This window comes from Pygocentrus nattereri, chromosome 9 (genome assembly GCF_015220715.1).
Source record: "Pygocentrus nattereri isolate fPygNat1 chromosome 9, fPygNat1.pri, whole genome shotgun sequence".
NCBI classification, from domain to species: Eukaryota; Metazoa; Chordata; class Actinopteri; order Characiformes; family Serrasalmidae; genus Pygocentrus; species Pygocentrus nattereri.
Window position 1 is genome coordinate 37,228,960 of NC_051219.1, and position 71,334 is coordinate 37,300,293.

Here is a 71,334-nt window from a genome sequence, read left to right on the forward strand (position 1 = left end):
TTAGAGGTTAAAACATCTACAGTGCAAATATAACCATTTTATCTACTGTCCAAAATGACCACTTTTCCTAAATGTCTTCCGATGGTAATGTGAAAATAGTGGAAAATCTGGGGGGAAAACGTTTTCTTTAGGCACTCTTTTGCCTTACAATGCTCTGCATATACCTCTCAACATGCATGTATTTAATAATATATGCTTGAGGCTAGGGCTGACTGTATGCCTAAATATATACTTTTCTGATCTTAATTGTGATTATATTGTGAACATATTGTGAATATTGCAATATTAAGAGAGCATAATTAATCCCGCTTTATTGGATTTAGGGCAGCATAGTATGTGAAATGTAGAACATAAATAATTGTATTCAGTTTTTGAAAGTTGTTTTTTTTTTTTTAATGTAGCACTATTCTTCATCTTTCACAACTATCATAACACATGTAATAACATATTTATAAAATACTTGTAACCATTTCATGTCACAACTGTCTTTGAGGGACTGTTTAGAGGCATTAAACTCATTGGACATGTGGCTCCAATCACCACCACTGTGAACTGCTGAGTCAGCAAGTTTCTCCAGAACAGAGCCTCAAACCACTCTGAATGACTTTGTATACATCTAATTAATTTAATTATACAAACACTTTGCAAAAATCTATTCCATTAAGGCTATTTTGAAGATGTAATGGTGATGTCTGTAAGAGTAAAATTTGGATCTTATAGAATAAAGGTGGGCCGCATTTTCATAATACACATTATGTATTATGATATTTTGTTTTTCTGAGGTTTCATAAGTTGATAAGGAACCAAAATTATTAGTAATGCCACTTTAAAAATTGCTATCGAAAACTGTGAGTACAATGATTTTTGTTGCAAGTACAGTAAGTCCAGTTAAGCAGAACATGCTCTGTTTGCAATGGAACATGAGGTTGGACTGTGTTTTGAAGTACTATACTATACTAAGTACTGTACTAAGTAATAATATTCACAAGATATTTACAATGTGCAGAGAAAACTGCATTGTGATGTATTTGTTCACGATACAATAAAAGATTGTCATTTCATCCATCCCTTTATAAAATGGCAAATACTGTTTTTTTTTCCTTTCATAAATGGGCAGCAAGTCTCAGAGAGAAGACATCATGCAAAACAAGTTATTTGAAAAATAAAATTTATTAGGTAAGGAAGTGTTCAAGAGCTTGGTTTTACAGAATCAATCACAACAAAACACAAAATACATTAAGTACCACATGCACACTCACATGATGGACTGGTGCCTTTATCAAAGGTTACCTCAATCCGTACTGAATATACTGTGCTGAATTCTCAACACAAAGAGAGAAATCTTCTCTGCAACACTTGTCAATACAACACAAATTCATAGATCTGATTTGTATACCATAAATACTCCACTGGAGTCAACATTAGCCATATATACAGACATCACACAGTACAAACCACTTGCTCTAACAGAAGTTAAAAACATTAGAAAAATGATATGTGTTCAATATCCCATTAAGAGCCATTATTACAGAACTAATAAGGCCAGAGTTATCATTAAAGCCTGTTTTCTCACTGGCAAAAAAATTGCCCACAAATTTTCACATCAAGGTTTTGCCAATCAATATGATGACAAAACATGTCAAGCTTAAATTCTGGAATGAATATTTCCTACTTTAGTGAGGCACATGAACATCACTGTCCCTCAGGTTTCAACAATCTTTCTTTCAGTTCTTTACCAGGGCCTCCAGACAGGCCTGCCAGGCTGCTGTTGCTGCTGAGCAGTTAGACTGTGCTTGGAGCTGGAGGTAGAGCTGTTGCTGGGTGAAGGTGGGCTGCAGCTGAGCTCTGTGCTGGCAGACCTCTGAGCTTGGTGGAGCTGCTGGAGTTCCTGGGCTGGTTGTCCTCTGCTTGAATGGATGTTAAGGAAGTGCAGAGACTCCCTCCAGCAGTGCGAATAGCCTTCGTTATAGTCCCTCTGGGCTAGCACTGCCGGCAGCTGCTGCTGCTGCTTCAAGAAGCTGACCGTCATCTCCAGGATGTCGGCTTTCTCCAGCTTGGTGCTGGGGTCTTGGCTGTGGAGCTCTTTCTCCAGCAATTTCTTGAGCTGGTCGATGCAGCTGTTGATGCGGTCCCGGCGCATCTTCTCTACAATTGGCTTTCTAAGCTAAGGCAGATTGAAAGCATTTGGTTAGAACGTTCATCAGTAAAACATATTGTAAAATTAAGAACAAGAAAAACTTAAAAGCTTATAAAGAGAGAAACACACCTTAAATCTGTCCTTATCGCTGAATCTCATGTGGTCAAAGTTGAAGAGAGTAGTTGAGTGTGGAGCCATCTCATCTGTCTTGGAATTTCTTTCTCTCAGGCTGCAGAATAGATTGTGGGACCCTGAGAGGGACAGGCTGCTGTATTTATAGCCAGGCATTTCCATTACAAAGTCATGTGGCTTGCACTGGATTGCTTTTCCCACACTCTGAGACCAGAGGGCCGGCTCATTACAACAATAGAGGCCATTCATTTTATGGTTAACTGGGTGCATGTCTTCTGTTAGGAGAAAGTTTCCCAAGGTATCAGAGGCATGCCACTTTTATTATCTGAGAACTTTGTCGTACGCGCTGGATAACGTTCAGGGCCAGCAGTTGTTTGGCTGGTTTACATTATACGATAATTTTGTGAAGCCCCTTGGGTTTCTAGCAGCTATATACACCACAGGCCTAATGGTATGAACAAATGTGTTGTCTGCAATAGCTGCTGAAATGCTTCCAGGGTTAACTGTTGACCTTAACTGCTCTCTTTAACCACCTTACAACTTCATATGAGGCCAAAAAAACTACCCAAGCAGCCACTGAGTTACCCATGAGGCCAGTGATTTTGTGCATAGGAATTGTTCTCAATAAACTTCTAAAACAATATGTGATATTTACTAAAAATGCTTAAGCTCAGATGTGAGAGACGTAAGCAACAGCAGCACAGTCTAGTTGCTGTCACCAACCAAATAGAACACAATTATGCACAAAAAAAAATGATTAGGAAGTCAATCTGAATGACCGAAATGACACAGACCAAAAAATAGTGCTTCCCTTACAAGTAGCTTAAAAAGTACTTCAAAGGGAATTCCATCAATTAAAAATATTCATATAGTTTAATTTTTAAGATGTAAAGAAGACATTCAGAGTAGTTTGATATGAAATGCTCCATTTTTGAAAGATCAACAGTCACAAATGTTCACAGTGGTGGTGATGGGAACCAGACGTCCGATGTGTGTAATGTTATGACATAAAATGGGCATGGTTTTCTTGATCATTTTGCAATGAGATTTTGGTCTGAAATGACCAAATGACCAATAGCCAATCATATTATTGTCAGAGAGGTACATCTAGGATGCTGTGGGGCAAAACAGTACCCCAAGAAAAAACATTTTCTTACCATTTTCAACATTACATATAAGAACTACAGGCTCAATGGTCATTTTGGATAAGCAATAGAAGGCCTATATTTGTGTTATGGATATTGTTCCCTGGTTTCTATCATCTCTATTGCAAAGAAAGATTTTAAAACTCGGCGGAATTCTCCATTAAGAATAAGTAAAAGTATTATTTATTCTAAGTAACGTTATGTGTAAATAAATAAATGCAAGTTGCTACTATCTCCCCCATTACTGTTAGACCAAACTGTCACCCTTGTTGTCAATTTAAAGTCTGCCGTGTGTCTCACTGCTACCTTACAGGAGCGTGACTAACACAAAGGTGCGTTAATGGCACGTGGTCGAAGCGTGTGCACATCAAAGGGCAGCTGCAGTTAGCCAGCCTCACATTGAGATCTGACAAAGCTGTCACGTCCACGTGGCCAGTCCGGATCTGACGGTCAGACGGATTAAAATATGACCGTGGCACACGGGGGAAAGCGTGAGAGCGCGCATACACAACTGTGCAGAGCTCCAACAGGCCACTTCAGCTAAACTCACTGTCAATAAACAGTTCAATAAGCAGTTGACGCTCTCGCGAGAGGACAGGCAGAAAGGCTTTAGGTAGCCAGAAAAAGACGAATACATACACCAGGACTCGAATTTAACCGACATGGAAAATTATAAAAGAAAGAAAACATTTTCTAGGTCTAAGTTATTAAAATCCATGTGACCATACGCTGACGGTAACCATGGTAACATGACACCGACTTTTTCCACATTAAAAGTCCTCTGGTAAACGTTTAACAGTTTTAAGATTTCCTTCTTACCTTCCTAATAGCCTACTATCAGAGGTGCATAGATCAGCCTAAGCTCACCCAAGTAAAGATATTCCTAATTATGTGATTTTTTTTCTTGGTTAAAAAATAAGTAGCGAAGTAAGTTTTTATTTAACTTACTTAAGTACACGGAACTGTGTAAATCGTTATTGCCCACCTCTGCCAACTACTAAGACTAGTGTATATGTCAGGAGGACTGCATGAAATGCAAATTAATTTACCCAGTGTTCTGAAACAGGCCTGTCTATATACAGCCTCAGAAAGTAGCTGAATTTGATGACGCTTCAACAGCGGCCTCATGTTTGGAGATGGGTGGGGTGGGGTTAGCTCTACTGCCCTGCTTTTTGCTTCCCAGTTTGGGCATTTGTCTCCCACACTCCTCACCCCGACCACGGACACACAGCCTCAATTCTTAAGACGAGCACAAGCATGACTGATGCCTCCCATTGTCTCAACAAAGAGGCAGTCTGGTTGGCTGGTCGAGTGTGAGAAAGTACCAAACCTGCTGTCCACTGCCGTGGAGTCCTGTGAATCAAAGTGACTAATTCCTCAGACAATGAAGTAAGAAAATGAAATGGGGGCATTTCACAGTTGTTCTATTAAGTGTAAGCCACGCTTCAACAAATGTTCAACAATGATGGTTAATTTAACAATATAAAAGCCATATCGTCTTCTCAGATAAAGAACATGTTTGGATGTATTTGGACTTTTCAAATCAGCTGAACTCTCTATCAACTATAGTGCATTGACACTGATGCTCTCATGGCTTTTGTGTTTGTCGGCAGCAGATAACCCAAGGCCATTTGTAAATGCACAGGCAACAGGTGGGCATGAGTTGGCTTTCACTTGCCAAGGCCACATGGCCATGACAAGCCTAAGAGCTTTACCCAAGTTCCCACCACCCTGTGTGTGGTCAAGGCTGAATAAACCTAAAAAGCAAGCCAATTATCTGAATGGCTCATTAGAAATGATAACTGGTTTATTGTTTAGTAACAAACAGAAATGCTGTTCAGGTGTGGGCCTGAGTTGCCCAAAAAAATAAATCATTATTTTGGCATTATATGTGGGCACTTTTTTAAATCATTAAATTTGCTGTACTGTCTATACACTTATTGTTTTTGAGTTTGTGAAGAAGCTTTCATGGTTTTGAGAGAGTTTTAACTTAAAACCTATTTTAATTTTGTCTACAAATTCTATGCATATACACGTATGCTGCTTGTTGAACCACCTGTAACTCTGTAGTATGGGAATTGCTCTTGCAAAGGCAGGGTTGTGGTGAGATTCCCATGCATTCTGTGTGAGAGGACTATCTTCTCTTTCCCACAGTCCATTCATTCACTGCCCTCAATAAAGGGACAAAAGAAGTGTGTCCTGTTACACATCACATTAGCCATGGTGTTTGATCTCCCTTTGTTCAAGGGGGAGACCTTACACATAGCAAGACCATCTGGACCTTAAGGGCTGATGTGCTCCCAAGACTTCCCCAAGATTTCTCATGTTGTAAATTTGCCTATTCTTTCATATGATGTGAAGAACTTATAGAACCAACGCAAGTGTAATGCTTTACCATAGTATGTTACATATTTGTATTATTGAAAAACATTTTGCACTACAGTTTCTTAATATTTTGTCAGGAAATGTAATATAGCAGCGTTAGTATATATATATATATATATATATATATATATATATATATATATATATATATATAAAACATATAATTACCCAAGAAATGGCAGGTGATCCAGTGTCTAGTAGTGCAAGTGTGGGCTTTGAGTGATACAAACCACGCTCACTAAAATATGCAGTCATCTGCAAAAGTTTTGGTGTGCCAGTCAAATGTTCTTATTGGACAGGAACGCACATTTTAAAGCATAACTACTGTTTCTTTGCTGAATTGAACATATTGGAAAAAAAATAATGCATAAAATTCAAGAGCTTTATTGTCATTGTCACGGTTGGCCCCTCCCAGTCTCCTCATGTGCTTTTGTTTAACTTTTAGTCCTGTCCATGTGCTTCTTTGTTTGGTTTCCTACCAGTTCTGCCCCTTGTTTCTTGTCTCCGCCCTCAATTGTTTTCACCTGTTTTCCACCTGTGTCTTGTGAATCCTCGTTAGCCCTCTTGTATTTAAGCCCTGTGTTTTCCTTAGTCTAGTGCTGGTCTTTGTTTAATTTTTTGGATATGTTTAATGTGTTGGATATTTTGCTTGTTCTGTTTGAAGTGTTAAGTATTTGGATTTCTGTGTTCTTTGTCATGTCTGTCCCTCCTGCTCTTTGTACTGGCTACCTGAACCTGGACTGTATCGACCACGACCCTGGATTTGCCCCGAATAAATCTTGCTTTTCTCTGCATATGTGTCCGCCTCCTCATCGCTCCTCGTTACAGTCATATGCACAGCAGAAACAGGCAGTTACACTGTACGATGAGATTCTCACTTTACTGTTCCTCCATTCACCAAATATAATTTTTAATATAATCTTAGAATAAAAAAGTTACAGCACATACTCCCTGTTGAGGTGTTTTAATCGGTGATGCACATGACATAAAAAATATGACAGACACGAGTACTATATTTCTCTATTTTTATTGATGTAGATGTAGATGATGCTCAGCATCTTTATAATTATCGCTTTGAGTAAAGTGACGAGAAAACCAATGTAATTTAGAGACACAAAAATTCCACCTCTCAAATATAAAGAGCACAAATACATTTTTATCAGTGTGATAAAGGAAGCATATAAGCATTTCAAACAAGAAAATAATTCAACATATGAGATCCAATCGATCGATATCGGTGGTTCCATAGAAACAAAAACACAACGAATCTCAATATGAGACATAATTCAACAATGTACAATTGTTACGAAGCAGAAGCATCATTCTACTAAACTAGTAGATAGTGACAAAGCTCTGATAACAGCTACTATGATCTGCTCATGGCAGGAATCCTTCAAATTTCATGCAACTTCCCAACTGGGAACACAGACAATAGTCTTAATAAAGATAAACCAAAACTCTTGGTTAACTGTGATAACAGTTAGACTGTTGAACTGTCCATGGCATAAGCGTTCATGCGTTTTGTCTTGGTTGCTCTACCAGGGTCTCCAGAGCGCAGTAGGGGCTGGAGTTTCCTCTTTGCTGCTGATGTTGCAGACTGGAGAACCGATGGGCAAGACACTTGTGCTTTTCTCCATGGAAGGCTGCATGGTGAGGAAGTGGCTCAGCAGTCTTCTCTGGGATGGAGTCTGAACTCCACACTGAGACAGGAAGATGATGGCCTCCTGCACACACCTGCCGTAGCCTTCACTGGCTGAAGCGGAGCAGACAGAGTTGTAGGACTGCTGCTCTCGCTGCTGCTGCTTCTGCTGTTGCATCAGGAAATGAACCGTCATCTCCAGGATGTCGGCTTTCTCCTGTCTGGAATCTGGCTGCTGCTTTAGGAATTCTCTGCCCAGGAGAGACTTGAGCTTCTCAATGCTGCTGTTGATGCGTTCTCTGCGCATCTTCTCCACTACTGGCTTCCTCAGCTAGAGAGAGAGAAAAGAAATATTTGTTCATTACACTAATCAACCTTTTCTGTTTAAATGCAGACAGAATATAGAACTGAAGTCCATGATATACGGGTGAGTATATTTACCTTGTTTGTTAGAGGAAGATGCTGTTTGGAGGAGATGAGAGCTGCAGTGATTGTAGGAGTCATGGCTGAGCTCTCTGTGAGGAGAAGACATGAGCTGTGCTGAGTTCTCTCTGTCTCTCCCTCCTCTATTTATACTCTCCAATCTCCATATGAATGTGTGAGGCTTGGCTTTGCTGGAGGTTCTCACAGTCTGCAGCCGATGGGGGGAGCTTGAATGACACTAAAGAACAGAGGACTGTCACATGCTCAGTGAAGTGTGTATTACTCAGGAAACAATGAGCGCAGTTCTGGACAGCAGGTGGAAGGGTGTGTGAGAAAGAGAAGCATGTGAGAAAGTGGAGACCTCAAGCTCTGTCGCTTAACATTATGAGGTTAATTGGTGAAACAGCACGTGCCGCTCACATAGTACATTAGTAGCAGTGTAGTATGTCGTAGCGTTAGAAATTTTGAAATATTAGTACTAGGGTGTGGTGTTATTGTAACTTTTCTCATGTCTATATTTCTAGGAAAGAAAAAAAAGTTTCCAAGATGAACTTGAGTAATTACTCATTTGCTCATGCTAAGAGTTCTCAATGCTCTCTATGGCTTTCACACACTCTTCCGGTACAGGGATCAACAAAGGCACGTTTGAACAATAACTGGTATTATTACAAATGCCCCCTAATTGGCCAAACACTACATAGAACACTGACAGTAAAGCTTGTTTACTCATTTTGTGTTTAATCAAAACAACAGAAAACAGTTATTATTTTTTTACCTACTGAAAATGTCACAAAGTTGTTGGTTTCTTAAAAATGTTTTGGTATGCAAAACTAAATGTAGGCGCTGGAAAAATAAGCTTGTTAAGTAAAGTTTATGTTGATATGTTATGTTTGAATGCTCTCCAGGACACTTGCTTTGTTTTCTATTTTACTTCTGTAGTTCCTATTGTTGTTGGTATATTAATAAAAATACTAGAACATTAATCAAGATAGATTGATTAACTGAAGATTCATTTGATTGAAGCTGCCTGATTTTGGGGGTCTCTGTCGAGATCTTGGCATATGCTGAACTGCATGTAATGAGGCACACTTCTGTTCAGCTGTGTGTGTGAATGAGAAGAGTGTGGGTAAGCTCTGGAGAGAGCGCTCACACTCCTCTATAGCTCACTCACTCCTGTGGTCAGCAAGGGCTCATTCAAGGGCTGCTGTTGATGGACATCTGTAGTGTGTTGGAATTCGTGTCAGCATACAACTTTGTTCAATATTAATATGACTAATCTGTCACTGTTCATGACTGAGACAAACACGTTTTGTGTCTTAATTTGTCAAAATGTATTTACTTAATTCATTTATTTACGTAAACACTAAGTATAAATACATGGAACCAATTTTTCACACTCGTAACTACATAGCTCACATATTACTTTCATTGTACATGTACAGGACAAGAATGCAAAGTAGTTGCTTAAAGGAATACACACACTCACACACACACATCTTCTAGCCGCTTCTCCTTCTGCATTACGAGGGGTGCTGGAGCCCAAACCAGCGGTCATCGGGGAGAAGACAGGATACGCACTGGACAGGTCGGCAGTCTGCTTAAAGGAATAGTTCCACCAATTTTCTGAATTGCTTCATAAGTGTATCACTGTGTTGCAAAGTCATTCAAATTATTTTGATAAGAAATAAGTATACAATTATAATAATACATAAACGTACTGCTTTGAATTTCTTTACAGTAGTAATGATAGGCTCACACTGTCTACAATGCTCATACAGACCAATTTATTTATGACAACAACCAAGGAACCTACATGTTTCTTCTAAGTTTTCATATGTTGTTAATAGTAAAAAGCGGTAAAGCTAAAAAAAAAAACAATTTAATACTTTTTCTCTTACAACTTTCTGCAAAAACCTCTATATCATGACTGAATTTTTTACAAATGCATTTTAGGTCAGCATCAGTCAATGTTGTTTTATGCATCTGAAAACATATTCATGTTTCATGTAATGTATATATATATATATATATATATATATATATATGTGTGTGTGTGTGTGTGTTTCCATTTCATGTAATAATAACGTGAGGTAGCTTTTAGAGACCACCACAGTGAACAATTCTGACTTAATTGAATTATACAGCAATGTAACATTTATTTTAATATTAAAATTAATCGCACAATAAAAAAAGGCCGAAAGACAAAATGTTCTGTGTATTCCGATGAGAAGCAAACGTACTGTGAAATTTGTCATAGAGTGACTCTGAATATCAGGCTATGTGGAGGTGGTATCTCTATTTTCCCACACATTCTCTGTACTCAGTACACACCCTTCCACCTGCTGTCCAGAACTGCGCTCATTGTTTGAGTAATACCCACTTCACTGAGCATGTGGCAGTCCTCTGTTCTTTAGTGTCATTCAAGCTCCCCCATTGGCTGCAGACTGTGAGAACCTCCAGCAAAGCCAAGCCTCACACATTCATATGGAGATTGGAGAGTATAAATAGAGGAGGTAGAGACAGAGAGAACTCAGCACAGCTCACGTCTTCTCCTCACAGAGAGCTCAGCAGAAGACTCACAGGCAGTGCCTCCTACAATCACTGCAGCTCTCAACTCCTCCAAACAGTATCTTCCTCTAACAAACAAGGTAAATATACTCACCCGTATATCATGGACTTCAGTTCTATATTCTGTCTGCATTAAAGCAGAAAAGGTTGATTAGTGTAATTAACAAATATTTCTTTTCTCTCTCTCTAGCTGAGGAAGTAGTGGAATAGTGGAGAAGATGCGCAGAGCACACATCAACAGCAGCATTGAGAAGCTCAAGTCTCTCCAGGGCTGAGGATTCTGGAGATGACAGTTAATTTCATAACACATCAGTAGCAGCAGTAGAAGCTGCAGCAACAGTCCCATGACATGTCTGCACCACTGCAGCCATGAAGGCTACAGCAGGTGTGTGCAGGAAGCCATCATCTTCCTGTCTCAGTTCAGACTCCCAGAGAAGACTGCTGAGCCACTTCCTCACCATGCCACATCAGCAGCAATGAGGAAACTCCAGCCTGTACTGTGATCTGGAGACCCTGCTAGAGCCCTGTGGACCCTTTACCATTACATACACACTAACATGTCACTGTGAGACTGACATCGACTAAGTTTCCTAAGATTGTAGGAATGTAATTCCTCTGATTTTACGTTCATTCTATATAAACATGAGGAAATGTTTCCAGTTTGGGAATCTTTATCATATTCTTACTGTGTAATCAGAATATCTTTGTTTGAATGGATAAACTAAGCTCATATTGGGTTTATAGTCTCTGCAGGTTGTTTGAAATCTGCTTTTAATGAATGAAATCTTTTGCTCTTCTTTCTCTCCCTGTGTAAGAATCATTTGTGTTTAAAGTTTAAATCTGAATTCTTCAGTGTAAAATGTCTGTGACATTCTTTAATACAGCACTTTCCTCTCCTATGGAGTGAGATCTATGAAACTGTTTTTAGATTCTGCTCTTTTCGATGCTGCTTGTATGAGAGTAATATTCCTTAAGCTACATTAGCTGAATGCATTCTTTTGTGAGTGACTTTAAGGCTCTCCAACCCAGAATTGTCTTGAGTTTGTCACCTTCAGTGAAGGTTATGGATGTTATATTACTGTATTTGTGGACACACAAAATCATTACACCCAAAAAGTCCTGAAAATAAACTGTAATGAAACAATCAATATGTTTTCTATGAGTGATTCAGTGCCAATTACTTATGAAACCACTTGGACAAAGAAAGACACAATGATAAATACAAGAGGGAACAATGGTGGACAAAATATCTTATCAATGAAAATTGTAATTGAGTTTGTGTGCAGATGCAGGTAATCTATGTAGATGTGCCTCAGCTTTCCATTTGAAAGATATGAATAAGTACATATTTGTAGATGACCATCAAAACATGCACCAGTCCCAGCTAATGATGTAACACGAACACATGACTGAACACATAATAAAGTATTTAATTTTTTTCACAATTATTCTTTTACTCACACTGCAATAATTTAAATGAAATTGAATAGATTCATTTGTACATGTGTACATTCTGATGTTAGTCATAAATGACTAATCTAAAAGCACTTATTGCACATGAGGAAGAAATCAGGATGAAAATACACACTTACTCAAATAATATTATTTGAATGTTGAGAACATTAATAATCATCTGGAGTGTAGGCCTCACTAATAATAAGAAATACAGCATGTGAAAACAGAAAAAAGACAATCATTTCTTTGCAACTGGAAAATTATTATCTGCTGTAAAATATGAACAAGGTTGTAATGAATACAGTAACAGAAACCAATTTACCGAGTAGTACATAGAAAGTATTAAAAGGAAAAGATTATTCAAGATTATTGAAGTGCTTCATGATTGTCCAGTAATAATTATGTTATCTTTGTTTCATGTAAAAGAAATGATAACAATGATATCAATGTCCTAGAATAGAAGCCAAACTGTTAGTTATAGACAAAAAACAGAGACTGGACTACAGCCAACAGTCTAGCATGCAGGCCAGGAAGGCTTCTGACCGATTCTCAGTGAAAGTCCATGTGAAAAGTTTATACACAGCCTTGACACTGACAAGCTGGTTGGTGGTTTAACGTATGATTAAAAGCTGAAGTCCTGCGGCTTCGTCCACGTCTCATGGACCATGTGCATGCTTCTCCAAGAAGTTGATTCCAACAATGTCCAAAATGATGTTTGATAGTGATGATGTTAAGTACACCAGAGATGCTGATTTTGTCCAGCCTTCCTCTTCTTCAGGAACAGAGTGATGATGGTGATGGTGCTGATGATGATGACAAAGCTGATAATGATGTAAGCGATGACGATTAAAGACTACAAGTGTCCTCCTCTGGTCCTCTTCATGTCTTTTCCCCATGATGTGGATCTTAATGTCTCTTAGGTGTGCTTAGATCAAAGCTTTATCATTAATCTGAGAAGACAGACAGTATCTGATGTAGCCCAGACACTGAAAAAAGGTTCGCTTTCTGGGAGAGGGTCGTAGAGAACTCCTAAGGAGGACAATGAATGATAATGTCTTCCTGAGAAGTTTTATGAAGACAAAACTTCATCCTTAATCTGAGAAGATGCTGATCCTCTGACGTGGTCCAGAAACTTATAAAGTCCTCTTTGTCCATGAAGTCCAGCTCCATCTGTTGTCTGCAGTCTCTAATCCAGGAGGAATGGAGTCTTCATAAAGTTCAGGCTCTTCTTCTGTCTGAAATGTCCAGGACAGATGCTGCACAGGACCCCTGCATAACGGATAGAGAAAAAGACAGAGAAAGGAGGGAAAATATACTCTTAGCACGGATTAATGAAATCTGGGGGATGTGTAATGTTTTACATACGTAATAAAAATGCTAAAAGGGGGGAGGATAAAGACTTGGTGGTGGTCCAGGTGGTCTTCTGGAAAACACAGAAGGTGCTGGTGTTTTGATGGTTTGGGCGTCATCAAAGTTATGGCACCTGAAATGGCCTTCCGTATCGATGGACACCCCCTTAAATGCTCTGGACATCACGCTCAGCAAAATACGGAATATGAAAAAAAATATGAAGAAAACTGATGTTTTTATAAAATATTAAAATCACTCATAACATAACTGTAAAAAAAAAAAACACAAGCACAAACTAGGAAAGCATCTGGCACCGAGGACTTGGTTGTTTCTGTGCGCAGGCAGATCTTTGTCTCGCTGATCATTGTCCCAATGTTCTGAAAAACAGAGGACATTGTATTGAAAATAAATGGACAGGTAGCCTTGTGATGTCATTGATAGCCTCTCTTTATGTTTGATAACACAGCTGTTCTGAAGACTGAAGTGCAAGAATGCACTGATACATAATGGAGCTTTGATGTGAAACAGTGTGCAGACGTTGATTTTAGTTTTCAGTGTTCTTTAGTGTCCTGCACCTCTGCCTGACTTTAAATTTGGTTTCTCTACAGTGAAATAAAATCAGAGTGGAACAAACTGGATCCAAAAGCTTCATAATCAAAGTGGGTCAAGAGCTTTACCTTGATGTAGGCCACAGTGTGTATGTATGTATATATCAATATGAATATATATATTGCATTGTATTAAAATTTAATAGGATGGAAATGGTTCAAAATTACTTGGAAATATATGTTTTTTGTCTTCTCCTCTAAAGTTATCATTGTGAAGGTACAAGGTTTCATTAAAACTGAGAAAATGAGTTCCTAATTCTTCAAAAAGAATAAGTTCAAAGTGTGATCTCATAGTGAAAAAGACTATATAAGTACAATTTGAGCCATAGATTTTTACAATGATACAAGGTAGTAATAAGCTAAAATATACAAAATCATCATTTATAGGGTGCTTTCTATTGGGAGGTGGCTGTCTTAAACCCTGAATCTTCCCATTCAACTTGTAAAAAAAATGTAAATCAAAATAATAATTTTATACCTTTTTAAAATGTTAAACTCTTTTTAAATGTCTTTTAAGGTTGAAGATTTTAAATTTATCATGAGCAAGAGTTCCCTTAATGACACAATATATGAAACCACTTGGACAAAGAAAGACACAATGATAAATGCAAGAGGGAACAATGGTGGACAAAATATTGAATTATCTTAATTAACTCAATGTAATTGAGTTTGTGTGCAGATGCAGGTAATCTATGTAGATGTGCCTCAGCTTTCTATTTGTAAAATATGAATAAGTACATATCTGTAGATGACCATCAAAACATGCATCAGTCCCAGCTAATGATGTAACACAAACACATGACTGAACACATAATAAAGTATTTAATTTTTTTCACAATTATTCTACATACAGAGAGGTTTAGTCCTTTGGCAGAGACTTATTTTAGACACACCCCTGTGTTTTAGAGCAGGAAGCGAGCCTGCGTCCCCTTAAGGACACAATATATGAAATATAAAATAAGGAAAGGAATGAAATGTTCAATCATTTGTTGTAATAAGATAAACAGAATTAAGCTGTAGGGCCATTAAAAGAGAAAGATTTTAGTGCTTTAGTCTTTTAAATTCTAAGTCAGATAAATGTCTAAAGTGTGTTTTGAGCTCAGTAGAATGACTCATATATAAAGTCAGAGACCTGCATTGAATTAATTTACAGTTAAAGCAGCAGTTTTGTACTTATGATTTACTGGTTTTCATCCATTTAAGCTGCTTCTCCTTCTGGGAGAAGTCCTTGACTTTCTCCGCTCTCTCCAAGAGTAATGCTTTCACTACTGTTCACTATCTGATGGTGACAGTCTTGTACGGTTGTTTGCAGCACCATCTTCTCTACATCCTTTCCCTGTTTCCTTAATTTCTGTTTTGAAAACTGTTTTTAGTAAAATTATTATTTTAATAGTCTGAAGTCAGGCATGTTCACCCTTTCTGCATTCCCTTTTTTGTTTCTGTATTGTGACCATTTCACTACCATTTGGTGTTTTGCACTGTTAGTATACTATAAAACACCAACAGATATATTATATGAACAGTTACTGCCATCTAGTGGTGAGGCTGAGAGTTACATAAGTGCCAAGTAGTGCAAAGAGGGAGAGGACGAAGACATAAACAGTCAAAGGCAGTCAGAGTTGACCAGTCATACCAGTTATTGGCACAAGAGATTAATAAAAGAATCATTATACCTTCTTCAAAAGTATTCATGTATTCACACTGCAACATTTTACATCAATGAAAAATTCTATTTTCTATTAAAAATATAGGAAGTGAAAGAATAAAAAAAACTGTTCTGTTGCAATTAGGAGATGATTTTTACTGAAAAATGTTCACAAGGTTTCAATAAATATAGTGTTAATACAATTTACAGAGCACTGCATGGAAAAATAATAAGAGGACAAATTATTACAGATTACAATGATTGTCCAGTATCAATTATGTTATGGTTGATTTCCATCTGAATGATGATGAGTGTCTTAGCATATGTGCCAAACTGTTAGTCATATAGACAATAGCAGAAACTGCACTACAGCCAACAGTCTAGTATGCAGGCTAGGAGGCCTCCTGACGTCTTCTCAATAAAAGTCCATGTGTGTTACATAAAGAAGATACGCAGCTTTAGCACCGACAAGCCCACGGCTCAGTCCACAGTAACAGTCCGAGATAATAATGCTGATAAGCAGCACTGTGATGTGGATGATGTCCATGACGAGAACGAAAAGTTGATGATGCTTGATGTTGAGAGCATCAGGTATTGTGAATCTGTCCATCTGATTAGAGACCATCAGTCTCCTCTTCTGGCCCTCTTCATGTCTTTTCTCCAATTTGTAGATCCTAATGTCTCTGATGATTTTACAGAAGCTTCATCATTAATCTGAGAAGATGCTTATCATCTGATGTGGTCCAGAAAATGACACAGGTTGTCTGTCCAGGGTGCCTCAGTGAACGTCTGAACTTTTGAGAGCAATAATGTTGCTGATGGTTCTTCTGCTTCATATCAAGTTTTCCGTAGGCAAAAACATTATCCTTAAACTGCGAAGATGGTTATCCTCTGATGTGGTCCTGAAACAGTCCTATAGTCCAGCGTGTCTTCATGAAGTTCTGGTCCCTCTGCTGTCTGCAGTCTCTAATCCAGGAGGAATGGTGTCTTCGTGAAGTCCAGGTTCTTCTGCTGTCTGCAGTCTCTAATCCAGGAGGAATGGTGTCTTTGTGAAGTCCAGGTCCTTCTGCTGTCTGACATCCTGAATCGAGGAAGATTGCACTGGATCCCTGCATAGAAAACTGTGGAAAAACAAAGAAAGGGAGGAAAAAAATACTCTTAGCATGGTTTAATGAAATCTGGGGGTCTGTAACATTTTAAACCTAAAAAAATTGAGGAGGATAAAGACTTCCATTGTGGTGATGAGCCGATGTGATGTTCCACCTCAGCGCTCCCACTGGTCAACATTTAGGGGCTCTGGTTACAGAGCACAGCGTCTGCACCTGAAAAAAACAACACACTCACACAGAAACACACAGGCATGCAAAATGTTAAGATGTAAGAAATATGAAAACATGAATCTAATACTTAAATCTACAAAACACAGTCTAAAGAATCCTGTAGCTGATTAAAATCCTGGCGGTGGTCGACGTGGGCTGCTGAACGTAGAGGGTGCAGGTGTCTCGAGGGTCTGGGCGTCACTGCTGTCATGACACCTGAAGCGGCCATCCTTATCGACAGACACCTCCTTAAACGTCCTGCACATTGTGGTTCCCTGCAAAAAACACACAGAGAAATAATGAGTGTGTGAAACTGCCACATACTGATGAAACACCAAAATCACTCGTAACTCTAAGTGCACAAAAACACAAGCACCAACCAGCAAGTCGTCCTGCACTGATGACTCGGTTGTTTCTGTGCGCAGGGAGATCTTTGCCTCACTGATGTCTCTTCCGATGTTCTGAAAAACAGAGGACATTATATTGAAAATAAATGGGTAGATACTCTTTTGACGTCACTGCTAGCCTCTATATACTTGTTTGTTCACATAGGTGTAACCTGATCACACACTGCAAGAAAGCATGAATACATAAGGGAGCTTTGAAATAAACAGTACACTTCCATTCATTTTCGTTTTTTACTCTTTAGTGTCCTGCACCTATGCCTGACTTTGGATTTGGACTTTGTACAATCAAACAAAATCAGAATGGGACGAACTGGATCCAAAAGCTTTATAATCCAAGTGAGTCAAGAGCTTTACCTTGATGTAGGCCACAGCAATGGCACGAGCAAAATACAGTGGCGGAAGCTATAAACACAGTGAAAGACATGAAGTTAAAAGAAATAGACTTTAGAACATCTATTCACCTTAAAATCATGAAGCTTTTTCAATGACTTACCTGTTGTGAGCGCACACGGTAGAAGTCGTTGGTGAGCACCCACCAGTGCTCACTCTCCAGCCCGCTGTACACGGCCTTGTGCTGGAGCTTCACCTCCACCAGCTACAGAAATCACATGGAAAAACTTCTCGTCAACTTTTTCACTGCCTTGAAAAAAGTCAATCTACATCCTTCAATGAATGAGATTTATCTGTGAGAAAGAATGTGTAATAAACAAACTAGAAAAAGGAACCTTTCTGTCATCAGACGTCCACTTTGTGTATGTGGATGCAAACGACTTGTTTGCCCGGTCCACCTCTCTGCAGTACTGCTACAGGAACAGGAGAAAATGAAAATATTAAAAAAGACTGAAATGTGAACACTGGGCTTAGAAAACGTTGCTCCACGTCAGTGCAAGAGCTGATTCTTACCCAGATTCTTGCAAGTGGTCCACAAGAAGAAGGTGGAACGAATGGCAGTTCCTCCAGGTTCTGCAGAGATGATACAGAAATACAGTTCATATAGAGCAGAGATATTTATGTCGTCTCCTCAAGTCAGAATATATATCCTCATGATCTTTAGTGAGAAAGATTACCTCTGGGATGGGGACGGATGGAAAGATGTCCCACTCCCGATCCTCTGCTCCTAAGGAACATGTTTAAATCATCACTCATTTTTGAAAAGCTTGTTCAGCATAAACAGAATCTGCTGTGTGCTTCACTATAATCTCATGAATGAAAGGCAGATCTGATGTTTTGTGGTAACATGTTGCAAACCATGCTTTAGCTTAGCTTAGGCTAGCATTACTAGCCTCCTGAAGGGCCGGTAGAAAAATGTAACCCCAAAAATAATTACATAAAAGACATCAATGTTCATTTGTCACCCAATTAACCAACTTAGAGCCACTACGTTTTAATTAAAGGACTCGAATGCTATAGTTTGGTGCTAAACTTAAGGGAAGGATTTTATTGTGGTATTAGTGAAACACTTCATTCTAGAGAAACTTACCAAGTCAGATTTGTTCACAGTGGTGGTGACAGGAACCAAATGCATGAGGAGTTTAATGTCTCTTAAAGCTCCCTCACAAAACCTTATTAAAAATGTTTGTGAATGCTCAGCCTGACGTCTGAGACATTATTGTATCACATATGTGATGAGGTTTTGGCCTAAAACGTCCTATTAACCTATTTATTTTAATCCATTTGTGGCTGAGGGGCACATGAAGGGCATTATAATGCAAAATAGTCACCCCAAAAAAATACTATGTAAACATCATAAACATTACATATAAAAAACCCCTAGAAGACACGTGTACGTTCAGTTGTAGTTTTGGGTAACATGTAAAATGGCTATATTCGTGTTGAAGACATCACAACCCCTGGTTCCTATCACCACCACTGTAAAGAACTCTCTAGATGACTTTCTCTACAAGCTCGAACGACTTTGTTTACATCCCAACGACAGAATGAAAATCGAAAAATCTGCGGAATTCTTCCTTAACGTACTTATGAGGACGCATTAAAGGTTTTATTACACAGTAGCAGCCTTTAATAAAGTGATTATATTAACTCAGAAAACGAAGTAACAGAGGTTAGCTAGCTTCGCTATCTAGACAGTGTGGAAGTTAGCTTAACGGTCTTTTGGTCGCTATGGTAACAAATCAGCAGACTTACCGTCGAAGGCCTCGGTCTGGGTTGTAAACTCGATCCTCCGCTGCTGGTCCAGGATCCTCCGCCACCTGTAAAAGACAAAGTAAGAAGTTACAGCGGCCGCTGAAATGCCAGTAGCACAGAGTACCACTGACCGCAGCTGACCGCCGAGAAGAGAGGAAGAAAACATCGTTTTTTCGCTTTGGAGAAGAAGCTCAGCAAACAGTGTCTCGCTCTGTTGGGTGTCGGTGAACGACTGGCCGATTTTAGAGTTTCAGCCCCGTAGAACGTTCTTTCACCACGAGAACCTCATTTATTTCACAACATGTTTACATAACAGCGATATTTAAACTGTAGCCTCAGATTGTGGAGCGTGGTTTAGGTGGCAGACATGTCTGTTTCCTTTAGTATAAGCTCTAGAAAATGCTGGCAGTTAAAAACATACCATTAGATTTACGACGATAAGAAGAGTTCAGAAAAAGTCCTGCAGCCCTTTTAATAAATATATATACATACACACACACACACACACACACACAAATTAATTTTATTATTTAACATAATCAGTTTAAAGTATTGTATGTGCATCCTTATGTGATGTATCTACCAACGAGTGTCCCACTTCAGTGTAGCCTTTGAAACACAATCAGCAGAAGCTCCTCTGGACAAAACCCACCACAGTGATTATTAATATAGCAGGACTTCTCAACTCCAGTATTGGAGATGAAAACCAGCTGATAATGGGTGTATAACAGCTGAGTGAATAGAAAGACTGATTATCTAAGTCCTCTAGAAGGAGGGGGACCTGAAGAGGCCTTGTCTGAAAGGTTTTGGTTTCGTTCCAAATGTAAGATTTTGGAAAGGTACTGAAGAGAGAGACTACATTTGCACAGGACCCAGTAATTTGTGGAAAACTGCTGTTTAGCACAATCAAATAATATCTAACAATAATAATATTATTAATAATAATATCTATGACATCATATTTAAACATTGGACAATTTGCCTGATGGCAAATTTTCACCAAGCATAACTGATGCTTTATTAATAGTAGTTGACTTTCCATAACTGGGGTGGCCAGAGGGGTGGCCATTCATGACTCCATGATGGCACTTAGCTATGCCTGATTATCAGATATTTGAAAGGATGTCTTTCTGTCAGGGTCATCCTGACTTCTTCAATCAGCTACATACAGATTAGAAATAATCTCTTAATATAATCTTGCCTATAAAATACCCTGAATGTTTAATACATTAGAGACACACCTTATAGTGGAACCTAATAGAATTCCTATTAAATAGGCCTATAAGGCAGTCATCTCTAGTCTGTACATTTATACAACTTAACACTGTAACTGAGTTTATACCTTTCTGTCTTTATCAGAGGTGGATTACTGACCAGGCCATTTGCGTTCGTACCAAGGGGCCTCAGGGGGGCTTAGATGAATGCATATTATATGAGAAGCATGAGCCGTTTCACCAGTTAACCCCATAATGTCAAGGAACAGAGCTTAAGATCTTCACTTTCTCACAGACATCGCTCTCTCACGCTTCTAAATAGAATATAAATAGAGGAGGGAGTGAGAGAGAGAGAGAGAGCTCAGCACAGCTCAGAGCCATGAGTCCTACAATCATTGTAGCTCTCATCTCCTCCAAACAGTATCTTCCTCAGCAAAGAGGAAACTCCAGCCCCTACTGTGCTCTGGAGACCCTGCTAGATCCCTGTGGACCCTTTACCATTACATACACACTTTAACATGTCACTGTGAGACTGACATCGACTACGTTTCCTAAGATTGTAGGAATGTAATTCTTTCTCTCGCTGTGTAAGAATCATTTGTGTTTAAAGTTTAAATCTGAACTCTTCAGTGTAAAATGTCTGTGACATTCTTTAATACAGTACTTTCCTCTCCTATGGAGTGAGATCTATGAAAGTGTTTTTAGATTCTGCTCTTTTCGATGCTGAAAAAAGAAATATGTGTTTGCATGTATGAGAGTAATATTCTTTAAGCTACATTAGCTGAATGCATTCTTTTGTGAGTGACTTTAAGGCTGTCCAACCTGGAATTGTCTTGAGTTTGTCACCTTCAGTGAAGGTTATGGATGTTATATTACTGTATTTGTCAACACACAAAATCGTCACATCAAGGAAGTCCTGGAAATAAACTGTAATGCAACAATCAGTATGTTTTCTATGAGTGATTCAGTACCAATTACTTATAAAACCACTTGGACAAAGAAAGACACAATGATAAATTTTAAATATTTTGTCCATTTTTCAAAATCATTTTTCTTGTAATAAATGTGCAGAACATGATTGACCTCATAGCTGGTTGATTTGGTTGCGGACTTAAAACTTATATAAATATTTTATCTAAATACATATGGGAAAATAAATGGGATTTTCCTGAACTAGAGTCACGGCAGTAACAGTTCAGCTCTATAGATCAAGCTTGCTTCTGCTCTGTTGGAATGAAAACAAGCACACCGGCCTTTTGTGGATAATATTGGATGCCGCTGTCTTTACTCCAGTCTTTTTATCTTATTATGCGAAGATATAAGGTACAAAAATTTATTGTTTTTCCTCTCGTAAAGTGAATGCACTTTAAAAAATGTAAGATACACAATTGAACCTTAAAAACATTTACATTGTTCATATTTTGGGGGACTAAATCTGACCCAGGTGGTGCCCTTTTGTCTGACAGTGTAAGTAACTCTAGAATTGCACAGTTAAGTACTGCCAAGTAATGCCTTATCATTTATTGCCCTCCTCTCACTGTGTGCTTAGAATAAAGGGATCTTTGCATATGACCATTTTCTTTATTAAAGAACCCTTGAAGAACCATGTTTTTAGGAGTGTATGATAAAATAATGTCTCAGTATAGTCTGTTAAATATAAAACCGAATAAACATAAAGTTAACAGTCCCACAATCCGCTGCGGTTTAGGACCCAGGACTTCGAGAGTCAACCATAACTCATTTATAATGGAGACAAAAATGTATGAAGGCTCTTTGCTTCATTACAGGCAGGCAGTGAGGGTGCCTGCCTTGTCACTCGTGTGTGTGTGTGTGTGTGTGTGTGTGTGTGTGTGTGTGTGTGTGTGTGTGTGTGTGTGTGTGTGAAATGCAAATGGCTTGAAGCAAAGATTTTATACTTTTTAGATGAAATTATTTTTCAGCTTCCCTTTCTTGTCTATGTTGTATACATTAATTGGTTTTTTTTTGTACTGCATTAACATCAGCTTAATAGCGGTCTCTGTGTTCAACCCTGTTACATGCTTCAACCCTGTTACCCAGATCTCAACCCTGTTATTCAGCTATTTTAGGTAAAAATGGTTCCAAAATATTTAATTTTGCAGGTTATGTGACCAAACATGTGAATTTGGTAACATGAGTCATTAGTTAAAACTACTAATCCAAGAAAAATTGTACTATTTTTTTAGAAAGAAAAACTCTAAAAGCTTTGAAGTAGTATAAAACACAAAAAACCTTTTTCATTATTAATTTAAAAGTTAAACAAAAGTATTTCTTGTTAGAACAAAATGTTGTACATTTAAAAAAAAATAATCTCAAATCTGATTTCACAGCCTGATGGGAAACTAAGTGTCTCGAGGCCTAAAATAAAACTGTATAGATAGATAGATAGATAGATAGATAGATAGATTTATTGTATTGTTATCTGTTGCAAAACAAAGTTATACACAGTACTTATTATTGTATTTTGTTATTTTAGGGGCCTTTCGTGGAGCTTTGCTAGAGGCGGTTTAGGAGTCTGGCCTCCTCCTTTTCCCGTTATATTAAAAACATGAAAGCGAAACGCCAGAGGGCGCCCGTGAGCGAGTCATCAATGAATGGGGGAATAAAGCTAAAAGGCTAAAAACGAAAAAGTTAAAATAGTTTATAGTCACTTGCACAGAGCTTTCCTTTAATTTCAGAAAGACGAAGGATGTATTTTACTAAAAAATCAACGAAAACGTACCTATATTTTCCTTTTTTCTACAGCAAGCTTGTTTTTAACAGCAGGATTCAGCAGCGCTGAATGATTGGACCTATTTGACATGAGGCGCCGTTTTTAAACTTCGAGGTCGAGCTCAAAGGCTCTTAAAATATAACAGTGTTGTTCTGTGCTCTTCTACATTAAATATTTAAGACTTGTAACAGAGAAATCCGGAATTCCAGCGCCGGTTTTTCTCCTCCTCGTTACTCGTGACGTCCGCTGTGACGTTTTCAAGGAAGCAAGCGGCGCTGCGCTTCCCTACAAAGCTTCGCTCATGAAAACAGCCCGCTTGTGCGAGTGACTGTGGGTGTTTCGTTGAACGTGCTGTGCTGTTTTGCACAATAAGAGCAGAGAAGTGAAGAAGGGGAGCTGTGGAGAGCGGCAGGTAAGTCTGTAGGCAGGTAAGTCTCCTGTGAGTGGAGAGCTGCTGGATGTCAGTTAACCGAACATGTGACTTATTCCTTAAAGACTGAGCTGCTCTAACTAGCCGCTCTAAAGATACTTTCATTAGACTAAAGCGCTTTTTCGTCATTATATCTGTCTAATTTTGAGGTGTTCGTGTGCTTCGAAACCTCCACACGCGAATAACACCACAAATATTAACGTTATTTGTGTATAACGCTTCAAAGAATTGTGTTAATGGGTAAAAACATTGTTTTAACCGACCAGTGAGAGGAACTGCGTTGTCCTTCAGCAAATTATTTTGTAGAAGACACAGTACTCAGATGTAGGATTATGGCCGCAGTCTTCATTCCGTTAGCTGGACTCCTGCAGCTCCCCGAAAAGAAAAGGTTCGTGTCAGCAGTGCAGATTTTCAGCCTGCCTTTATTTGGATTATTAGCCCACAGAAATACTTCTGTGTTGTCCTGGTCTTTAGGCTGCTGATGCAGGGACCTGAGATCACAGATAAAGATTACAGATAACTTGTAACGGTCACACTTCAGTGTTCATGGAAAGTAGATGGAGGTGAATGTCGCTACACTGAACATGGTTTTTTCTTTCGGGCAGGTTCTGATTTGGATCAGGACATTTCCAAATGACTTCAACTTGCTCACTCTTATAAGCTTATCTGGCCTAAAAATCATCTGACATTGCATTACACAATACTGGGTTAAACTATTATACAGAACTAACATTTTCCCTCTAGTATGTCAGCAGCTGCAACCTGTCTTGGCAGAAGTGGTCAGATGGAAAAACTGGAGACTTTCAAATGACTTTAAATTAAATCAATAATCTTAACCAGTTAGATTAATAGTAATTACACACAGAAAGTCCAGAAAGATGTTATTATTACGTGTTCTGATGAAATCCGGTCTGATTGAAATGAACTGGAACGTGCACTTTCACCCTTTGCGTTACCAGTAGGTGGTGAAAATGCCGAGCTTGCTGGATTTATGACCTGGCAGACAGCTTAGTCTGTTTCTAATTAAAAGTGTACCATATCGTTTTAGGGTGCTGGGCGAGGCCTGGTTTAAAGTTGATTATTGATTAAAGTTGACTTCAAGAATCAACCCTTAAAGGAATAGTCAGGGAAAGAATCAAATTCACACAGTTTTCCTGTTATCCCCAAATGTAGTTATTCAAAGAAGCCATGTTTGGTGTCCTAAGTTTACTTTATTAGTTTCACACTAGAGCTATGAGGCTAATGTAGCTAAGACGTAATAGATGCTTAAACCTAACCTCTCTGTATTGTGCATGTTACATACCTTTATGAAATGATTACACCAAAACTACATTATCAGGTAATCCTACAAAGATTTGCCTGTGTGCTTTCTGACCATGTCTGATGTAACTATTTATACAAATGGGAAAAATATTGGAAAAATTCAGGATGGTTGTTCCTTCTGCTGTTTTAGCTATGCAGTTTGCTCGTGCCCAATTTTGCTTGCTTAAGGATTATTTGAAATGGAAAAAAAACTGCTGTTTGCTTTTCAGGTTGTTGTAAACATGCCGTCGCCTGTTAGAGTTATCGTGGTTGGGGCTGGGAGCCGCGGAGAAACATACTCCGATTATGCCTCCATCCATCCTGAACGCATGCAAGTACGTTTTTCCCCTTTGTTTCATTAATTCTGTTTTATATTTCTGTTTATTAACCTGATCAGTAAAGATGCTAATAACGGAGAAGAAAAGTACATATTTTACAATCAGCCAATGCAGAAGAATTTACCAAGCAGTCATTACGTCACTATGAGCTTGTCGTTGCTCTTTGCGTCAGGTTGTAGGAATTGCCGACCCAAGAAGTTTTGCACGAAGCAAGCTCCAGAAACGTCATAAAGTTGCTGATGAAAACACATTTGATGGTGAAAGTGGCGCCGTTTTGTACAGCTCTATGAGTTACATCGTAAACATGCAGCTGTTCTGATTTCAAATGTCTGGCTTTCTCTGGTGTTCACAGACTGGAGCTGTGTAGCAGAGCGGGAGAAGTTTGCAGATGCAGTTTTTATCTGCACTCCTGATCGCCTTCATAAGGTCTGTGCTGTGAGAATAGTTCATCTCAGTAACTTAGTTTGTAAGCAGTGTCTGTAATGCTAGTTCAGCCAGTTGAGTTAGGATGGTATAATTACCCATCTTATCCAGTTAGGGTCTCTGAGCCTGCTGAGGATTTTTGCTGGTGGGTGGGGGTAGAGAGCTGGGAGTGGGAGGTGAAAGTGGTAGTATTGGTTAGTGTTACCCCCTAAATCCAATCCTACCCTGGAAAATAACAATTTTGTTATGATGTTTAATGCCTAATATGACCCGTGACAACTAACAAGGAAAATGTTTGATTTGCACTGTACTGTTGCACTATATGCATCTGTTCAAAGGGGATCTTTGTTTTCTAGGATCCTGCAGTGGCTTTGGCAAAAAAGGGATATCATATACTGCTGGAGAAACCAATGGCAGTATGTACACTCACTCTTGCAGACATCAGTGCAGTCAGAGTTGAGCTGACTTTTCAGGAGGCTAGATTTCCTTGAGAATCAAACATGTTTATGTAGTGTTCTTCATTTCAAAATGAGTTTGGATAAAAATTATGTGATGACTTTAATGCAGAAAACTCACTGAGTGAGGTGAGTACAGTGGTCTAAACACATACTCAAGTAAAGGTATTGTTGCTTAATTGAACCAGTAACTCAAGTAGAAGTAAAAGTTAAACCGTGTAAGATTTTTGGGTTTTGGAGACCTCTCTCGTGGAAAAGCGTGATTGCAAGCCACTGACGCTCCCAAGTGGATGAATCTTATAATTGTGAGCATATTGTAAAAAAGTATTCACTCAGTCAAAACTTGGTGGACATTCAGGCGAAACTTTATTTTGAACTTTTCTGAAGACTGCTTGAGGCTTTACAGGGTGACTTGCCAGCGCACACACGCCATATTTAAAGAGATGATTTAAAAAATGTGACATTATGAAATTCAATGTTATTTTTTAAATAATAAAAGTAACTGAATGTTGATGACTGAGTGAAAAGTTGATTACTTTCCTCAGAAATATTACATCTACTTCTGTGCAAGTATATCATTTGATTATTCAGGAAAGTTCAAATCCACCAAAATTCTACTTGAGGTGATATATCTGTGTAAATGTAACTAGTGTTGGTCCATCTCTGCCCCACAAAGCACTACCTCAAGGAGCAGTAGTGGCCTTTGTATAGCACACATGACAGAACATGACAAAGCTGAATGATTAGATGCTGGACTAAGGCCTTTAGTCATATGGACTCTAAGACTATGAGTTTTTTTTCCTTCTGTCTACAGGTGACTCTAGAGGACTGCAGAGAGATTGCAGAAGCTTGCATTCAAAGTGGTGTAATTCTAACAGTGTGCCACGTTCTCCGTTATGACCCTGTCATCAGCAAAATAAAAGTAAGTACATTTCTGTTTCTGCGTGGTCTGATATTAAACGAGTGAACTGTCTAGTATGTGTTCCACACTGATGCTCAGTAAAAGGAGAATTTCTGTCATCTTTTAGACGCTCATTGACTGTGGGGTTGTTGGAGATGTGATCCATATTCAACACTTAGAACCGGTATGATAAATTCCAGTTCATTGGACTAACAAAATCTCAATTTCACTTCATGTGTATGTACTAACTGCCTCTCTGTCTTCTTGTCAGGTGGGGTTTTATCACTTTGCTCACTCTTTTGTCAGAGGGAACTGGAGAAATGAGGCTGAAAGCTCATTTGCTCTTTTAGCCAAATCCTGCCATGACCTGGACCTCATTCATCACTGGGCAGGAGGACGCAGGTATGGAACAAATACACAATGGCTTGGTTTCAGCGGCAGAGATTAAGGCTAGTTCTGAACTGTATTTTCGTTTTAATGGAAACTCTTTATTCAGAATGTTGTATAGTTCCAGATTAGGCTCAATCCCTGTTCTTGAAACCAACCCTATATGTTGGGAAATATTCAGACACTCCTTCTAATTCTGGTCAGATACCTGGACCACCTCTACTGGCTTCTCTCAATGCGGAGGAGTAGCGGCTCTGCTCTGAGCTCCTCACCCTATTAAGTAGAGTGTAGCTGCCATTTTGCAAAGAAAACTCATTTCTGCTGCTTGTATTTGCAGTCTCATTCTTTCAGTCATTACGCACAGCTCATGACCATAGGTGAGGGGCAGGACGTAGACCGACCGGTAAACAGAGAGCATTGCCTTATGGTTCAGCTCCCTCTTTACCACTACAGTCCTGTACAGGGGCTGCATTACTCCTGTTGCCTGTCTCAGCCTGTGGCTGATCTCATCATCCCTCTTCCCATCACTTGTGAATAAGACCCCAAGATACTTAAACCTGGGTCAGGTCCTTTCCCTTTACCTGGAGTGTGCATGCCATGCTTTTCCAGTCTAGGACCATAGACTCAGACTTGGAGGTGCTGATCTGCATACCAATCACTTCACACTGGAGGCATCCATGTGATCCAGCCAAAAGGACATCAATAGCAGAGATGCCACCCTCCGGCCTCCACACATTATGCCCTCCTTGACACCCTGTCCATGAATATCACAAACAAAAGTGGAGACAAGGCACAACTTTGGCATAGTCCAAAGCTAACACTGAACGAGTTTGACCTAATGCCAAGTATACGAACAACTCTCACTCTGGGAATACAGAGATTAAATGGCCCAGAGCAGTAGTCTCAGTACCCCATACTCGCTGAGGATCTCCCACAGGACATAGCAGGGAGCACAGTCGTAAGCCTTCTCCAAGTCCACGAAATACTTGTAGACTGGGTTAGCAAACTCCCATGCCCCCTATACAATCTGTGAGAGGGTGAAAAACTGGTCCATTGCTCCACAGCTGGAACAAAATCTGCATTGTTCCGCCTCAATCTGAGGTTCAAGTGTTGGTCATAATCTCCTTTCCAACACCTTGGCATAAACTTTTCCGGGGAGGCTGAGCAGTGTGATACTCCATTAATTGTCACACACCCTCCAGTCCCCTTTGTGCTGTGCAAAGGTTATAGCAAATTTTATGCTCAGTTCTATTTTCCAATATGGTAAACTCAGTAAAAAATAGAAATTGTGTAGTAAAATGTGCAGACAATATTTTAGTTTTGTTTCCTGTAGTGGATTTGTTAACTTATTTTCACTATCAACGGAAGATGTAATTTGACCACAGGTATTCACACATTTGTGTTCGACTGTATAGTGTACATTTATTGGCTTGGTAACTGAAACTTTTTACAAACCAAAAACTGTTTGCAAAACAGGAAGAGTTTATGAATTGAACATTTTTTACACATTAATTACCAATAAGTAAATGTTTTGTGATTTACAGGTGTATAAAAGTTTCATCTTTTGGATCCCTCAGCCATTTCAGGAAAGAAAACAAGGTTAGTTTTTAGCTGAAAGATATACATTTGTGCACTGCAATTAAATTTAGTTGTTTGAACATTGTTTGTATTCAGCCTCGAGGTGCAGCAAATAGGTGCTTAGACTGCTCTGTAGAGAGTAACTGCCCATATTCTGCAAAGAAAATCTACCTGGACAGAGTTAAAGAGGTAATAATCCTGACGCCCATTTATGTGAACAGTTTCTTCAACATCTACCATGAATTTAATTACATGCAGTGTCTAAACATTTGTGTATAACGTGTGTGACAATTCCTAAAAATTGTTTTATTAATTGATGTGTTACAGGGCTGGGTGAGATGGCCAGTGTCAGTGATCTGCTCCAATTCGGTTCCTGATATTGAGTCAGTAACTGAGGCCTTAAAAACAGGGCCCTACGGTCGCTGTGTCTACGAATGTGACAACGATGTGTGCTCAAATCAGGTTGGACATTGTTACATGACAATATTTCACCTGTGCCAGATCTGTGATGTCACATCTCTAAAAATTTGCACCCTGCTGTAGAACTGAGGCAAAGTATGCCTTTCCTTCATAAGATGGGCTTACTTTATGTTATCAGATTGAAATATGCTGACATACGATTTATTAACATGTATGTATTTATTAATGACTGTAAGTTAATGACCTGCCATGTGTCTTTTCGCTTCACTGTAGGTTGTTAACATGGAGTTTGAGGGAGGTCTCACTGCTTCTTTTACCATGGTGGCATTTACAGAAGAGATATGTGAGCGTAAAACAAGCATCTGTGGCAGCAGAGTAGGACACAGAGATTATATTTCAAATATTTCATATATAGCAAACAAAGCACAAACATTAGATGAATTAGACAGTCCTGTATTTGATCCACAGGGGGAGCTGTCCTACAATGGAAAAGAAATCAGTGTATTCGACTTCCTCACTCAGACGTCCACAAAGCATACAGTGCATAAGAACGTACCTGGGGCATTTAACTCGGGCGGTCATGGGGTTGCGGATTATCACCTTGTTGACGCCTTCATTTCAGCTGTTGCGGTTAGTTGCATACATTTAAATCTAACACTTATTGTCACAAATATAGTGTAGAACTTCTCTAAATATCTTTAAGTCCTGTGTGTTGTTTTCTTTGTTTTATCTTTATCATAGAGTGAAGATCCACTGCTGATCCAGTTGGGTCCGAAGGAGACGTTGGCGAGTCACAGACTAGTGTTTGAGGCTGAACGTGCACGTCTAGAGAACAGGGTTGTGTTCTGTGAAACTGATCATGACTAGGACATCGAAATTAAAGGCAAAAAAATGTTTTTTTAAATAAATACATAATAACAATAGAACTGGGTGATATGGCAAAAATTGTAATATCACAATACATTTAACATTTTCATGATGCACAGTATGCGTCATGATTTTACATTTTTCTGTGGTATGATCAACTGTAATGGACTGCACTGCATTGAATCTACTTTAACAGGCCTAATTATGCTGTGTTTGTAGTTGGCCAGTGTACTTTAAGTACTGATGATACCAAGGATATTTTAGAAAAGCATATAGTGACAAAATATGATGTAATTTTTAACACTAAACAAATAATATTGCACACCCCTAAAATAGAGGACATATTCTCACAATTGGATGGAATGAATAATAATTAATAAGGTCGGGGGGTGGGGGGATAAAACAGTTGCTGATTTGAATGAAACTGATTTTTATATATATATATGATTTTTATATATATATATATATATATATATATATATATATATATAGGTCTATAATATATATTTATCTATAAATAATTATTTGTAATATATAATTTTTAATAAATCATGATTCTTTCAAGATTCTTTATAAGTCATGACATCTCTTTTGTCTAATTGTTTCATTTGTGTCCTTAAAAGATCCTACTTAAATGTTAGGCAAGTAAAGGTGCTTTTTCTCTAATGTTAAATTCAAATTCAAGTCTGCTTGATCACACTTTGATCACCGTGACTGTGGAATATATTTTATAGAACCAAGAAAAAATAGAGCTTCATTTAGTTACTAAACTCTAGTATCTTTAGATACTAAAGTCATCAATCATTTTTTGGTTGATGAATGTTTTAAGCTTATTCAGGAAGTCTACATACAGTGACCCCAAGATTATTGTGTAAGGATGCAAAATGTGGCTTCTGTAGGTTTGCACCCAAAATGCCCTTTACACTTCCGAGTCTATGATACCCTGAATGAACACATTCACCAACAAGAAGAAAGACAACCCCAGTATGAAAAAGAGAAAAAGAAACAGCCCCAGGCTTTGATGTTTCCACCTCTGTGTTTTAAAGTGCCCATAGTGCAGCCTGGGTGGAACTCTTCTCCAGTCTCTACACAGAGTCTACCATTAGTTTGTTGTTGTGCTGAAAGTGTTATTAACTGAAACAAATCTAATTTTTTAAAAAACAGTTTATGAAATAACCTGAAAAGTTTACCAGTGATTAAAATGTCGATAAAATGTCTGTAAATTTCATTGAAGGGATCTTAAACATAAAGGGCAGGGGGGGGGGCAGACGTCATTGTACAGAGCTTCATTTCCCAAAAGCATTGTACAATAGTACTTTTGATAAACTGGGCCAGGACAGTTTCAGGTCAGAGCAGTTTACACATTAGACTGGAGAAGGACAGTGTGTGTGTGTTAGGCACCATGGTGGTTCTGGGCTCTTTGACCTCTGGATGAGCAGCTTTCCTCTGCAGTAACTGTTTTGACAGTAAGCTGTTGTGGTAAACCAAACTGAGCAGTGCTTATTTAACATTGAATCAGTAACACTAAGTAAACCCCTTCACCCACACATACTGTAGTGGCAGCACAAGTGCCACTTTCTTTCACTACATTGTGAATGATTTACTGGTGAAGCTCTTCACTGCAGAGAAGTTTCACCTTTTCAGTGGTTGGAAATTCCTGTTCATCCTGATCATCACAGTAGTGATTATAACTAACATGATTCTACAGATTACAACTGGTCAGCCTACAGTTCTTAGCTGTAATGAATGTTTTTTTAAGTTTACCAGTGATTAAAATGTCCATAAAATGGGGGCCAGGACAGTTTCAGGTCAGAGCAGAAGGTCAGAGCAGAAGAGGTTTTCAGAAGATCCGTAATATGTGGATCAATCTTAAACACTGTACCATATTATCAGTGGCTCCACGTTTGCCTGCTCTGGGGCAGCGGTGCACTCTGACCCAACAGGTGGTGAGCAGTTTCTCTGGGATTAGGATATGGTTGTAGTTATAGTCAAAGCCCTGCAGGGGGCAGAATTTACAAAACACTGAACAGCATATGTATGGCTTTAGGGAAATTAAACATAAGACTTTTAAGACACTTTTATTACCATTTGTAACAGAACTAGTGCAACAACAGAATTAACAAAGATGGGATATTTGAAAGCATTTGCCATGCATAGTAACAACTTAGTAACACTACACACTGAGACTCCATGGTAGATGCTTTTATTAAAATGAATAAATCTATTAAATGCAATTCAATATAACTGCTTGCAGTCTTATGCAAAAGTTTGGGCCCCCTGGTTAAATTACATGTTTTGTTCTCTAAGTGAAAATAAGTTTTTTTTTTTCTTCAGAATTTAACTTTAGAAAGAAAAACAAAACGTGGTCTATGCAAAAGATACTTTTTATATATTATTTTAATACTGTGCTTTAAATTTTGCTGAAAAATTACATTGTTATTTCCTGCAGACGATGTGCTCTTTTAATCCAAACTTTCACAGAAACCTAAAATCCTAAAACTACCTTAGTATAACAATATAATAACACTGTTGACAGTCAAGTGTCTTTACCCAAATAGTTTGTTGACTATTAAATCATTTATAAAGTGGACTGCCACAATAAAACGTGTAAAAAATTCAGACACAGTACATCCTGTGACGTCATACTCTAACATATTTAAGACCTTTGGGGAAAAAATATAACAGTCTCAGACTTCATGAGATTGTAGGTACAGTCTGTGAGGCTGTGAGATGTTGGTATCCGATCTCATTGAAGCTATAAATCAACCTAGTTTGAATCTTTTTTTCCCCCACCCCTTCCTCATTAAGAAACACACTACCCATAGTTGTTAAAGTGAGCTCCATCGATCAGAGATTGTTGTCAAAGTTTTCACAGAAACTTCAACTACATGGTTTAGCCCCAGAAAAACATGAATCTATTTCTATTGGATATGATGTGTTTATTTAGGGGTGAGGAGAAGTTTATACACTCATTATGGTAATTATAACTAGTTGTCCAGTGGGGTCACTTTAACAAGTAAAATAACTTCTTAAATGAGGCTTTCACAGTAATATCTTACTGCATTATGACTACTAAGCAGTTTTCTAGCAGCAGATATGTGAAAAACAAACCATAAACCTAGAAAGACAAACGTTGAATGCCACATGCACATAAAAGCATAATATGACACAACAATAACACACAGAAATGTACAGAAAATGAGTAAAGTAGAGAAAATACCCAATTGTAAAAGTTTGCTGAAAACAGTTTGGAGTGGAGGAAATGTGACTGGTTGACGTCATTCACAGTGCTTTATGAAATAAGTAGTTCATTCTGACATTTAAAGACATTGTGAGTCTTTTTGTCTATTTTTCTAAACCATTTTTGCTCTGAATAAATGTTTAGAACATGATTAGTGTTGTAGCTGGTTGGTTTAAATGAGTGCCTAAAGTTACGTATACATTCACAGCATTTAGCAGACGCTCTTATCCAGAGCGACTTACAAGAAGTGCTTTGTCAATCTAGAGAAAGTATCTTTGCTAGTTGCTCTATAGGTTAGAGAGAAAGCCAGTCCTGAACTCAGATACTCAAAAAGTCAAGTTGAACACAGAACAGTACAATACAATACAATACAATACAATACATAACTGCAATAAGTTCTTTTATATGAATATTTTTTCTAAATATTTAAGGGCAAATGAATGGGTCTATAGATCAGTTGTGCTTCTGCTTTGTTGGAATGCATTTTTCTTTTACTTTTAAAACTAAGATACACAGATCTGACCCAGATAGTGCCCTTTGTTCTGACATTGTAAGAAATTCTAGAAGCAACTAATTGTCCAATTAGAATAATGCCAATCACAGTTAACCCTGGAATTGAGATGAAAGTGTGCACTGAGTAGCTTGATGTTTTCTCTGTTCTACCAGCCCCAGGAAGATCATTACTGTATCATTATGGGTACCTGCTGAGGACCTTATTATCCAGTCTGATGATCCAGTTTTGCAGAATACATTGTCTATACCTGTGTAGTAGTGAAGTACCAGTGAAGTAGTTAAGATACACAGTCATTTATTGCCTTCCTCTTACATCCTCCTTACATGACTAACGTGGCCCACCTCATTTACAATGTACAAACCAGTCTGCGGTAATAACCTGGACTCCACTGCTGGGGACTGATGTTCTGTACACAGTGTAGTGCTCATCTGTTTGCTTTTACCACTGCACACTGTGCTTATTTACCTCCTGATAAATCTTTCCCAACGCGTGTTTTGCAATGAGGGAAACAACTGAACTGAAGTCCAGTGCAAGCTGTGCTGTGCTGGTGATAGCAAAGCAGGATTTCTTCAGGGTTCTAGGAACTGTGATCAACATATTTTAAATGCCTAACTTTGCCTACGTATTTTAAATGCCTAACTAAAGCCTAACTTTGGCCCCAGTTTCTCTAGTTCATTGTTCTGTTCATTGACATCATTGAATGAAGCCAAGAGTATAAAGTCCTTTTCCCGATGTTTGTTGCACATGATAAGGGTGTATATTATTTCACAAAAGGGTATCAGATGTTCTGTAAACAATGTGAAAAAGTCGCTTCTGGATGCTGTAAACTGTGCCGAGCAGTGAGATCCCAGACTGAGGAACCACTACGGCGTACAACAATGCATAATGTTTTCATAGAAAAAAGTCTCAGCAAATACTGTTTAATACAGTTTGGACTACAATAAATGTGAATTTAATATGTTTTGTCACTTAATACATTTACACAGTCTAAGTAATTTTGCTGTAAATACAGAAGGTACTACTAACTAACTAACTAACTAACTAACTACTAAGCACGTCTAATTTAAATTTAAATGTTATTCACTGAACAAGGTGGAGACCATGTGGTTGATGTAGTGTAGTGGGTACCTCTACCTTCTATGCTGTAGACTGGGTAAGCACCCTACACTATACCAATAAGAGTCCTTGGGCAAGACTCCTAACACTACCTTCGCCTGCCTGTGTAAAATGATCAAATTGTAAATCACTCTGTTAACAGTGTCTGCCAAATGCTGTAAATGAGAAACATAAATTATAATACCATTTTTACAATAAATGTATTTAAATTGAATGGAAAATTGACATATACTTTGTTTTAACTGTGTAGATTATTTATATATATATATATATATATATATATTCATTATATATATACATATTCATTATTACAGTTCTAAGGATAAGTGAAATATTCTGCTATAATATTGTATTCATAGATGGTTACAAAATGCCTGTTTCAGAAAAAATAATTTCAAAACTGATAAAACAGTGTCTCAGGCATCAGGCAACATATTCATAACCATTTCTTCTAATAACTTTCTGTGGGGGAGCTTTTCAAGGAAAATCATTAAACTCTCTAAAGTCTTTGGATGTCTGATTCCTGTTGTGAACAACTTGAGTTAATCCGTTTCTATGAAGCGTGGTGCATATGAATGTACGCAATAAAAGTGTGGAGATGTTAGTCTTGAAACAGTGATGCCATAAAGCTTTGAACCTGAACAGTATCGCTTTGAACATTTGAACATGGTGGTTGGTGCTGATGCTGCCTGCTTCAAAAAGTAAAGAATGACTATAATTACCATTTTTGAGCTCACTGTTGGGGTGAGATCACTTTTCATTTTTGTGGTTTCTGGTAAAAATGGTATTTTTGTGTAAAATATTTATCTCAGGACAGGACAAACAAGCAGAAAACATTTAACAGAAAATTACACAGTCGATGCAACAGTTAAATATAATATCACAGTGTCAGTCCTTTCAGGAGACTTCACTTTCTTGAAGACATCCATGCCTCCAAAGTTCAGTCTTGGTTTCACTTTCTGCTTCCTACAATCGAGTAATAGTATAGGGTGGTCAGTCCGTTGTCCTGAGAACACCAGCAGGTTCTTAGTTAAATTTTTTTTTTTTTTTTATTCCCTTTCTCAGTAACAGCTTTTTGACAGCTCCAAATCCTTTCAGACTCATGGCATTAAATTGTCCTTTCACAGAGAAAATACTCAACATGGTCTATTATGCACAATCCTTTTCATAGCTAAAACAACAGTTCCACAAGATGTTAACAACAGTGAATGAAATGAATATCAGCTTCTTTTTTATCTCAGAGAAAGTGCTTGCTTTCAAAAACCTAGCTAAAAGATATAGGCAGCAAGAGAGGACTACTATACCGCCCCCCCCCCTCCTATTTTTCTAAACTATGATGACATACCATTACATTTCATTGATTCAGGCTTTTTATCTGACAATGTTGTCCAAGTAGTCTCCAAATACTTATTTGTATAGCAACGACAATTAAGGGTTGCAAAGTTACACAGCCTACAAACACTTGCCATTCAGTTGATACCACACAGACACAGACACAGACATTATCTCCCACCTATTTATAATGTAGATACGAAAAAAAGATTTATTTAGTGCAAATGGATCATTCACAATTTATAACATGATAATTTGGGGTAAGCATTTTTTTTAGCACTGAGGCCCATAAGCTGTTTCTTATGCCACTTTTTCCAACTAAACTTTTTTCCATTGACCCATTTCAGAAGGCATAGTTCTGGTGTGACTGTGAGGGAGGAGTGTGTTTACTGGTTATGTAATGAATTTCTCCACCACTGAGTAATGACATTTATATAATTCCATATTTACTGCTCCATGGACATTACACATGGAAAATGTTCTCACACAGAACAATCACAATCACGATCCTACTCAACTGTCTTTGATTATGTTTGATTATGTAGGTGTATTTTTTCCATTGAATTCAGGGAGTTTGAACGGAATGGCTTTGACAGCATTAGGGCGGAGCCCGGAGGAAATGATATGCACTTGTGTGTCATCATCAGCAGGAGTAACATTTTTTATCTTTTATGAGTCATGAAGTACAGTTGCCTACTCAAGGAAGAGTGGCTTTGTCTTTCATTTCAGAGGTCTAGTCTGTTTCTTTGAGACTTTCTTTGTAAACCTTTCACCTGTAATGTGAGAATCGCGCATATTCCCAGCTTTCCCAGGTGGATGAAGAGCAAATTGAAAGCCAGTGTCACCTCATTTGTGAACTATTTGAATGATTTCATCAGCTTTGGACTTTATATTGAGTCACTCTGTCTGTGCTGATGAAGGGTGTAGGCAAATACCTTTGTTCCTAATGCAATCGTTTCATTCTTTGAAAAGAATGCAATTAATCTACACCAAAAAGCTCAGCCAGAGATGTTCTGTATGCGCAGAAGAAACAGAAAATGAGTGTTACTGTAAAACATGACTGTGTAAGTCAGGGTGAGTCACAGGATGTAGGCCATGAGGTGAGCGAGGGCTGAAAGGAGGGGGCCGCAACCTCTGTGGATTCCAAAACAAACTGCTGGCAATGATCTGGGTGGAAATCTGCAGGTCTAAATCCACAGGCGTCCCCCGCCGCTGCTTCCGCACTTACACCGGATACTCCACACATGACTAAGCACTCCTTCACACACATGCTGTTTTATCTGCTCTGGCCTTGAATAACGATGAAAACATTCAAATCCTTAAGAGGGCTGGGAGTGAGGCAACACTATATAAATACTGGAGATAATGTACCCAAGCTGTGCTTTTATTTCTGTCTACAATACACAGGCTGCTTCTAGAGGTATTTACTACTTAAGTACATGTTGTACAAGCCACAGCTTAAGCATGTTTTGGGAGAAATATGTTTTCTTTAGACCTTATTCTCTGGAACCTGTTAAAATTCCAAAAAACTTGGGACAGAATGTAAAATGCTAATAAAAACAGAAAGCAGTGATTCTGTTTGACCTGTATTATATTGAAAATGGTACAAAAATACAATTTTGACCTTTATTATTTTTTGTAAATAAAAACTTCCAAATTTGGTGCCTGTAACACATTTCAAAAAAGTTGGGATGGGAGCATGTTTACCTTTGCATGTTTACCCTTTTCCTTTAACTTAATAATTGGTTCAGTTGCACTTCATAATCATTTGGAGACTGAAGAGAGCAATAGATCCAGTTTTGAAAGCAGAAATTTTTGCCATTTTTCTGTTATACAAGTCCTCAGCTGTGCAACTGTAAGGGTCTTTCAATGTAACATTTGGCTTGTTGGTTTTTAATGTGGCACTGTCTGAGTGGTCGAATGTCACAGGCATCTAGTTGTGGTTTTCAGCTTTGCCCATTTGTCACATATTTATTTCATTTTACAACCTTCCAACCATGTTTTCAGTGGTGACAGGTCTGGACTGCAGGCAGGCCAGGTTAGCACACGGACTCTTAATACAGAGCTATGCTATTGTAATACATGCAGAATGTGGCTTGGCATTATCTTACTGAAATAATCAAGGCCTTCCCTGAAAAAGACATCAGCATGTGTTGCCAAAACATATCATATATTCAGCATTAATGGTGCTTTCACAGATGTGCACATGATCTATGCCATGTGCACTAATGCACCCCTATACCATCATGAATACTGGCTGAATACTGAACCGTGCACTGATAACAAGCTGAGTGGTCTTCAACCTGGAGGACATAGTGTTCAAAATTTCCAAAAAGAATTTCAAATGTAGATTTGGCAGACCACAGGACACTTTGCCGCTTCACCTCAGTCTATTTTAAATGAGCTCAGGCCCAGAGAAGTTGACAGTATTTCTGGATACTGTTTATACACGGTTTCCTATTTGCAATTTAGAGTTTTGTCTTGTATTTGTGGATGCAGTGACAAACTGTTTCATGCAGATCCCATGCAGTGATTTTCATTACAGAATATGACTGTTTCTAATGCAGTGCTGTCTAAGGCCCAAAGATCATGGCTAGCAAATATTGGTTTTTGGCCTTGGAGTCTTTTAATGATATCATGTACCGTAGATGATGAAAAGCAAAAGTTCTTTGCTGTTTTACATTGAGAAACGTTATTCTTGAATAGTTGCACAATTTGATCGTGCAGTCTTTCACAGAGTGGCGAATCCCTCCTCATCTCTGCCTCTCTGAGATGTGATTTTTATACACAATCATGTTACTCACCTGTTGCCAATCAACCACCAGATGATTTTTTTTTAGCCTTACACAACTTTTCCAGCCATTTTGTTGACCCTGTCCCAACATTTTTGGAATATTTTGTGTTATTTTTCAGTAAACAATACAATTTCACAGTTTCAACAGTTGGTGTTGTCTCTGTACTATTTTCAATGAAATCTGGGGTTTAAATGATCTGCACACTTTTGCGTTTTGTTTTTATTTACATTTTACACAGCTTCACAACTGTTTTGGAAATGGGGTTGTACAATTACATGCTTTGTGGAGTGAAAAGGAAATTCACTGCATAAAACATCCTGTTCACATTAAAGAAAAAGTTCTGATGATCGATCAGTTTTTCTAAAGTGTAATTACTTTGATAAAGTTATTTCATTTGTTTGTTTGTCAGCTGTTTGTCTGACATGTATAACAAAAATTCAGAGAATTAAAAAAATATGCTTATACCCAGTGAGTCATTTAAATGTTAGTAGTCTCAACACTTGCTTACCAAGTATACTCCCCATATTTGCTCTGGGTCTTGGTCTTTTTGTATTCCACAGGGTCTTTCATGCTCTGCCTCCGTCCCCTCGGAGAAAAAAAGCACTTTTGGAGTAGATTAATGCGTTGGCCTTTTCTTCACAATGCGCTGCGGAAGGAGCCGTGCTGGGTGCACAAACTTCATGCCCTTTCTGCTGCCTGGAACCATGGGTAATTGAGTTGCCCATCCTTCTATTGCCGTATCCCAGGCAAAGCGTCGTAATTATGCCTTTCTTTTCTAAGCCTCTGCCTCACTGGCCTTTTATAGCTGCTGCTTAGCATGAACACATTTGTTTTTGTCCTCAAATCCTTGCTACTTCCTTGCCCACTTATTTAGTCAAATGACTTTGTCTTTGTTGCAAATTCCCAGGCATCCTGGGAAAGTGTATTTACCTCGAGGAAAGATTTCCTTGAGAGTTTTGGGGTACTATGTTTGCAAGTGTTTAATTTCTAAAGTCAGACTTTTTAACCACAAAGCTTAGTAGTATAAACCTGTATTCAAAACAGAAAAGCGTTGGAGTGTGTCTGCTTTTCTTTTCTTCTCATTTCTTTTTACTTTTCTTGTATTTTTGTAAGAAAATATATATTATCTACACCATCTCACATACTGTACTGACAGAGACCATGCTTTATTTATTAAATTTCCAGTAAAAAAAAAACAACTTGAAAAAGAAATTATGCAAAAGCCTTAACAACAAACTATAATAGCAAAACCTTTCTATATTTATAATTTTATCTCTTTGCATTTATCACAGCATTTATTCTTTTCAGGAGACTTTCAGTTTTACAAAGAAATCTGCAGGGATATTTATCCACACCTCCAAAGCTCAGTCTTGGAAGTTGGTTGCATTTTCTGCTTTTAAATCCATTTTTCCCAAACGCTCTCAGTGAGGTTGTAAAGTGACTCTGGGGTGGTCAGTCCATTGTTATTAGAACACCAGCAGCCTATTGTTTATTTTCAAATTGTCTTCTTTTTGTCTATGTGCTTTTCTCAGCAAAGAAAGGTGAACATTTTTCTCTTTAAGCTCTCTTTAAGATGAAAGTAAACACTGTTTATCTGATAGTGACTGTTCTGGTGGTCTTCCAGGTCTTGGAGAGTGCATGGCTATCGGAAGCCCCAAATTTCATTTATGTTTTTTGAACCTGTTTTCCTTTGGCTTTATCCTTCCTTATGCAAGTGGGTGATCTTATATTTAATCTCAGAAATATCTACTGCAAAATGAATAACCTGTACTTACTAGCCATTTTGGCTGTGGGGTGGTCTCTGACGCCTGCAAGGGACTGTGTTGCTGGTATACTTTATTTCTGGGGATACTAATAGATTCCATTGGTGTATATATAGAAGATGTATATATACAGGAGAAGGAAAAACACGCTTTAATGACTTAATTTAGGTCAGTGGAACCAGATCTTTTTCCATGTAAGTGTGGGTAATTTCGTTTGGTCTGTTTATCATGTAATTTACATAAACATAGACAAAATGTAAATGTCCATTTTTGTTGTTTTTCAGGCTTTGACATAATTTGTTGATATACAAAATGTATACATATATATACATACACATACACACACACACCCACACACGCATATACATATATATATATAAATGTATATGTATATATGTGTGTGTATGTATGTATGTATGTATGTATGTATGTATGTATGTATATACTGTATATGTGTATATCTTATATATTGTTTTTTCTTTGCAGATTCTGACAAATCAAAAAATACACTTCTAGTACCACGCAGTTTAAATTGTGCCATGGGAGAGCCCATTATTGAAATCAGTCATATTTCAGACTTTAAGGTTCCTCCTGTAGACACTGACATGAATTATGCAATTTCCTAACAGCATGTCTCACCAGTAAGCTTCCATCAACACTACACAGACAGCACTGACATCTCTTTATCTTTTTCATATTCATATTTGATCATATGGTCACTGTTTTCAAATGGATCCTTCACAATTTGGAACATGGCATATTCATTAATTATCACTGTATAATATGAAATAGATAGTCAAGCAAACATTTGTTCAGTGTTGATATTGACACCTTCAGAGCATCAATTAAGTTAAGACATAACAATAGTGACTAAACAAGCAACTCAAAGTATCATTTTGATCGGGAAGAGCCCCAGGTCTTCAGCTCTCAGAAACAATAGCCCTTCATATCTCACCAATTTGCATCTTATTGCATATTTATTGATGTTTTATGAGGCTCTGTGTGTGTATACGTCACCCTTTTGTGAATGTATATGAAGTGATTGTGTGTGCGTCTCTGTTCATGTCACATGCGTTGTAGTATAGTGGTGCCACGAAGTGACAGGGGCAACCAGTGTTTCTGTGTCACCCCACCCTTGCAGGCTTGATTGGTGCTGTTGGTTACAAAGGAACTTACTCATAGGAAAAATGCAGTGGGTGTCCTGAGCCACCACAGCCTATTAGAACAATAAAGAAAAAGCTACTCAACAGCCCCGTCAGGTTCTACCACCTAAACTACACTCTGCTCTTCATGAAAGAAGGAGTGACGGATGGTTCTACACACACAAGCACTTAAGGATCTTGTCATTCAACCAATATGAGTAGCCGTAAGAATAGGAGGTGTACTGTGTCTATAAAAGATGTGAAGCATTAGTGACTGGTGACATCTGTTTGGCACATGACCAGTATAACCTCACCAAGCTCCATCTTTATTTAAATACTTGCTTTATGGAGTTTGCAAGTAATGGTAAGTAGGGCATTTGATATAGAAGCCTTTTCCTCCCATGCAGTCATCCTGCTGACATTTCCAGATTTGCCTAAAGAAGAAAAAGGATCTCTTGGCTCCTCGTACGGAAGAGAGGAACAACTGCACTACGTCAGTTCCACACTGAAATGGTTTTATTTGCTATTTGATCAGCTGTGTGTCATGAAATAGCGATCAAGCATGGGGCTGCTGCTGAAATCATTTGTGGTTTTTTAGATGTTGATTTATCATTACCAAGAATCACTCAATTCTGACCACACACCCTCGGGTGCGTCCTGGAGAGGCCCAGTGTTCCAGATTTGACGTGTCCCCAGGCTGATTAAACATCTCATTGGAGGGTGAATATTCTTGACAATCCTTCCTTTGTAGGAAGCAAGATAGTTCCAGAAGAAAGCTGAGAGTGTGGATACCAGTGTTATAGTTTAGTGAGACATCACAGCATGCTTTCATTTGCTATCTTGTCCCATTTTTATTGTATAATTCCCTTGAGCTCTAGGAATTTTACTCTAGGAATTTTACATAGTTATGCATCTTAAAGCTAGTTACAAAATTACTAATGTGAATTATTTGATAAGACTAATATCAAATTAGTCTTATGAAAGAAATATAGATGTTATGTAGTACAGGTCTGAGACCACTCTTCATTTATGTCATATCTAGTCAAAACACAAGTACAAAAAGTAGAAATTATTCATATTCATTGAGGGAGGGGAAAGTTAAAGATAAGTTCAAGTCAAAGAAAAATAAGTGAAAAAAGTTTCCAAAACTGGAGTTCAAAAAATGATTCAAAGTTATAGGGAAAATGGGACTCCCATGCAGCCATGCAAGACTTGGTAGACCAGCTAAACTGTCACTATAAGATAGAGTATTCAAAGCTTTCTTCTTTGAAAAAGAGGAGAAAATTAAGCTCCACTCTGGCTTCAAAATCCCCTCCATCCTTCCACTCTGAGAATACAGCTCAATGATATGAGTCTGAAAGGTTGTGTAGCTGTCAAGAAGCCAATAGGCAAAAAGAAGAAAAACTAAGAAACTGCTGGTGTTCCAGAGTCCAGAACCTAACATTACTAAATGTGTCTGGAATTACTGGGATTGTGAAAACAGAAAATGGAACCAACTTTTAAGACCGAAAAATATCCCTGCATATTTCTTAGAAAAACTGAAAGCAAGTCTCCCAAAATGAATGCAAGCCATAATAAAGACACAAAAGTGGGCATGCTAATATATATATATATTAAGCCTTTGAACATAGATTTTCTGTTTTCTCCTGATACTTAAAAATGTTTACTTTGTACTTAATGGCTGTTTTTCCTGGAAATGAAATAAATACATGGTGGTCTCTGCTTTTGAACAGTACTGTACATATGCACCCTTTGGATTTGGGGGGTTATGTGTGTGCCTTATCCAAGATTCAGAAGTCAGGATTCTCACTCTTAGCTACGGAGCCCCAATGGTGACACCCTGTATAAATAAAAATAATGCGTGGCCACGACTTAGTAAGGAGTGGGAATGAGATAATTACTAAGTCATGGCCACGACTTAATTGTCTCATTCCCACGCCTTACTAAGTCACAGCCACGCATTAGGATCTCGTTTCCATGCGTTATTTTTACTTATATAGGATGTCACCAGTGGGGCTTCGTACTTAGCAGAAATAGAATATATACAAAGTTATTTTTTTAGGGTGTGGTGAAGGACTTAGGCTGATATTGTGCATTTGATAGAGGTTGAAGGAGGTTGTTGATCTATGATCCATGGCACTAGCAGCTGTGTGTGGGACTGAGACCCATGGACAGGAAGTGAGTTGACCCTCCTCATGGGAGTTCGGCCCACCACAGCGTAACCCCCATAGCTCCCAGACCGAGTGAGCTATTGTCCCAGTCCCCAGGGTGAAGTGGGCCTCAACAGATCATTGAGCTTAAAAGGAGATGCTTACGCTTGCTGACGTAGGCCATTTCGACTCTGTGACTGATGTTTACCACATTTTTTTCTCTCTGGCAAACATTGTGCCTCTTTTTGCCTATTTGTCCTTGAATAACATCAGGATCTTTACAACCTTGTGCTGCGTTTACTGCGCACTGAGATTAGCTATGAGATCGAGGTGGCCTTTGGTACAGTTACAGTAGGCCTATAAAGTGTTTTTTTGTTTACCATACATAAAATTAGATTGTTCACTCTATCAATATCTTTGATTTGAAGAGGTGAGCACAATCAGTATTGTACACCTTTTAGTCCTTCCACTATATTTCCTCTGAAACGTCTGCTTATGTTCTTGAGTGGGTCATAAAAGAACAGGCTGTAAAATAAAACATCATACATTGTGTGAACTGCTTGTCCCACAGAGCCGCCCCCTCACACCCACACTCCTATGCCCACACAGAGTGACGTCGCTGTTCGGGCCCACGTGCTGCTGCCAGACACATCTGCTGAAGTGGAATGCTGAAAGCCCTAATTAGGGAATTGCAGAAGCAGTGCCACGGAAGCCTCAGGACTCTAACAGGGAAATACAGATTGTATATTTTAGTGGGTGTGTTGTGGTTTCCAAAGCCTTTGTTGTTGCAGTACTAAAAGTGGCCTGAAAATTGCAATGATTCATGACTGGTTGATGATTGTTCTTCTGCACACACCTCAGTTACTGTGTTGACAGTGGAGATTTGTGCAATTTTCTGTCAGTATTTCAATAAGAAATTATATCCCAAAGGTTGGACATATCGCTGTTTCAGTCACCATGTCTGTTTTTTAAAGTTAAGCATTTGAGTTGTTTACACTAGAGCCCACTTTAAAAAATAAACCAAATTATTTTTTCTTTTTTGGGGATAAAACTGTTATGTAGACAATGTTAAACTACCGTTACTAAATGTATGGTTCAGTTCCGGTCCAAACAAGCCATATATGTAAAGTAAGCTGTGAAACCTATTGATTACAGCAGTTTGTCTCAATGTGTTCATGCTGAGGTTGTAAGCAGTATTTCAGCCTGAACTGCTCTTTAATTGAGGCACAATGCAGGCCAGTCAATCAGAACACAACACATTTTGTCCTGAAGCCACAGAATTAAAAACAGACCATTTACTTGTAAAGGATATGTGAAGGTAGTACATAGAACCACACAAATGTTATGATTTGGGGGAAAAGGAAATAAAATATTTAAAAAAATATAGATTACAGGCCATTTAAAATCACTTATGTTCATATAAGGGGTTCCATTATGACTGTGTGTCCTCGAAAAGGGTTAGAATGTCTACCATTTAATATTTATAGTTTAGCTATTGTGGTTGGCTGATTGACATACTCGCAGTAGTGTATCGAACAGAAAATTGTGGGATTTTTTGATATATCCACAATAAGCTCTTTCAATTTCAAAATGACAGACTTAAGTCTTTCATACCCAAAAAAATCCTAATTTTCCCCAAAAAAGTCCCATTAAGGGTGTCACCCTGTTCCTTTAAGGGTGGGGCGTGGCCAACGTGCACACGTCACCAGTCCATATAAAGAGTTTCCGCTGTCCGGTTGATTTGTGGCTCGCCCGCACGTGTGGCTATTCGTGAGGTTTTGGTTCTGAACTGAAGAAGCGTCCAGAGTGAGTTCCTCCCAGCGCTCTCCTCGATAAAACACGGACTTTCAAAGGAAAACTGTGAAGAAGAAACCATCACCTGTAAGTGACAGAGTTGTTTAGCGCCTGTGTAGCCAGTTTAGATAGAAATGTGGACGTTTTAAGCGAAAGTCAGCTGTCAGATGATTGTAACTTTGTGCCGAGTCGTGTGAAGCACATCTGAGCCTGTTTGGAGTTTGGAGAGTGTTTACAGAGAGTCCTGTAGGTCTCCGATATACAGATATGCGGACTGGAAGATAGATGTGTGAGCATTAGTTTCAGATTTGCAGACTAAAGAATGGACTATGACTGACTATGTATCTAAACTCCTAAACACGTGTAATAACAGAGACCTACATGGCTCTGAAGTACAGGTGACTACACTGGACTCTAGTCATGTAGTTATGTACATATGAGGTTGGTTTCCAGACAGGGATTAAGCCCAGTGTTGTAGTATTTTTTCATTCAGTGGATAATCTCCAATCAGAATGCTGTGTAGTCCAGGACTAGGCTTAATCTCTGTCTATCTGGGAAACTGACCTATATATACACCTGTATAAATAAAACATCACACATAGGTGTATGTGGCTAATATACATAATACTAATATGGAATATATGTATATAAAATGGGACTCATGTGTGTCTAATATAACAATATATTAGACACACATAAGCATGCTAACATTATAGACGTTGTGTGTGTGTGTGTGTGTGTGTGTGTGTGTGTGTGTTTATGGGGGGGTTAATAAACGGGACTTATGTGTCTAATATAGAACAACCCTTGCATATTCATTTATTGTTTTACACATAATATGAAAATACCAGCTGCTCTTTACATTATCTGAAGACAAACAAGTCTGTACTTTAATGTGTCAGTTGGTTAGAATACATTATATTTACATGAACTTGCATTCAAAGTAAATAATTTTTTTTTTCTTTTCTTGTAAAGTTTTCATTTTGGAGATATTTGGCCCCACAGTGACAAAATACTCTTGTATGTCCCTACAGATTTGTTAACTGACCAATAAGCTGTGTGTACATCTAAAGTCTCCAATTATAGAGGCCTATAAGTTTCTAATATACAGATGTATACTGGACTAGATTATGTGAAGTGTTTTAAATGGCTTTAATGCAGATGTGTGGATTGGAGTAGCCCACATATGAGATGAGTAGCACCTGAGTCATTGCTTGGCCTTCAAAGCTCTCAGCTGTGGGTGTGTGAGCAGAATGTTGCAACAGAGTTTAGACAGGACAGAAACCTGTTGAAATTGTCCGCTGTACTGTAGCGTGTATAACGTGGCTTTAGCCAATAACGTTCTTTCTGTAGTCAAACTAGGTGTTGTTGATGGTAGTACGATGATGGTGTCATTCCTGGAAAATATTGATGCAAGTCCTGAAACCTTGGTGGAACAGTGTGTGACGCTGGTTGACAGAAATAGCACTGAGTTTAACATTTACTCCATCAGGCCATTTTCGGCATGTCACAGTGGTGCACGAACAAAATGAACACTTGCTGTGTTTGTGTAAGTCCACTTGGACGCAAATGTTCATTTATCCTGTACATTTAAAACTAGTGGTGAAAATTTCAAACTAGGCTGTACCTAAGTCTTTGACAGAGCAACATTTTCAAAGTGCCTTTAGATAAAATGGGAAAGTTTGATGTAGGTGCAGTACAGTGCAAAATCAGAGACCATCTATCATTCATTTATTTTCTAGTCAGTATTTTATTTTTTCATTTTTATTGCGGTACAACTTTTGTTGTATTTTGCTGTCAAACATGTACCATGTACCAGGGTGTGGTCTTATGTTTACGTAGGATAATCTTCATTCTGTGTTGAAATACTATATGGACCTGTGCCACAGAACACACAAACACAGACGTGCGTATGCACACGTTGTATTGATTTCACACTAAAAGCCTTCATGTGGGAGAATGGATTGTTGTGAAATGTTCTGATGGATGCCCGTGCTGTGTCATAGTGTTGACTCAAGTTGGTTTAAGCACCAGTGTTTGGTTTTAGTGTGGGATGACCATGATAATGGACACTTCTCCCCCAGGTGCTCCTCCTGTGTTTCTGCCACTACACTCACTCCTACCTCTCTGTCCTGTCTGTTGTGGCAGAAGCCTGACCTCATGCATGAGTCCTTCCTGTTGAAAATACACAGGCATTTTCCGCATCACAAAAGCACAAAGAACTATTCATGCTGTAAAGTGGCTCCATTCATGTAGTGGGGGAATTAATGATTGTAAGCTTCAGCCTTTCCCAGTTCTAACTGAAGCAAAGCAGAGGCCGAGCATGTGATAAGTTGCATAATGTGCTCTACCTTGGTATTTCATTGATTTCATTCTCCATTTCACTCGAATTCCAGTCCCGCTTCTCCTGAATGGGTTTGTTTTTTAACGCGGATTGCCGTGAATGCCTAGTGTTGAGGTGTTTTGGTGTTCTTAAGGACGCAAATCAAAATGGCGCATGTTTGACTTGTTTGTAGAACAGAGTTTTTGCAAGAGAACACATTTCTCTTTAAACGCTTGAGACTGGTCTAGCTTGCTTGTGACAAAAAAAAAGTACGCTAAATATAGAAAAAAACACCAGGACAAAAGTCACACTGACTCAAATTTAGCGCAAGATTTAGGCTATAAGGCTTGTATTTTTAAATCAGCATAGTTAAATCTGTAAGATATAAACCGTCATTCAGAGTAGTTTCATGTGAAATACTCCATTCTAGAGAAACTTTCCACGTCCGAATCGTTCCCAGTGGTGATGATAGAAACCAGACGTCCGAAGCATTTACTGCATCTAAAAGCTCCCTCACAGAACATTATTACACAAAATGGTTACAGATATGCTGCATGATGCCTGAGACATTATTTTATGGTATTTCGAGAGAAGCTTTTGGCCTTAAATATGTTGCCCCCCCCATTCCATTCATGGTGGGGAGGTACATGCAGGATTTTGTTAGGCCTTTAGTCCCCAAAGAAAACTTTTTTTTCAGCTTCAACTGTTAGCAGCATTACAAATAAAACCTCAAGACACATGTAGGTTCACTGATTGTTATGGATTGTAAATAAAATAGCTGTATTTGCATTGGAGACATTGTGACTCCTGGTTCTTATCACCACCTACTGCAAAGAAATACAAGCTTTTCCCAATTTTGTGTCCGGTTCCACCCACTAGCTAGATCTCCCCCTATGGTTCCTTGTGAAGTCATGTGAAGCCAGCCGCCACATTTTTATCAAACTATTTATCAAACTACTGTAACGTCATTGGACAGCTCAACACGCTTGGAGGAGAGTACTAAATGCCGATTTTTGTTACATTAGTTAACAGATGCTTGTGCTGGTTAGCATTGTGCTGAGTAATGAGAGCTAGGACCATCCTACCACCCAAAGAGAGCGAAGGCAATCATGCTGTCTTGGACTCCTGGCCAAGAACAGCTGTTACTGTCTAAATTAAAAATTTAAATAAAGTTAAACAAAGTGTGCTACTAATGGCAGTGCTTCTTGTTTAGTTGGCAGTCCCTTACATTAAGTAAATGTCTCCACTTTGAGCATCTCACACTCATTTGTGGTTTAAGCTACACTCACTTTCCATTTGTAATTAAAGAAGGCATCAAGTACTGTAATTGTCAGTATCCAAAAAAAAAAAAAAATCAGCATTTTGGCTTTCTAGGCTTACGTTTAGTGTCATCACAAAAGAGCACACAGCTTTGCTCGTCTTGAAGCTTGTATCTGTAAGGCTGTAGCCTGGAGCACTCATTAAAGATCTTTCCCAGTGGGCCTGCTTAAAAGAGGCCTGTGGCAGGATATTAATATTCCAAAAAGGTCTGAGTAGTGGTACTGTGAAAGGAGGGAGGGGAAGAGTTCTAAGACCACCCTAGTATGACCCCAGGGTTGAGCAATTAGTGTACTTCAAACAAGCTTCCCTCAGTTTGATGTACAAGAAAAGGAGTTACAAACAACAGCCATAGCAGCATCACCAATGGCATACACGGTGAATGTTTTCTGAGGTGTAACGTCCATGATTTAAAGAGAAAAATATGTTTTAATCATGTTCCCATTTTCTCACTGCAGGCTTTGAGAGTCGAGAGCCGAAGGTAGTCTGTTTTTCTGAATGGAACTTGAGGCCTGCTGGATTATGGATTGTACAAGTCTGAAAGCAACAAAGATCAGGACACTCTGAAGTATCTTCAGTCGTTTGTAAAGCATGGCTTCGGCCAGACCCTACTGGGACCAGCACCATGCTATGAACAGGTGAGTGTCAACACATGCAATTCAAACTAATTAGTGCTTTTATCATGTGTTTCTCCTCTTTCTACAACGTTAACCACAGAGTCATGGGCAGTAACTGAAGTTAAAAAGACTTAAATGTATGCAGTCAGGAACCTCACTAAGTTCTGTGTAGGCATTACTCTGTTAGATTCACACCCTGATTATTCTATTTTTATTTTCAGTTTAGCTGAGCAATAAGACATACTTTGTTGTTGCATTGATACAAATTTTGAAAAAGTCATGCATGTCATAACATGCAATACAATTAAAGTAGGCAAAAATATCATACAGCGATACTTGAAGACATTAAAGTGTACAAACAGTTGTATTACTGAGGTTTGATGAATTGTAACAGGGGAAAAAGAATCAGAAGTGCCACATTTAAACAATGCATACAGTGGTTTTTATTCTGCATTATTCTGCATTGCTTTGCACTAAATATACTGTAAGTAAACCTTGTGTAATGTTTTTCTTTGTACAACATGCAGTTGTTTAGGGTGTGTGTCCTACGTTGTACATACTTGTTTTATTTTTGCCCTTGAGGTCCACTTATAACATTTGTCATTTTATGCACAAGAATTGGTCATAATTCATGCTCCTTACAATATAACAGGCTGTTTTTGTTACTGTTCCTTTAAGACTGACATAATGATATAAGTAGTATCTGTTGGGTTACTACTGCCCTGCCCTGTGCCTCATTCAAGAAACACTCAGAGCTGAAACGCTCCTTAGAACTTCAATATGAATGGGCATGGCTTAAGTGCTGTAGGCTGAATAAGTGAAGGCATGTAAAGGAGTTGGTTCTCCAGACATCACAGAAGCAATTAATGTAAAAGTGGCTGCTTTAATGCAAAGCTTTCCTTTATGGACTGCATGGATTGGTTAGGGAATGATATTTTTAAATGTTGGACAATGTTTAGATATTACTTCAAACCTCTTTATTTTTTCCTTTTTTTATTTTTATTTTAAAAGTGAGGGAAGTGGTTTTTTTTTTTTTTTTTTTTTTTTTTTTCCATGCTATGAGCCCTGAAAGTACTGATGATATCGACAATCTGCTCAGAAAAACAACGTGACATATTTTATCACAATAACTATAAATATTGTCATATTGCCCTTCTCTAGATAAAGTATTTATTTAGATCAGATTAATGTCTGATTTTTTTTTTTTTTTCATGTAGTAGTAGTAGTAGTAGTAGAAGTAGTCTGTAGTTGCCAGTTTGTAACACTTGGTGCCTTTTACCTTTTTAAAATGTCTAACGCTCACTCATTTAACTATAATCCGTGTCAACCATGTGAAGAAAATGTTGGCAAGAAGCATCATCCACCTGTTGAAACAGATGCAATTGAAGACCATTGTAATGCAGTTACATCTGAACGCTCGTGGCCTTATTATAGCACTACTGTGATTTATTTGCATACTTTTGTTGGGTGGAAAATACACTGCCTTGGCTATCCTGTACCACAAGATTCAAGCCATCTTTCATTTGTGTTCCACAGCATGTACTTTTGTTTCGATGCTGACTCCATAGAGCACAACCTGAAAACACATCAGCAAGGATCCGCCTCTGCGGGCTTTGACGGTAAGTGAATGACGTTGTATTCTACCAGCACAGTCAGGCTTTACTGGTGGGAGGGAGGGAGCCTATCACAATTTGGTCACTTTGTGTTCTGCCTGTGAGGTGAATGTTTCTCAGGAGGTTCAGAAGGTTATGGGAAGCCAGAGGATTATCACCTTCTGGGCTGATAAGTGATTCTTGTAGTAGGCTTTTTACTGTGGCTTAATCTGCTTGTTATAGAGTTGGCACTGTGATTGTGGTTTTTATAAAGGCCTATTTGAGCTGGATTACTTTTACTAGCCTTGTAAAAAAAATGAAGTCAGGTGAATTTAAAGTATTAAATGGCTGGAGGCAACCACAACGACTGTTTTTATTTAGTTTTTAATAAGCTCCGTTTAAACTGTTTACCCAACTGTAAAGCAGTGCGTAAATGTTAATTAAGGGGACTTGAATGTGAGACAAATTGGTGATCCTAATTTGATTTAACTCAAAAAGCAGTGAACCTTAAAGTTGACCTGACTTTTAATTCTTTTAGTGTTGGACGCAGCATCATTTACACGATTACTGATGAGAGCCGTGACTTTAAGTCAGAATTTATTCTGAAGTGAATAACCTGTTACAACTGGATGAACCTGGCGCGCTCTCAGAATAAAATAGTTCTGAACTGACCCTCGTGATTATAAAATAATAACAAAGGTCATGGACAATCTCTTTAGTGCTGGAAGGAAAGATATGTACCGACAGCATGACTTGACAGTTTTTTTATCCTCAGTTTAGGTCACTTGTGAGGTATCTTGATAAGTAAGATGTCTTAAATCTAGTGAACACATTTAATATTTCTTATTATGAAGTTGTATTAATATTAACATTTTTTACTGCTTTCTTGTTGTTCAGCAAATAAGCTGTAATTGTGCATTGAAATATATAGAAGTGTGTGTATATAAAAGTAAATTTGATGATTTCACTTGCCAAGATCAAATTTTTATTTTATTTTTTTAAGAATTCTATTCCTGTACTCTGCTGTGTTTGCAGTCCATCATGTTGTTCCTGAGCGTAATATCCCATGCAGTGTTGTTGTGCACATCCTGGCTATAATGTTTCACTGCAGGCTATCTGTGGTCATTTGGGGAATCTACACATATTCATGTACGAATGAGCCACTCAGTTCCCTTGCAATTTACATAAAAGGAACTTTCCCCTGGTGCAAATAATCCAGCTCAAATAGTGCTTAGGGCAGCTTTTATGAGATGTATGAGCGTGCACGATTGCTTTTATTTATGGTTTGCGTAGGCCACGCATGATTTTAAAACCACACCACATTGTGCTTTTTGTCTCTTAGGAAGGATGTTTGGCTCATGTTCCTCGCACAGCCCCAGCCACCAGTGTCAGTCTGTAAAGGCTGCTGGTCCTACACAGCTCCTCCTCTCCTCACTGCACAGCCCACCTGAGGGAGACCAGGTTGTTCCGTCTTTCCAGAAACTTTCAGTTTATGAACAAGCGCCCCCGTATTCTCCAAGGAGAATTTCCAAGCCTTTGCCTCCTCTGCCAGACATGGGGGACCTATATTCTGATGAAGCAGTGGACAGTGAAGTGGAGTTCTTCTCCAGCAACAGTGAGAGCCAGCTGCTGGTGTCTGATCGCACCTCTAAACCTTTACCCTTCCGATATGGCACGCCGGGTAGGCGGAGTTTCCGTGGCTGCGGCCAAATTAACTATGCCTATTGTGATCGTCTGCAGGAGCAGGAGAAAGCAAGCGTTCAGAAGTCTGAGCAGGCCGTCCATCGAGAAAGGGACAACTTGAAGCAACCGGAACGGCCCCTGCGCAAGCTGCGCCGGACTCATTCAGGTCCTGCTGGATCCTTTAAACCTCCCAATCTCCGTCTGGCCGGCCTCCAGCACCCGTCCCAGAGCAATCCACAAGAGAAACCTGAGGTTCCTCCACGGATCCCCATTCCATCTCGTCCCAGAAAGAGCGTTGATGAACATGACATGGACCAACCTCCTGAAATCCCACCAAGGCAGCCCCTCTTTTACACCATTCCACGATCTCCTAGTCCCAAGAGCCTCCCTATTTATGTCAACGGAGTGATGCCGCCTACTCAGAGCTTTGCCCCCAACCCTAAGTATGTGAGTAAAGCCCAGCACAGGCAAAACTGTGAGGGTTTGCCGGCTCCTCGTAATCCATGTATTCTGCCGATCATGGAAGACGGAAAGAAGGCTAGCACTACTCATTACTTCCTTCTGCCCCAGCGACCAGGCTACCTGGACAAGTTTGAAAGGTTCTTTAAAGATTCAGGCTCTGAAGCTGTGCACAGTGGATGTTAAATGCAGCCGGTGATGTTTGAACAGTTAGAAATCCTCAATTTACTTGTAAGGTCTGGTTTCTGGGACATGGATTAAGCCTAGTCATGGACTAAATTGCTGTGCCAACAATGAATCACCATTGTAAAAAATAGCTTTAGTCTAGGTCTAGGCTTAATCTGGGTGTTGAAACCTCTCCTTTATAGCCTTGACTGATACTATACTGACAGTATTCAGGTGCTTACTTTTATTAATCCCTATACAATGCCACCTCAACATGAACCCAGAGTACTAAAAAAGTGGCAGGTCATAATTGCTGGACATTGTGGAGCCATTTTATTTTCTTTGTTTGGTTTATCAACCAATGTCCTCATAATTTAAATGCTATTTTATTTTCCTTCCTTTAGTATTACTCAGTTTAAAGGTTTCTTTTCTGAAGGTTTTAACCTGTTATATCTTATTGTAATGGTTTACATGTAACACTGGTTGGTATAAGCTGGTCTTATACTATACTTCATGTTCTTATTCCTTTGCTGAATGTCGTAGGAGTGTCATTGTGTGGCCCTTACATTGTGTCATAGCTACAGTTGTTCATGTTGCTAATGTAGCATTTGCACTCACCAGCTGGTAGATACATAGATTTGATATGAATTATTTATATTCACATGAAATGTCTAAGAAGTTGTGTATGTCTTATTTAGGCTTACTCATTGCCCGTATGTTCAGTCTGACTGTATTTTTTTCAGCAAAACTGTTCAAGGAAAAGATTGATGAGCTATTTATATATAGCTTGTAATGGGTATGTTCAACACATAACATGATACTTGGACCTAAAACAATTGAACTATACCATAATAATTCTGTGTCTGTAGCTCAAGCAGTGGGGTTTGAACTCCTGAGCCACAGCCTGTTCGACGTGAATGAGAAGTTCAGCAGCAATGTTCTTTATTACTCTGACACAACCTGTACTTTAACACGTACATGTCATGTATTTACCCACCCATTTACTCACGCTTGGTATTTGCTTAGTTAACTGGCTTGATCATTCTCCAGTGATTAAGCTGGTCATGTGACACTACGTATGTTTACAAGATGTATTGGAATCTCTTCGTCTTTTCTGTCTTTGTTGTAACAGAAGCTGCAACTGTATTTATCCATAGCTTATTTGTTCGCATATGAAGGCTCATGATCATTAACTGTTTTTGCTGTGGTTGCACTGCAATGCACTGTCGTTAGAAATGTACAGTATTTGAGTAATTTTTTCACATTACATCCATGATCTATTTAAAGAAATAAAGTGACTTATTTATCAGTAAAATGAGGTCCAGTTATTTGTAACTCAAGCTGCAATATACAGTACTGTGCAGTACTCTTAGGTAACCCAGTATTTAATATGTAGTATTTATTTAAAAATACCTTGTACTGTTACAGTAAATGCAAATGTACACAAATACAGTAAGGTAAAGTTTGAAATACAAAGTTGAGTTCCAGACATCTCTTCAAAGCCCCCAGTTGTTGCCTTGATTTGTTCAATTCCATCAGATGATTTAACATAACGAAGTATTTTAATATTGATCAGTCATACCACATTTGCATACAAAGCCACTACAATAATACTGGGTTTCCCCTAAAGGAGAGGTTTATTTGCTGAGAATCACATATTGGAAAAAAATAAAACAAAATATAAAATGTGCTATAACTTTTGCTCAGACCACATTTTGTGTTTTATTATTTTTCCATTGTTATTCAGCAAATAACCAGTAGTTATCAATGTGTAGTCGTTATTCTCACTTGGAAAGTCAGTAAAACATTTTATTTGACCAGGAATGTAAATGACTGTACATAAAATCAATATATATTGTATTAATATTATTTATACAATCACTGGCCACTTTATTAGGTACACCTGTTGCTTGTTAACACAAATAGCTGATCAGCTAATCACATGGCTGCAACTCAATGCATTTAGGCATGTAGAGGTGGTCAAGACGACTTGCTGAAGTGCAGGCCGAGCATCAGAATGGGGAAGAAAGGGGATTTAAGTGACTTTGAACGTGGCGTGGTTGTTGATGCCAGACGGGCTGGTCTGAGTATTTCAGAAACTGCTGATCTACTGGGATTTTCACACACAGCCATCTCTAGGGTCCGAAAAAGAAAATATCCAGTGAGCGGTCAGTTGTGTGGACGAAAATGCATTGTTGATGTGAGAGGTCAGAGGAGAATGGGCAGACTGGTTCCAGATGATAGAAAGGCAACAGTAACTCGAATAACTAACCAAAATCTCTGAGGAATGTTTCCAACACCTTTGTTCAAAGTCTGCCACAAAAAATGAAGGCAGTTCTGAAAGCAAAAGGGGGTCCAACCTTTTACTAGCAACCTAATAAAGTGGCCGGTGAGTGTATGTATTCTACCACTTTCTTTTTCAAAGCAAGTGCTCTGTTAAATAACATTTAATATATAAATTTATCAGCAGCCTAAAACTTTTGCACAGTACTGTTCACTGTTTAATGAGTCCTAAAACATTTGATGAGGTATGTGGATTAATACATAGACTTAAAGCTTTGGGTAACACCATTTACTTGTAAAAGTGAATTGGAAATGCTAATTGGTTCATTCAACCCCTTAAATGGTCAGAGCCCACTGGCAGGCCCAAAGTTTTATTACACGCTCATATATACTATAATATAAGAATAGCTCAGCTAGTTTGCATGAAAGTCCCTGTAAGCTACTGAATAATAATCCTTAGTATGTAATAAGATGGAGTTTTTAAGGGATTAATATGAAGAAAATGACTTTGCAGTGAAATCTGATATTCTACACTTTTACCATAGCAGTCACTGTGCCGTTTCAGATTCCATCTGCCAGAATAAAGTGCCAAACCACACTTGCACTGTCCATGTGTGCTTAGAGACACACTACTGTTAATGTTTGAAATCAGTGTTTTTAACAATATAAAAGCAGTTTGATGTCAGATAAATGTATGAGATTGAGTATGATAGTCCTGAGTCATGAGTCATGAGTATGAAGGCAGTGATTCCTATAAAGAAGCATTTCATGTTTAAACGGTTCTTTGCATGGTGAAATGATTCTTCAGATTAATGAAGAATGTGTTGTATATGTTTTTTATAGAACATTTTTGAAAATGGTTCTATATAGCACCAAAAAAGATGGTTCTATTGTTACCAGCTTGGCATTGTGACAATAGTGCTATGAGCCTCTATACTGAACCATATACAACACATTCTTTATACGAAAGGTTGGTAAATAAGGCCTAATCTTCTTAAATGTGTCCTTTTTTCCTTCTCCATACTCCATTTCACCATTCAAAGAACCATTAAAGACAAAATGGATCAATGTAGAACTCATACTTTTAAATAGAACCCTTGCCTTCACTAAGCCCTTTATGAACCAGCTTTTTTAAGAAGCTGTAAAAAAACCGGATCCTTGTTTTTGTTGTTATTAGGTGTACAGAGACTTGTTATTCTGTCGTCCCTCAATGCTAAGTTCATGAAGTAGTTCTCACACTCTTGTCAGTTGTATCAGGATGTGTTTAGAGGTCACGTACGCTGTTATGGATGCTGCATGGCGTTATCTCTCTGTTGTTTGCTCTGAGCAGTCATAATGAACAGATTGTTAAACTCCTGGCTCTATTGCCTGAGTCACATCCTCTGACTGCCAGCACACCAATGTGACAAATGTCTCAAAGATGTGGTGTCTTTCACATAAGCTGCTCTCAATGAAGTCCCTTCAATCCAAAACATATGTTTATCCACTGGCCAGCGGAGAGCTCTTGCGGCCTCATGTTCCATCTTTAGCTATGTTCTCGTTCACTGTGAGGAAAAGAACGCTCTACTCATCTCTGAGAGATGCATTAATTTGTTCAACCCAAAAGCATTAAAGTAATAACATGTTAACACCAGTTATAAAGTTATAACAGTTATTCTCCCATTAAAGTACGTTGAAGGTGCTGCTGGTCATGAGTTTACTTAGCCTGCTGTCAGGTTTGATACAGTAGAAGAGGGTAGTAAGTTACTTCAAGTTCTTATGCTCATTTGAAAGGAAGAAAGTTACATACTACTCAGTTCCATTTCACATGTAGTACCTAATTCCTGCTTTAGTGCTTGATTTTAATCCGTTCTCTTGGTTTAGGACCTGGACTGCTTTGCTTTTGCCCACACCTGACCCTAACCTTATATCTTGCACTCAGATTCACAAAAGGGTCTGAAAAAATCACTAAAAGTGATTTTTTTTCTCAGCTTCATATCTAAGAAAGAGGTTATTATTCTTCAAAATACGTCTTTTTTCATTTCTTTCTTAAGTCTTAAGTAGGCTATTGTAAGAATTGGTGTGCTTGAAAAAAATATTTCTTTAATATTTTCATATCTGCGCAAATGGACAGGGTAAATCTCTTGAACGGTCAATTCTAACGATTGTGACAAATTATAATTTAAAAAAAAAATTTAAATTAAGAAATTTGGAGAAAAAAAATCCGCGAATCTGTAAAAGGTAACAAGATACTGATTGTCTACACGACGACCTATGCTAAGTTGTATGACAACACTACTTATCGGTTAGCCTACACGAAAACACTTTCATAAGAGATCGTTTGAGAACTTCTTTCTTTTTCTTTTTTTTACGAGAATATTTAAGAACATTCTTACGAACGTTTTAGTGTTTGTCTGATTATCATTCGTAGGTGTTTTATCTCGGGAAAGCTTTGGTGAATCCGGGCTTAGCTTTGAATGCGAATGCTGGCCTTTCTGGGAAGGTCCACTGTAGCTCATTAAGGTCCTAATCTCAGCACTTTTCAAACCTACTTTTTGCTCTTCCTCTAGTTATTTTGCTCCTGCTAGAGTCAACATTTCACTTGAGTATTTCACTTAAGTGGATATAGTTTCAGCTCTTCTACTAAACTCTGTGGCTGCGAAGGGACAAGTGACGAACATCCTGGGCTATTTCTGAAGGGGAACACTGCCCCCTAGTGTCTAAACGCTGCATGGGGTAGGTAGACACTTGGTAAAAGTGATTTTTTTAACGTTTGCATTGTTGAGTTTTTAAGTGTGGAGTGAAACGCGCCATTCTGGAAAAAACCTACCATCTCTTATAGTGATGGAAACCAGACATCCGAAGCATTTAAGACCTCTAAAACCTCACGAAACGCTATTAGGCTACATGGTTACAAATCCGCTGATGCCTGAGTCGTGTTTTACTGTAGTAAAGTAGTATCAAGAGTATAAGTAGACACAATAATACAAATAATAAAAATAATAGACGTTTTCCTGGGTTTGTTAACTTGCTGTTTTACCAGTACATTGCATACTGAGCACTGAGCTCTTTATTAGCCAAGGACACCATATTGGTGCACTTTGTAGTTCTACAATTACAGACTGTAGTCCATCTGCTTCTCTCCATACTTTGTCATTCCACCTTTACCCCATTCATCAATGATAAGACCCCCACAGGACCATCACAGAGCAGGTGCTGCATCATTCTCAGCACTGCAGATACACCCCTGCTGAAAAAACTATAGAAACCATTTTTTAAAAGTTTGTTGATATCACAGTGTAAAGGATCCTAATGGTTTAACAGGGTTTTATTACTGGTTTCTAATGGTCTTTTCAGCTGGGCTGATGTGGTGGTGGTGTGTTAGTGTGTGCTGTGCTGGTCTGAGCGGATCAGACACAGCAGTGCTGCTGGGGTGTTTAAACACCTCATTGTCACTGCTGGACTGAAAATAGTCCACCAACCACAAATATCCAGCCAGCATCAGTGTTACTGCAGTACTGAGAATGATCCACCACCCAAATATTACGGGGTAAAGGGGGCTAACAAAGAGTGCAGAGAAACAGATGCATTATAGATGTTGCAATGATTTAAGCTGGTACATATCTCTAGATTGACCGCTGCAGCCCAGTACACTCTGAATAACTTTGCTAACATCTAAAAAATCGAATTATGTCGAAAATTTGATTTGTTCCTTTATGCCGGTCACTTTTGCAAGCCCTTTTGTCTAGCGTGGCTACGTTCCTTCATACTTAATGCTCATAATAAAAATTTTTTCTCTGAGTGGAACTTCCTCAAGGATGTTTTTCTTTTCTTTATCTTATTTATTTTGTTGGCGTCGCCTCCATTTCTGCCCAGCAGGTGGCAGCAGAGGATTAAATGATTTGTGTGGAGCTGGGGGGGAAATACAGGGCTGGATTGGTTGATTGGAAACCTGTGAGGTGATGTTTAGGTGAACATCAAGACTAAATAGTCTCTAATTCTCAAAAAGTATAAATGTCTCACAGCCGTTCTAAGCCCTCCCACCAGCAACGTTTCATGATGTACCAGGCAATGTGCTACTTCAGGTGCTAGCTAGTAACAATCATATTTCAGACTGTCCTAACATATATCACTCTACATTAATTCGAAGAAGATCATTTTTCCAGTGTTTTTTTTTTTTTTTTTTTTACCATTTATATTGTACAACACGTTTGAGTTCAGATTCAGTTCAAGTTGTATTTCATCAGGAACACTAAAGAATTCTGTGCACACTCGTCTTTTGTTATATGTGGCTCTCATCGCAGACTCAAAGCCAAGTTTAAGTCTTGGATCAGTTTTGCAATGTCAAAAAGTTTTGTGACAATAACACAGAATGTTCTGACCCCACAAACTAGTCTAGGATCAGGCCATAACATATAAACACAACCAGAAAGACAGAGTTTTCATTTAGCAATCAAGCTGTAGTTTCTTCTTCTGAATTTAAGAGATCAGTATCCATATAGGAACATGTTTACAAGGTCTGGGTGTGGCCTAGTGCCAAAATAACAAATAAAATGTCAGCAATCTTAAATACCCCAAGTTAACTAACCTGAACAGGAAAGTCAAAATAAAAGCAAAGTTTATTCATATAGCACTTTTTACAACAGGTGTTGTCACAAAGCAGCTTTACAGAACAATCAGCATTACAGAAAGAAAATCCAGCCCCAATGAACAAGCCAGAGGTGACAGTGGCGAGGAAAAACTCCCTAAGGGCAAGAGGAAGAAACCTTGAGAGGAACCAAGACTCAGGGGGGGCAGTGGTTAATTTGATTAGTACATAATGCTACCTGTGTTCCCTGAGCAAAAGAGTGGCTTGCAATAGAAATAGCCTCCCACACCTACTGTGGATACAATAGAACAATTCAGCTTGCAGGACTACTCAGATGAACATATAAACAGTGTCCGATCCTTCTATGGCTCTTACATTATAGATCAGTAACAGTAAAGCGATGCAGCAGAATAAGGCTTGTTGACAGGGGCTTATAAACCAGTGTGTGATTCTTAATTCCTCTCCTAGACAGATTTAAACACGTTAACCATTTATTGGCCTCCTGTCAGATTTCTTACAGTCAGTTAGAATGAAAACTCATGTGTTATTGTACAATGAAACACACTCACCAAGAACCTTATTAGGGGCACATTATGACCGAGGCTATGGTCAGGCTGTAACAGAAAATGTGAGTGGGCTCTCTCTCAAACACTGGACACCGTTTAAACCTGCTTAAAAGCAAGAAAAATAACCCCAGCAAATGGTACTCATCCCCTGCTTTTTCCCTAAAATTCAGTTTCCCAACTCCAATAAAGCTAATAAAGAGAAGTGGAACCCCATACAATCTTGTGCTGTTGTAGCCCATCAGCCCATGATTTTATGCACTGTGCTGCTGCCACATGGTTGGCTGATTAGATAACTGCATGAGTAGGTGAGTGTATTTACATCCACAGATCAGTATGGTGAAATATAATGCAGACAAATGCATTGAAAATACAGAACAGCCCTATATTTGCCATATATGAGTAGCCAACTTGACTGGCAACCTGTCCAGGGTGTATCCTTCCTTCTGCCCGAAGACTGCTGGGATAGGCTCCAGCACCCCCCCGCGACCCTCACGGAGAAGCGGCTTAGAAAATGGATGGATGGATGGATGGAGTAGCCAACTTGGCCTCTGTGAACTTCCTCCTCTTCCATGTCTTCTATTTTCTCTTCTTTACTACAGCCACAGTTCAAATTATGTTGAATCATATTGTTTAGTGCTGTCTATACAGTAAAAATACAGTACTGTGCAAAAATGTCTGAGACCACTATTTATTTATTTAAGTTTCAGTCAAAACAGCCGTTAAATACGTTTCTGAAGATATAAGATGATTCACCCACATGAGGCAGGAAAAGTCCAAGAAAATAAGTGATAAAACTGTAGTTTTTTTATACTTGAGTTCAAGAAGCGATTAAAAGATCTAGAGAAAATGAGACTTTTAACAATCATGCGAGCCTGGTGGACCACCAAAACTGTCAACATCAGATAAACAGCACCTAAAGCTTTCATGTTTGAGAGAGAAGAGAAAGTCCAGTTCCACTCTTACTTCAGATCTAAAAAAATCCCATGTGTTTCTGTCCATCCTTTCACTTGAGAAGACAACTCAGCGCCATGAGTCTGAAAGGGAAAAAAAAGAAGAAAATCTGCAAATCAAACGGAAAAGCTGCTCTGTTCATAGAGCAATGGACTGACCAGCCCAGGGTCCAGCCATCAATATCACTGAATGTCTTAGGGATGACTTGGATCATGAAAAGCAGAAAATCTAGTCTACTGAAAAGAACAGATGCCATAATAAAACCAAAAAACGCTAAATACCAAAACTGATGTTGAAGTTAGCTGTTGAGGCTGTATAATACAACTGTATCTGCATAATGTTCTGTTAAATATACATTTTCTGCTGTTTTCTGATGGTGAATGAATTGAATAACTTGCACTCAGTGGCTGTTGTGACAGTAAGTTAACTAAATAAAGGGTCTTACTACTGCACAGTACTGTATGTCTACAGTTACACTGCATAGAAATAAATGGTGATTTTTGTATGTAGTGTTGTGTTGAGCAGGACTGAATTAAGAACAGCTGGAATCCCATACTCCATAAACCACGTAGACCTGTGGAAAGGTCCATCTAAATGCAATACATACTAAAACTGTTGTTATTATTAATATTATTATTATTATTATTATTAGAAATTGCAACAAAGTTCTTGACTTAAACAGTTAGAGTGTTGCTTATAACATGCAGGGAAGTGATGCTGAGCCCACTCATGACTAATATCACATCGCCTATAAATTCAGATGCAAAATACACGTCCATGCAAAGTGTTTCAGATGCAAAATACTGTTTGCCACAACCGTGAAAATAGAGCAGAGATTTTTTGAATCTCAGCTCTTGTTGTCATTTCGCAACGCTTTTTCAACGAATATCAAGTTCCTGAATGAAGTGCCTGTATAACAAACATCACTAAAACAGATGCCTTTCTTTCATAGCACTGTCTTCAGAATTGGCATTGACAGAAATCCAACTGCCTGTGTTATACCACTTCATTGAATGTAACTGAATACCAACAATGTCACCAACAATAACCTTTTCACAAACCTCTGTTTGAAAAACATGTTTGGAGCAATAAGGGGTAAAAGACTGAATAAATTAGGCGCCACCAGAAGCGATATTATTTTATAAGATCAACTATTGTGCCAAATAAAGACTCGAGATATTATTTAACCAAACAACGTCATTCTCATGCACCCTAGCTTTTGTGTGAAAAATCTGCAAATGAATAGAGACTCAGATAATTACTTAGCAAACAAAATGCATCTTGCATGGTGGCTCTGCATTGCTCGATCGACAAAATGCAGACATTGATCCCAGAAGGTGGCTCATCCCCGCATGAAGGTCTCATGCTCCTCTGGATTCCAAGACTGTCTGTTCCACTCATAATCATCTGTGAAAAAACAAGTTAGAGATGCTGGAATGACCTGATATCAGCCCAGTAAAGGGCGACAAGACGGCCCACCATACTAAATTAGCTATGTTTACAATACTTTTTCTAACACAGGGCTGTGTGTTTTGTGCTGTTAACTAAAGTTATTTCACAGAAATGAGCGTACTTGCTTACTGCTTCATATGCACGATATCAGGCTCTCTCAGAAACGAGGGAGAGCGGTGGGACCATAAACAACTTCAATGGCCTTTTCACTGCCACTAATAGCAAAACACTGTCATGTGATGACACTCGAAACGCCAGCGTCCACAAAACCTGAGAATTCAAACAAATCTTCACAAAGGAGAGAAATGACTTCCATTTAAAACCCCTCTTTAGCAAAGATGTGACAATCCTTTTACTCTCACATGCTCAATCTGTAAAGTCAAATGGACTTTGTTTTCAGTAATGTGCAATTATTTAACTTCACACTGTGCATGAATGTCTGAAGACGCCTTATTTTGTAGTTTCTCTCTTTTAATTCACATTTCTGTGGGAGGCACATCTGTGGAAGCACATATGTGAAATATATTACAGCATTTCTTAAAAATCCATCTCCTGAACGACAGCCCAGTACGCTTGAGTTGTTTTGGCCTTTCCCTCCACTATTTCAATTAGATTATCATTTGAGCTAACGTTTGTGTTTCAGTGTTTTAGCGTTTTACTGAAACGTCTACGCTGGCAGAGTACGAGCTAAATCGTGAGTAATTTGATTTGACTCATTGTGTATATCCTGTTAAAAGGCTGACAAACCACTCAGACTAATTAGGGTAAAAACAGGGATTAAATCGATGTTTGGGCTCTTTAGATGGTCCCTCGCTGCAGTGATCCTGCTATACTTTCATACTGACATTGTATTGGTATTGTTCAGCATTTGCTGTGCAGGCTATGCTGGTCAACGTCAAATGGACAATTACATTGGGAAATTTTATTTGAATATTTGAGACTAAAATACAAAGAAAAAAAAAATAAAGATTTGAAGATGATTGTGATGATGAAGAAGACAATAAAGATGATGATGATGATGAAGAAGAAAATAAATATATAAATAAGAAAAAGCAGAAGAATACAGACAAAGAAGAAGAAGAAGAAAATAAAAAGGTGATGATGAAGAAGAAAAAGGAGAAGGAAAAATAAAGATTATAAAGATGAAGAAAAAGATACAAACGAAGAAGAAAATAAAGATAACGATGATGATGATTATGAAGAAAAAGATATAAAAAAGTAAAAGAAGAAAAAGATGAAGAAAAATAAAGATAATAAAGATGAAGAAAAAGATACAGATACAAACGAAGAAGAAGAAAAAGATACAAAGAAGAAGGAGAAGACGTATAAGATGATCATGATGATGATGAAGCAGAAGTAGAAGAAATAAAGATATAAAGAAGAAAAAGGAGAAGAAGAAGAAGAAACAGATACAAAGAAGAAGAAGATGATGATGATCATGATGATGATGATGATGAAGCAGAAGAAAAAGCAGAAGAAAATAAAGATATAAAGAAGAAAATGATGATGAAGATGAAGCAGAAGTAAAAGAAAATAAAGATACAAAGAAGAAAAAGGAGAAGAAGAAGAAGAAGATGATGATGATGATGATGATGATGATGATGATGATTATGATGATGAAGCAGAAGAAGAAGAAGAAAGAGTGTCTCTCTTGTCTCTAACAAGCACTCTGGCCATGCCCGAACCCTCTATATGGTACTCCAAGTATACTTGGCATGCAAGTTTTATTTTCCCTTCAACATCTTCAAACAGAAGATCTAAAATACAACAAGATCCAACATTTAAGTTGGAGTCTTCCTGAGACTTGAACATCTAAATTGATCGGTCTGAAAAGTCTACAAAGTCTACAGAGTGGAAGAACATACGCAGAGGGGCAGGAGTCACAGTCGAGAAGGGCCTCAAATTCTCTTCATGTGCTTCTCCTTCAGATTGATTTAGTGAAACCAATTGGGGCAGCATGTAAAATTGGGTCTGCTACTTTCATCTACATTAAACAGGCCTCTTTCTTTTCTGACATTTTCAAAGAAAGGCTGCACTAACTGATTAAAGCAAAAAACAACCAGTCCATCACATGCTGATAATGTCTGAGAAATGTCTGTTAAAAGGGGTTCACCCCTCTGCCATCACAACTGGCAACCCAATTAGACCTCTAACATCCCTGCACTGAGCTAGTGGACTATAAGTGTAGATTTAATAAACAGACTGTTTTAAGTCAAATATCTTCTGCATTTGGTTGTTGACTAGCATTTGTAAGAAAAGTTATTAAAAACACTCAACATTCTGCATTTGTTTTTTCTTTTGTTTGTTTGCTTTGGAGTAAATTTGGCAGTCACTTGTTGTGTTAACTGAAATTGAAATATTTTCAACCAGACTGTTTCATGCAAGCCCTACTGAAAAACTTGAGCTGGACTCTGGACTAAGTCATTTATGTCCTATACGCTTGTTGAGTTGTTAAGTTGGATTACTACACACAATGATATCACAAATAGATATTGATATCAAATCAATATCTAATGATGTGTTTATTGTACTCCAGAGAAGCAGAACGTTTAGGTCAGGGGGGATACTGTACTAAAATGTCCACATATTATTCATTTTACTGCATTTGAAATTGGACAGAAATACCATTTTATTCAAAGTCCACATTTTATAAATACATTTTTTTAAATGAAACGTATTGAATATTGAATACCAGCGCATCCCCACTAAAAACCATTAGCCAAAATTATTTGGATAGTACACTTTAGACGCTTCGTAGATTCTTAATTACTTACAAGGTAAATGCACTTAAATATCTACTGAATTGACAGTTCTTTTCTTTAACTCTAAACCCAGCTCTAATCCTAACCCTAACCTCAACCCAAAACCTAAAGCCAACACAGACCCTGGTCCTAGCCCTAACCCCACCAGATCATTAGATTCCACTGGAATCAGCTGAGTTTCAATAGATAGATTGTTAACAATTTGAATATTTGTAGATCATCTATAGGGGACTATAGTGGAGATGAAGTGAGCCCAAAAACATTCAGTAGTTTTCTTTCTCACAGCATGGTGTGTGTGATTAACATTGACGTCATGACTTCATTTTACCTCTGTGGTGATACCACAGCAGAGGATTCTCCAAGAAGGAATCTGTTTGTTACTGTTGTCTGCTAAGGTTAAAAGCGCCATGTCTGAGGTCTGAATGCACCTTCTTGGCTGCTGCACCACTTGCATCATAGATAGAAACACTGTGAACTGTGGAACATTCAGAGCATGCAACAAAAAATAAACTAAATGACTGCCTTGACTGGTTTAAGCAACTATATGTTACTTTTGAAATATTCAATACGCAAAAGGGTAACACCAATCAGTGCAACCTGGACGTTTCACTTTTTTATTGTGTAAGAGGTCAGAAGTAACGAAATGTGTTATGATGTGAACACTGGTAACTAGTTACATTTACTCAGTTCCATTTATTCCACAATTTGACGAATGTGTGCTCTTCTGGGAATTTTCAAATGATACACTTCTTCACAAGTGTATTTGTGAGGAAATGAATCCAGTTTTAAGTTAGTTATATTTTAGTCTTTCACATTTAATTGCCCATTTCTCTTCTTTCTGATAAGTTGATGACAGCATTTGCACTGGCTTGTGATTGGTCACACCTCTGATTTCTGAGGCTTAAAAAACAGCTTCCAACACATGTCGGTACCTATGCAGATACTGGATGTGCTAAGAAGGTATGCAGCTCTTCAGCTCAGCACTTAAGCATTTTTTGACCTCAGGTCGTTTTTTTTTTTGGAAATGCCAGGTTCCTATCACAACCCCTATGAACAATTCTGACTCATTACGTTTTTTTAAAGTGGAGCATTTCACACCAAATCACTCTACATGACTTAACCATTAAATTATGTAAAAACTTTGAAAAATTGGTGGAGTTTCCCTTTAAACCTGAAGACAGTAGAGCTTAGCTGAGCTGACTGTGGAGCAGAATCTGTATTGTTGTACCCTGCAGGCCCAGTGGGCTGAGGAGGCCCAGCATGTCTGGAGCTGCGAGATGTGTGCTGGCACAGGGAGGGACGCTCCACACAGCATGACCTCCCATCAGGTCTTGACCTTCTTCACGCTCCCACCCTGTCAACCCCGAAGTCTGCACAGCACACATCGGCACATGAAAGAGCTCGTCAGAAAGGCTCTTATAGTGTGAAAGGACAAGACGCGGGCCGTCGTAGCGCTGCAGTGTCTGTGACCTCCCCATTATGATCACATGCGCCTCATACGGTGGCATCTTCAGCATTTTCATGGTAGTTTTCATCACTGAAAAACACGGGGGAGAGAAACTGACGTAGCTGTTACAAGTTCCTCACTTGTCATTCAAGCAGGACTAATTTAGGAACACAAACGTCAGTGAATATGAAACAGCAAGCACGACTCTAACAGGCTTCCATGTACCCTGTGTTGTAGTTTAGCATAGCTACCGTTAGCTGGGGTGGTTTAAGTCCAAGTAATGTTTTTATAGCGCTTATTTGAGCAAGTTAGTTTGTTTAAGTTGTTCACATATGTGTAAGCTACATTTAATAATGATTGCAACAAGGCTTATAGGCTTAAACATAGGCTATGTCTGTTGTAGTTAGCTAGCTAGCAACGTTAGCTTAGGTGTAATGCTCATAGCCTTTTATTATTGCGAGTTAGTTGATATAAATTGGTCATACGTGCGTGAACTTTGAAATAATAAAGATTAAAATGTATATTAGAATCAAAAATGGAAACTATATTCTGTATTTATATAATGAATGGATTATTGTCCCTTTCTAATGCAGCAGCTGGATCAGTCAATCACATGAATATTTTTCTTTCACATTGTGGACCCATACAGAAATCTTAGATATATGACCATATGTGAACATATATGATGGTCATATAGGCATAATACATGGATCATGAAAATACTTCTGATAGGTGGGTGAATGCATGTATGTATATATGTCTGTACACACACACACACACACACACATACACACACACACACACATATATATATATATATATATATATATATATATATATATTGCATAATACATACATTGCATATATGGCCATTATTCCATTATTAGTCTATACTTTTCCATACTACAGCATATAGGCCATGTACAAATTTGAATTTGAGGTATGGCAGGTTAGTAGCATATTAATTTTTTATTTTTATGGTTCCCATAGTTCCCATTGTTAAGATGTCTTCAGTGTTTTCTTTTTTGTGAGTGATATGTTTAAGCCAGCCTTAAGCTATCCTAACTTCAAACCTCAGACATCTTCAACAAAGTAATACCATAAATATCAGGACATGCTTAAGGCTGATATAAAGAGGAATTCCACTGATTAAAAAATGCATAATTCAAGATGTAAACAAAGTCATGCAGAGTGGTTTGGTGTGAATTGGTTCATCGTAGAGAAACGTACAAACTCACATTTCTTTACAGTGGTGATGACAGTAACCACGTCATGATGTCTACAACGCAAATATAACTATTTCATTTGCAATCCAACAAATCAGTGACCCTACATGTGTCTTCTGAGTTTGTTATGTCATGGTGATGTTGGTAAAACAGTACTAAAAAACGAGTTGGCTTTGGGTACTGTTTTGCCTTACCGCACCTGCACGCACCATACAACACGTTTGAGTTCAAAAAACCATCTCTGTCATAAAACAAAGTCTCAAGCACCAGGCAGTGCATCTGTAACCATTTCATATAGTCATTTCCTCTGAGGTACCTTTAGGGGCATTAAACGCTTTGAATGTCTTATTCTTTTCACCACCACTGTGAAAGATTATGACTAATTTTCTGTAGAATGACACATAGAAATATGTTTACATTTTAAAAACTTAATCATCCAGAATTTTATGAATTATTCAGAACAAACCCTTGTAGTTCAGGTTAACTCTTTCTGGTTGAGAGTTCTGCAGGCCAGCTGTGCTGTGCTGTGCGCTTCAAGTCATTTTAGCCTGCACTCATTATGGAATAGCATGGAGTGAATGTTCAAGTGTAGTGTAAGTAAGTGTACGAGAGAGAGAGAGAGAGAGAGAGAGAATGAAAGAGTCCGATTAGAGTGATGGAGTCTACCTCACAGACATTCCTTCCTCTGCTTGCAGTGATGTATAGTGACAAGATGCCATTACTAGGCCTATGATTTAACACTCTAAACTACTTCCAGCTGCACGCCAATGCTAAATGTGTCATGTGGAAGTCAACATCAGGTTGACAGGCTTTGTATGATCTGATGCACCTGCTCTCTCTCTCTCTCTGACTCTCTCTCTGACTCTCTCTCTTTCTCTATCTATCTATCTATCTATCTATCTATCTATCTATCTATCTATCTATCTATCTATCTATCTATCTATCTCTCTCTCTCTCTCTCTCTCTCTCTCACCTTTCTAGCTTGCCACCTTTGCACTGCCCTCTCTGCTCCTGTGTATGTCCCCAAAATCTGTAGCTGTGTCAGGAATTGCTGCCTTTTAGAGAAATAGTCCACTGTATATTGTATGTCCAGAATCTTTCATTATGATCCAATCTGGCCTATAACTCATCAATTATATGGGATGCTGAAAAGTACTTGGGCTAGAGAACACTACAGTAGGTTGCATCAAACTGCAGAGTGATTTAAGGTTTATCATGAATGTTTATTTTTTCAGTTCTTTTACAGCCGTCAAAATATTACAAATTACATGAAATGATGTGTGTAGATGGGTGCAGAGTGGTGTGCATTGAAGCCTTTCTTTAAAACTTGTTTTTGCCTTGGATTTTTTACATAATGAATCCAAGTCAAGCTGAGAGCACGCAAATACCCCAGACTGCATATATAAGGTTGCACGTCTGTGAACGGAAGTGCCAAATGTTTAAAGACAGCAGTTAATCCCATACTTGTCTGACTCTGACCACACGAGCCCTCAAACTGTCAAAGCCAGGCCCTCTGAGGAAGCTGAGATCAGAGTGTCCTTCTCGAAAGAAGAGCTTTAACAAACACTGCATCTTAGAATGGCAACAAATGCAGGATTTTACAACTGCAAATGAGGAATTATAGGAATTATTTTTTTAGATTTACTTCTCAATACTCAAAACATTTACTGACA

At 38.4% G+C, this 71,334-nt stretch overlaps 5 protein-coding genes and 1 long non-coding RNA gene across 7 annotated transcripts; 3 read left to right on the plus strand and 3 right to left on the minus strand.

The window, feature by feature from the left end:
• Positions 1-1,151: 1,151 nt before the first annotated feature.
• Positions 1,152-2,373, minus strand: her12 (hairy-related 12). The gene is made up of 2 exons (XM_017706621.2): positions 2,267-2,373; positions 1,152-2,164 (listed from the first exon to the last, which is right to left on the minus strand). Exons 1-2 carry the CDS (start codon positions 2,333-2,335, stop codon positions 1,733-1,735), a joined length of 501 nt encoding a protein of 166 aa, XP_017562110.1. The 5' UTR covers positions 2,336-2,373; the 3' UTR covers positions 1,152-1,732.
• A 4,437-nt stretch (positions 2,374-6,810) lies between these two features.
• LOC108432643 (transcription factor HES-5-like) lies at positions 6,811-7,983 on the minus strand. Its single transcript, XM_017706633.2, has 2 exons — positions 7,880-7,983; positions 6,811-7,769 (listed from the first exon to the last, which is right to left on the minus strand). Exons 1-2 carry the CDS (start codon positions 7,940-7,942, stop codon positions 7,335-7,337), a joined length of 498 nt encoding a protein of 165 aa, XP_017562122.1. The 5' UTR covers positions 7,943-7,983; the 3' UTR covers positions 6,811-7,334.
• A 2,417-nt stretch (positions 7,984-10,400) lies between these two features.
• Positions 10,401-11,577, plus strand: LOC108432653. The gene is made up of 2 exons (XR_001858242.2): positions 10,401-10,509; positions 10,620-11,577. It is a non-coding gene; the product is annotated as an uncharacterized LOC108432653 (long non-coding RNA).
• A 4,045-nt stretch (positions 11,578-15,622) lies between these two features.
• LOC108417236 lies at positions 15,623-25,111 on the minus strand. The gene is made up of 10 exons (XM_037541480.1): positions 25,093-25,111; positions 23,997-24,018; positions 19,359-19,423; positions 18,281-18,330; positions 18,117-18,176; positions 17,939-18,016; positions 17,707-17,808; positions 17,568-17,615; positions 17,187-17,267; positions 15,623-17,081 (listed from the first exon to the last, which is right to left on the minus strand). The coding sequence occupies exons 1-10, from the start codon at positions 25,109-25,111 to the stop codon at positions 16,935-16,937; spliced, it is 672 nt and encodes a 223-aa protein (XP_037397377.1). The 3' UTR covers positions 15,623-16,934.
• On the plus strand, positions 23,555-30,825 carry zgc:154075 (uncharacterized protein LOC556929 homolog). Of its 2 annotated transcripts, none has more exons than XR_005130679.1 (14): positions 23,555-23,715; positions 25,266-25,370; positions 25,546-25,630; positions 25,726-25,799; positions 26,153-26,212; positions 27,066-27,173; positions 27,280-27,336; positions 27,424-27,554; positions 29,084-29,138; positions 29,214-29,306; positions 29,445-29,579; positions 29,811-29,880; positions 30,006-30,167; positions 30,279-30,825. XR_005130679.1 is itself a non-coding variant. In XM_017709926.2 (14 exons), exons 2-14 carry the CDS (start codon positions 25,278-25,280, stop codon positions 30,402-30,404), a joined length of 1,281 nt encoding a protein of 426 aa, XP_017565415.1. In that variant the 5' UTR covers positions 23,555-23,715; positions 25,266-25,277; the 3' UTR covers positions 30,405-30,825. The 2 variants fall into 2 exon arrangements, 1 of the variants encoding a protein (XP_017565415.1); XM_017709926.2 differs by having other exon boundaries at positions 29,811-29,912.
• Positions 30,826-46,215: 15,390 nt separating this feature from the next.
• LOC108434647 (ERBB receptor feedback inhibitor 1) lies at positions 46,216-55,722 on the plus strand. The gene is made up of 4 exons (XM_017709950.2): positions 46,216-46,338; positions 50,350-50,529; positions 52,045-52,127; positions 53,443-55,722. The coding sequence occupies exons 2-4, from the start codon at positions 50,483-50,485 to the stop codon at positions 54,426-54,428; spliced, it is 1,116 nt and encodes a 371-aa protein (XP_017565439.1). The 5' UTR covers positions 46,216-46,338; positions 50,350-50,482; the 3' UTR covers positions 54,429-55,722.
• Positions 55,723-71,334: the final 15,612 nt, after the last annotated feature.

Bases quoted from the DNA above. Each gene is read 5' to 3' on its own strand.
- her12 (XM_017706621.2), bottom strand. From the start codon at position 2,335: ATGGCTCCACACTCAACTACTCTCTTCAACTTTGACCACATGAGATTC. The intron at 2,165-2,266 runs GTGTGTTTCTCT...AATCTGCCTTAG, and splicing joins GCGATAAGGACAGATTTAAG to CTTAGAAAGCCAATTGTAGA.
- LOC108432643 (XM_017706633.2), bottom strand. From the start codon at position 7,942: ATGACTCCTACAATCACTGCAGCTCTCATCTCCTCCAAACAGCATCTT. The intron at 7,770-7,879 runs GTAAATATACTC...CTCTCTCTCTAG, and splicing joins ATCTTCCTCTAACAAACAAG to CTGAGGAAGCCAGTAGTGGA.
- LOC108417236 (XM_037541480.1), bottom strand. The intron at 18,017-18,116 runs GTAAGAATCAGC...CTGTTCCTGTAG, and splicing joins GACCACTTGCAAGAATCTGG to CAGTACTGCAGAGAGGTGGA. The intron at 17,082-17,186 runs GTTGGTGCTTGT...TGTTTTTTGCAG, and splicing joins CAGTGCAGGACGACTTGCTG to GGAACCACAATGTGCAGGAC.
- zgc:154075 (XM_017709926.2), top strand. From the start codon at position 25,278: ATGCCGTCGCCTGTTAGAGTTATCGTGGTTGGGGCTGGGAGCCGCGGA. The intron at 27,174-27,279 runs GTAAGTACATTT...GTCATCTTTTAG, and splicing joins CTGTCATCAGCAAAATAAAA to ACGCTCATTGACTGTGGGGT. The intron at 27,555-29,083 runs GTATGGAACAAA...TGTGATTTACAG, and splicing joins CACTGGGCAGGAGGACGCAG to GTGTATAAAAGTTTCATCTT.
- LOC108434647 (XM_017709950.2), top strand. From the start codon at position 50,483: ATGGCTTCGGCCAGACCCTACTGGGACCAGCACCATGCTATGAACAG. The intron at 50,530-52,044 runs GTGAGTGTCAAC...TGTGTTCCACAG, and splicing joins CAGCACCATGCTATGAACAG to CATGTACTTTTGTTTCGATG. The intron at 52,128-53,442 runs GTAAGTGAATGA...TTTGTCTCTTAG, and splicing joins CGCCTCTGCGGGCTTTGACG to GAAGGATGTTTGGCTCATGT.